This window comes from Pimephales promelas, chromosome 16 (genome assembly GCF_988280905.1).
Source record: "Pimephales promelas chromosome 16, fPimPro1.hap1.1, whole genome shotgun sequence".
NCBI classification, from domain to species: Eukaryota; Metazoa; Chordata; class Actinopteri; order Cypriniformes; family Leuciscidae; genus Pimephales; species Pimephales promelas.
The window spans coordinates 32,960,227-33,032,315 of NC_142784.1; the positions used below are offsets into that span (position 1 = coordinate 32,960,227).

The 72,089-nt window shown below is 38.0% G+C and overlaps 3 protein-coding genes and 1 long non-coding RNA gene across 13 annotated transcripts in view; 2 read left to right on the plus strand and 2 right to left on the minus strand.

The window, feature by feature from the left end:
- Positions 1-12,630: 12,630 nt before the first annotated feature.
- Positions 12,631-19,156, plus strand: fzd4 (frizzled class receptor 4). Its single transcript, XM_039660485.2, has 2 exons — positions 12,631-13,155; positions 15,859-19,156. Exons 1-2 carry the CDS (start codon positions 12,925-12,927, stop codon positions 17,191-17,193), a joined length of 1,566 nt encoding a protein of 521 aa, XP_039516419.2. The 5' UTR covers positions 12,631-12,924; the 3' UTR covers positions 17,194-19,156.
- A 2,654-nt stretch (positions 19,157-21,810) lies between these two features.
- On the minus strand, positions 21,811-54,500 carry cd86 (CD86 molecule). 7 transcript variants are annotated; one of them, XM_039660497.2, is made up of 8 exons: positions 54,257-54,500; positions 32,251-32,385; positions 31,391-31,434; positions 28,226-28,546; positions 25,627-25,911; positions 23,970-24,089; positions 23,828-23,867; positions 21,811-22,760 (listed from the first exon to the last, which is right to left on the minus strand). In XM_039660497.2, the coding sequence occupies exons 2-8, from the start codon at positions 32,289-32,291 to the stop codon at positions 22,730-22,732; spliced, it is 882 nt and encodes a 293-aa protein (XP_039516431.2). In that variant the 5' UTR covers positions 32,292-32,385; positions 54,257-54,500; the 3' UTR covers positions 21,811-22,729. The 7 variants fall into 7 exon arrangements, with proteins under 7 accessions (XP_039516431.2, XP_039516430.2, XP_039516432.2 ...); XM_039660496.2 differs by lacking the exon at positions 54,257-54,500 and adding an exon at positions 52,489-52,508; XM_039660498.2 differs by lacking the exon at positions 54,257-54,500 and adding an exon at positions 36,060-36,189 and having other exon boundaries at positions 21,811-22,744.
- Positions 54,501-59,019: 4,519 nt separating this feature from the next.
- il1rap (interleukin 1 receptor accessory protein) overlaps positions 59,020-72,089 on the minus strand; it is a 33,640-nt gene continuing 20,570 nt past the window's right edge. For 3 of the 4 annotated variants that reach the window (XM_039660258.2, XM_039660259.2, XM_039660257.2), the window contains one exon: positions 59,020-59,833. In XM_039660258.2, the coding sequence (XP_039516192.2) occupies positions 59,115-59,833 (719 nt within the window). In that variant the 3' untranslated portion in view covers positions 59,020-59,114. Of the gene's footprint in view, positions 59,834-71,594 lie in introns of those variants that run through there. The other variant, XM_039660260.2, reaches the window with a different exon arrangement.
- Positions 61,945-66,123, plus strand: LOC148973419 (uncharacterized). The gene is made up of 5 exons (XR_016146908.1): positions 61,945-62,981; positions 63,107-63,175; positions 63,611-63,679; positions 63,809-63,965; positions 64,526-66,123. It is a non-coding gene; the product is annotated as an uncharacterized LOC148973419 (long non-coding RNA).

Sequence of the window (72,089 nt, forward strand, 5' to 3'; positions counted from 1 at the left end):
CGCATTCACGTGTAAAACGGTAAAAATGCAAAAGTCTGCTAGACAGTGAAGGTTGTACGCAGGCGCAGTGTTGTTGTTGTATGCACCCCTAGTCGCCTGAAGTGCATACAACATTGAATTTCACACACTTTTGCGTCAACCCCAGATAGCAAACTGACATTGAATCAACGTGGAAACATGACATCGAAACAACGTTGATCTGACATTGTTTTGCTCATCGAATTAACGTTGAACCAACGTCAGACATGTCATTCTTTCAAAACTAACCGAAAAAATCAACTTGAAATCATAACACTTAGAACAAGCAGCTAAATAAAAATAAAAAAGACAACAAAGAGGAAAAAGAAAATGAATAGAGTGCTTAAATATGTGTGTAAATATGGTTCATGATTGTCAGTAGGAACAAGAGTCAACTATGTAATTTTCGAGGTTTTGCTTAAAGGTGGAGATTGGGATCAGAGATGTAAGTTTCAGGGTATTTTGTAGTATGTTCCAGTCGTGTACTGATGCAAAGCGGAAGGCATTATGTCCAAAGGTAGTAGAAGTAGGGGGGATACTAAATTTAATCAAATTACTTGATCTTATGTGATAGGTATTATGAGCGGCATAAAGTAGGGATGACAAATAGAGAGGTGCCTTGCCCAGAATTGTCTTATATATGTCTTAAACATAGCCTAAGGCCCCGCCCACACTACTGCGTTTTCGTTTAAAAACGGAGAATTAAAACGAATACGATCTCCGTCCACACCAGCGTTTTATCTGCGTATTAGAAACGATCTCCGTTCACATTAAAACGACTGAAAACGCGGATCACGTGACCATTCACCAACACTGGGCATGCGCGTGCCGGTGTAAACAGTGAATGACGAATCAGGGAAGGATACGTCATGACTGATAACACCCAATCATAGAGCCAAGCGTCAGCCTCTGCGTCAGCGTTTCTGAAGTTCTCCGTTTTGTCTCGTCCACACTAAAACGCCCTCCGGATATTCAAAACGCAAAACGCAGCTGCAGTGTTTCTAAACTTCTCCGTTTTAGGTCTTCGTTTTTCCCGTTTTAGTGTGGACGGGAGGTGCAAACGTAGCATAAGGTATCCGTTTTTAAACGAAAACGCAGTAGATTTCCACTCTGGAGGGTGGTTTCACTTTTTTGCGTTTTTAAGCCTCAAAAACGCCGTCACCGTGTAAACGAAAGGCACAGCCGATAAAATATTTTTACGTTTTCACGTTTTTTTACGTTACGGCCTAAATCATATTTTGTTGTATAAGTGTCATTTTTATATCATTGCTGTTGATTTTTTTGTTACGTTCGTGCACTTTTTGAGTATGTTATGTCTGTCATATTTTTGTCAGACATATTTTTTTTAATTTTTTTTTTCATGTTATATTTTGTGCTCTTTTAGATATTTTAGTGTTTTTAGCTTTAGTTATTTTTGTGTAGCCTAATCTGATTTTTAACTGTTGTGTTAACTTTTGTTCTGGCACTTTGAGTGATATGTGTGGAGTTTGATTGACAGAGGAACATTATAAACCAGAGTTCATCATCCCAGAGCAAACATCGGAGAGTTTCGCCAGAACAGATCAAACTGTTGACGAATCTCCAGACGTGTTGTGTTACAGACAGATATTTACACAGTGAGTTTGACCCTGGACATTTCCTCTGTTTCTGGACATTTTTCCTGTCCTGTCCTGTGTGTGTTTGTGTGTGTGTTGAATTGCTGTCTGGTAGCCTTCACACAAAGACAGGAAATACAGAAATCCGGCTGTGTGTGTGTGTGTGGAGGAGAGAAAGAAAGACAGAGAAAATGTGTGGGAGTGGCTAACAAACTGAACTACATGAATAAGTCGATTATATCAGCAAACCATTCACACACACACACACACACACACACACACACACTTACTTTGACTTCCTGCCAGAACAGACACATCTTAGCGTCACAGTTAGTGTGTCCTTTGAATTTAGTGGATCCATTTGTGTGAAACACATGACTTTAAACTCGTCATCGGGTCAGAGAAGCGACAGTCATCAGATGTGCGTGTGTGTGAATGTTTCATTAAGCCGTTTACAGTCATTTGTACCATAAAGTATGTGTGTGTGTGTATGTGTGTTTGTGTGAAGGCCACTCGAAACATAATACATTCATAATTAGGGTTGGGTATCGTTTGAATTTGAACGATTCTGATTCCGATTCCTTGTTTCGATTCTCGATTCCGATTCTTTTAAGAGGCAGGGTCAAAAAAAGTTTAGCTAACCTTGCAAACGAACGGCCTTTCTGAAGGAAATACTCCTTCTTTAAAAATACTCCTTTTGTCACAAATTTCGCATTTTGCCGAGATTTCGTTATTTTTAGAAAAGTGAAGCCACACTTTGGACCGCCGACGTAAGCTACTCATGTTCGACTCGCGCGGTTATGCCAACACTTCCGGTAGACGCTTCTTCGTTGGTGTTGTTCAGCGGTTTCTTCTTCCGCTCGGCGGACTGTGAATATCGAAACTAGGAATCGAAATTTTTCATTTTGAACGATTCCGGGAAAAACGAAAAGTTAGTCCCGGTTCCAATCGATACTCGATTCTCGATACCCAACCCTATTCATAATACATTCAAACATAATACATAATACATAATCACTTTTTGCATGTTTAACTGTCTTCGGACAGTGCGAAATTCATGAACAAAATTTGGGGGTGGGGCATATTCATGTGTTGTGACCAATCACAACGCTAAAAGGTGCTAAGGCAAGCTCACCGCCTTTGATTTCATAATGGCGTCCTGAGGGAGTTAACATGACTGATGTTTCCTGAGTGTGAGAGGCAACAACTGAAAACCAGTTTATCACTTTCACAATGTTCATCCAGGTTCATTTGACTAGATTTTGGGAGTATGTTCAAATGTTCTGTGAAGCGCCGTTGTAAGTCGAACGTACCTCATGGTCACGTGACCACAGTTTCGAGCATTTTTATTTCAGCAATTACAATCAAATTGAGTTAAAACACAATTTTTTGCAGTCAAACAAAATAATGACCCAACAAGTGGTTGACATTTATTAATCACGCTGTCAATGGTAGTCATTTTGAGCGCATTGCATTGTGGGACAGTTTCTCACACAAATGCAAATGTTTGATTTTTCAATTCATTAGTATTTCAAAGGATAAATGTTTGTCTTCATAATCTACCCAGACAGCAAACTGACATTGAATCAACGTGGGAACGACGTCTCTCATGACATCGAAGCAACGTTGATTTTGCTCATCGAATTAACGTTGAACCAACGTCAGACGCGGCATTCTTCAAAGCTAAATGAAAATCGAAAATTGGTTTGCTTTCATAACGTTGAAACCGTTGATTTCAAGTTGATTTTCCGTTAGTTTTGAAAGAATGACGCGTCTGACGTTGGTTTTAACGTTAATTCGATGAGCAAAACAATGTCAGATCAACGTTGTTTCGATGTCATGTTTCCACGTTGATTCAATGTCAGTTTGCTATCTGGGTAGGTAATTCAAATCTGATATATCAATAAAATTAAGTTCCGTTTCACCCCAAAAACACTTCTAAGGTTCTATATAGAACTCTAGGGTTCTAAAGAATGTTCAATATAAGAAGTCTTAAATGATCACATAATACTTTAATGTTTTGGTTGCTACGGTGTTGCTAGGGTGTTTTGGATGGTTGCTATGGTGCTGATAAATGCATAAAACGTTATTTAAAACAGAATTATTAATGAAATCTAAATTCATAAAGTGATAGGAATCACTAAAAGGTTGTTTTTTTTCTTTCCAAGTTTCATTTTTGTCTCATTATATTCACTTTATCAGTAAACTTGACGTCCTGCTGTTTGATGAGCGATGCGATCATTTTTTTCAAATGTACAGTGATTTGATTTTTAGATGAAAGGTCTCTAATTATGTCTGATAAACAAAGAATCCTCTAGTAGAGGAAATTAACAGCAATCCATGTTCTTACTGACCCATACTGTATATAGTGGAGGATTTCCTATTGATAGAATCAGAGACCACACACACACACACATTACACCCTTCCCACATTTCCTGTCTCCATTGTCCTGCTAGAGAACATACTGACCATAACACACACACACACAACATACGCAGAGGGCACATTACACACACACACTACAACACAAACACTCTCCCACACACTGAATAACAACAGGGCTGCACACAATAGCATGCATGCACATGACTGCACACAGTAGTTCAGACGTCTACACACACACACACACACACACACACACACAGTGTGTGTATTTTGAGATATGGCCGCATGTATAACGCCCCAGTGACGGGGTGGAATTTGCACTCGGCACAAGGGGAAACTGTTAAACATCCCATCATTATATAGTGTGAACATTGAACAACCAACTCAAAAGTATTTAGTTAGATCGGCTTAACTCCATCAAGCAGAGTAGCGTTGACTGTACAGTGCACAATGCAATGGCAAAAGTCAAACACTCTCAGAATACGTTTGTTTCGTTAATCAGTTCATCGAAGCATATGAATCAAATACATCATTTGTCCATGCATTTCTTTTCTAGCAAAATGTTTAGTTAAATGCTGCTGCTTGCCATGAACCAACTAAACTCTATTTTATCTATTTTAAGATCTTAATCCTTTTATTTTCTCATGCACAAAAACCCACAAGAAGCCTAAATACATTTCTGTCAGTTTAACACTGTCAATTAAAATCTTCATCCTTTGGTTTTCTCATGTGCATGTAAGCACAAGCCGCCTAAATGCATTTCTGGCACATCTACGTCCTTTTCTTTTGCCTTTATTTGTAGGTCAGTGGAGATAGAGAGGAAAGTAGAGAGAGATTTATCATTTTGAATCAGCAAATACTGTTTCCGACTGCAGAATTAGGGGGGAAATTATAACAAAGACATTGATAAAATCTAAAAATTTAAAATAGTCCATGTGACTCCATAGCAACCACCCAGAACACCTTAACAAGACCATAGCAACCACCCAAAATACCTTAGAACACCCTACCAACACCATAGCAACCACCCGGAACACCATAGCAACCACCCAAGATACCTTAGAACACCCTACCAACACCATAGCAACCACCCAAAATACCTTAAAACACCATAGCAACCACCCAAAATACCTTAGAACACCCTAGAAACACCGTAGCAACCACCCAAAGCACCTTAAAACACCATAGCAACCACCCAGAACACCATAGCAACCACCCAAAATACCTTAGAACACCCTAGAAACACCATAGCAACCACCCAAGCTACTGCCTAGCAACTATTTAAAGAGACAGTGTCCATGTGACTCCCGTTGTTCACCCATAATGTTACGAAGCGGCGAGATGTTACGAAGCTTTTTGTGCCCAAAAAACAAAAACAAAAATAGCGACTTTATTCAACAATTTCTTCTCGTCTATGTCAGGCAGTGCTTTCGAGTTCTGCATCAGAACGTCGCCTCGCCATGACGTTATTTTTAACAAAGTTGTTTAAGGATGCACCGTTATGAACATTTTGTCCGATACCGATAATTATTTATATTTGAAATCTCCATAAATGGAGATACTCCATAAGTTGAATGTTTCAGTTATTTCAACTCAAATTACAATAAAATGAAATAAAAATGTGAGTCAACAATAAAAAAACGTATTTTGATATGCTGTCATAACTTAAATGCATGCGTTTACTTGAATTCACCTCATTTAAACAGACACTGTCTCTTTAAATAGCCTCGCAGTGTTTAATTCGTTTTTTGAAGAGCTTTTAGTGCTTAAAGATCATCATGACTGTAGTTCAGCTACTTTAAATGATGAGTAGTTTGTTGCTTGGCAAACTTCAGCTTCACACACACAGACCGCGCAAACCACGCGACTAGCCCGAATCAAAGCGGCAGCCGAGTTTCAAACATACAGGAACGTTCCACTAATGTCTAAGAAAAAACTGAGAGAAGAGAGAGAGAGATGTTGTGGTTTTGTTGCTCTGAGACGCATGAACCCACAAGCAGCCCGGCAGCCTTCCCAGAAAACAACTATATTTCTGACAAGCACTCTAATGCAACCACAACACACACACACACACACACACACACTGGAGGCTTATGGGTCTAAAGATATCTATGGGTTGAGGGGGGTTAACTCTCCAACAAGTTCAGATTTATGATGTGTTCGAGGAGACATTTGTCAAAGCTACTGACACACATTTGTTTAATTGGTTTATTTGAACAAATTAATTGATTAGATTTGCTGACTGCTTGTCTAATTGATTTGATTAGTTGCAACAACTGAGGATTTTTCCCATCTCACTTGAATCCTAATCGTTTTTCATGAACAGCACCGACACAATGGCTTAGTTGTCACTATTATTATCATTTCTCCCACACTTTTTAGGAATCAATGGTTCCATTAACAACCTTTTCATTCCAAACTCGTAAGACATTCGTTCATCTTCGGAACACAAATTAAGATATTTTTAATTAAACCCGAGAGCTTTCTATCCCTCCACCTCATTGCAACTTTCAAGGCCCACAAAAGTAAAGACATTGATAAAATAGTCCATGTGACTTCGTAGCAACCATCCAGAACACATTAGCAACCACCCAGAACACCCTAGCAACCACCCAAAATACATTAGAACACCCTAGCAACAACCCAAAATACCTTAAAACACCATAGCAACCACCCAGAACACCCTAGCAACCACTCAAAATACTTTTGAACACCCTAAAACACCATAGCAACCACCCAAAATACCTTAATACACCCTAGCAACCACCCAAAATCCCTTAAAACACAATAACAACCACCCAGAATACCCTAGCAACCACCCAAAATACTTTCGAACACCCTAGAAACACCATAGCAACCACCAAAATCCCTCAAAACACCCTAACAACACCATAGCAACCAACCAGAACACCCTAGCAACTGCTCAGAATAAGTTAGAACACCCTAGTAACACCATATCAACCACCCAGAGCACACTAGCAACCGCCTAGCAACTATTTAAAGAGACAGTGTCCATGTGACTCCCGTTGTTCAACCGTAATGTTACAAAGGGGCAAGAAATTTTCGTGTGCACATTTTACTTTATATACTGTGTCCGTCTCCTACGTTGTAAATACAAGGCAGTGCTTTTAAATTCTACATAAGAATGCCGCCTCACCATGACGTTATTTTTAACTAAGTTGTTTTTGGATGCACCATTGTGAACATTTTGTCCGATACCGATAACCGATAATTATTTATATTTGAAAGCTAATAACCGATATATTGGCCAAAAAAATCTGAATTCAATTTTTTTTTTGAATTTTTGAGAGCCTGATTATAAAATCAAAATTCTCACCATTAAAATCCATGTCCCAAACACACAATCATAATGATGTTCAAGCCTATAGCCTATGTGATAGCACATGTTGCACTTGTATTTTTCTTTTTTATGATTCCAATCATATTTCTAGCAATTTAAAACCATCATGTTGTACAGTGCGCATCTGAAGCATCTCAGCTGAAGGAAATAATATAGTATTTATCATCTTTAATCTATCAGACAAATTTTCACATCGATAACATTAAAAATGAACACGTCAACCGATACTGATATGGTTACCCGGCCGATATATTGTGCATCCCTAAAGTCATTATTTTTGTTTGTTTTTTGTGCACAAAAAGTATTCTCGAACATTAAGGTTCAAACAATGGAGCCACATAGACTACATTGTCTTTAACATGGTCTTTACTACCTTTCTGGGCCTTAAAAGTGCTGATTGCTTTCAGGACAGAAAGCTCTCAGATTTCATCAAAAAAACATCTTAAATTGTGTTCTGAAGATGAACGAAGGTCTAACAGGCTTGGAACGACATGAGGGTTAAATTATTTTTAGTTATAATTCAACAGTCTACACCATCAGTATCCCGATTTAATTAACAAAGGCAAGTAAATACGCTTCAGAGTTTCTGTCCATGACAACCTCAGAGAAAGTGTCACCATGGTTAAGCTTCTCGGACCCCGTGCTAATTAAACAGGAACGTTTTACACTGCTACAGCTTGTACACACACTGCTGCTTCTGACACACACACACACACATATTTCATTAGACACAATGCAAACACAGTTGTTTTTTATCTCGTTGATTCAAGCGTTCCTTCTGTTTCGACTTGGATTACGTCCATGGCAGCTGCTACACCTGAATGAGGACACACCACAGACCGGTGTTTCTTAAAGTCCCCTGTGGTTTGAATCAAGCTTTTAATGTTGTTTATGTGGTGTTTTTAATATGCTTTAAGACACACTGTGTGTAAATTCATAAGTGTACACAGCTGAGTATTTCCTCCTGAACCAAAGACAGGAGACTTTGAAATCACTGGTGTTTCTGATGTCACAAACCACCTTGTAACCAATCAGATCAACGTGTGATCGTCAACCAGTGGATCTCTGAGCTGAGCGAGTGAGTGAGTGGAGGCGGGGCTCATTTGCATATTCATAGAACCACGTAAACTAAATGAGGCAAGGGTGTCGAGTTGCATTCAAGATATTTTAAGGCATGAAGAAAAAACATTTAAATAGGTCACGGCGGGTTTTAGCATATCGTTAACAGGGAACTAGCCGGAAATCTCGGAAAAATTTTAGTTAGTATGAAAAATCGGGTAGATTTAGCAATATAGCGAGTGTATGATGTATATTACGATGTTATGATGAACTATATGTCTTTCTCCAATCTCCACTGACATTGAGTTGTTCAAAGCGTTTCCGAGACTAAGATTGCGAACGGAAACGTAATATTAGCAACACATTATATAAGAAAAGCCTAATCATATCAATTACCTTCACGTGTCTGACGTTGTGAAGAGCGATACCATTGTGCAGCGTTTACCTTAGTAAGTTGGTCGAGTGTAGTGAGCGGAGTGAGTGAGTGAGTGGAGGCGGGGCTCATTTGCATATTCATAGATCCGCATATACTAAATGAAGCGAACCCAGCCAGCAATTTTGCATTTAAAATACGTCTAATAGCCATCCAAACACAGCCCAGACGTCTAAAACAAGGCAAAATTTAGGATGTCAGTGATATTTTAATCTAAACCACGTCTTAACGTCCCAAGAATAGACTAGTTATCAATTAGAGAACAAAGAAGTGAAATGAAACGACGGTACTTTCCTGTTATCCGGACCCCACCATATAACATTTAGGAACTATAGTCATGCCTGATTGGTCTTAACCCCAGTGACGGGTAGGTTTAGGGGCGGGGTTAGAGGTAGGCCATCATCCCTGATTGGTTTAACCCCAGTGACGGGTAGGTTTAGGGGCGGGGTTAGGGGTAGGCTATCATCACTGATTGGTCTTAACCCCAGTGACGGGTAGGTTTAGGGGCGGGGTTAGGGGTAGGCCATCATCCCTGATTGGTTTAACCCCAGTGACGTGTAGGTTTAGGGGCGGGGTTAGGGGTAGGCCATCATCCCTGATTGGTTTAACCCCAGTGACGTGTAGGTTTAGGGGCGGGGTTAGGGGTAGGCCATCATCCCTGATTGGTTTAACCCCAGTGACGTGTAGGTTTAGGGGCGGGGTTAGGGGTAGCCCATCATCGCTGATTGGTCTTAACCCCAGTGACGGATAGGTTTAGGGGCGGGGTTAGGGGTAGGCTATCATCCCTGATTGGTCTTAACCCCAGTGACGGGTAGGTTTAGGGGCGGGGTTAGGGGTAGGCTATCATCCCTGATTGGTCTTAACCCCAGTGACGGGTAGGTTTAGGGGCGGGGTTAGGGGTAGGCTGTCATCCCTGATTGGTCTTAACCCCAGTGACAGGTAGGTTTAGGGGCGGGGTTAGGGGTAGGCTGTCATCCTGATTGGTCTTAACCCCAGTGACAGGTAGGTTTAGGGGCGGGGTTAGGGGTAGGCTATCATCCCTGATTGGTCTTAACCCCAGTGACGGGTAGGTTTAGGGGCGGGGTTAGGGGTAGGCTGTCATCCCTGATTGGTCTTAACCCCAGTGACAGGTAGGTTTAGGGGCGGGGTTAGGGGTAGGCTGTCATCCTGATTGGTCTTAACCCCAGTGACAGGTAGGTTTAGGGGCGGGGTTAGGGGTAGGCCATCATCCCTGATTGGTCTTAACCCCAGTGACGGGTAGGTTTAGAGGCGGGGTTAAGAATAGGCCATCATCCCTGATTGGTCTTAACCCCAGTGACGGGTAGGTTTAGGGGCGGGGTTAGGGGTAGGCCATCATCCCTGATTGGTCTTAACCCCAGTGACGGGTAGGTTTAGGGGCGGGGTTAGGGGTAGGCCATCATCCCTGATTGGTCTTAACCCCAGTGACGGGTAGGTTTAGAGGCGGGGTTAAGAATAGGCCATCATCCCTGATTGGTCTTAACCCCAGTGACGGGTAGGTTTAGGGGCGGGGTTAGGGGTAGGCCATCATCCCTGATTGGTCTTAACCCCAGTGACGGGTAGGTTTAGGGGCGGGGTTAGGGGTAGGCCATCATCCCTGATTGGTCTTAACCCCAGTGACGGGTAGGTTTAGGGGCGGGGTTAGGGGTAGGCCATCATCCCTGATTGGTCTTAACCCCAGTGACGGGTAGGTTTAGGGGCGGGGTTAAGAATAGGCCATCATCCCTGATTGGTCTTAACCCCAGTGACGGGTAGGTTTAGGGGCGGGGTTAGGGGTAGGCCATCATCCCTGATTGGTCTTAACCCCAGTGACGGGTAGGTTTAGGGGCGGGGTTAAGAATAGGCCATCATCCCTGATTGGTCTTAACCCCAGTGACGGGTAGGTTTAGGGGCGGGGTTAGGGGTAGGCCATCATCCCTGATTGGTCTTAACCCCAGTGACGGGTAGGTTTAGGGGCGGGGTTAAGAATAGGCCATCATCCCTGATTGGTCTTAACCCCAGTGACGGGTAGGTTTAGGGGCGGGGTTAAGAATAGGCCATCATCCCTGATTGGTCTTAACCCCAGTGACAGGTAGGTTTAGGGGCGGGGTTAGGGGTAGGCCATCGTGGGGTCCGGATAACAGGAAAGTATCGAAACGACTAGTCTATACTTGGGATATGGTTTAGACGTCTATTACATTTTTACTGACAGCCCAAATTTTGCCTTGTTTTAGTCTTTTAAATGCAAAATAATTTTGGTGATCAAAGATGAATAAATGAATAAAATTATTGGCTACAGTGAGACTTTAAATAAAAAGTCTCAACAAAAAATATTATAAAGAGCAAAAAAGATTGAGCATGCAACGTCATAGTTACGTCATGAAATTACCAAAAAGTACCAATTAATTGCGTAACTGGTACTTATCTCTGCATGCCGGCGTCATGTTCAACACATTCATCAGGAGCAGTTTGCTTTCCAAACATCTAATTTTAAAAAGCGAATCATTTCTGATTACATTAGCATGTTGTGCAATTAATAAACCCCGCTTACTAGAACTATCCAGTTAATTTACACATTTAAATAGCATGTTTTTTTGGAGTGCATCATTAACTCCTAATGACTCTAGTGTTTCACACGTCCAGTAACTCTCATTTAAAGTCATTATGGCTTGATTACCAGTCGACACTAACGTCTATTGTGTTGCACACCCTGCATACTGAGCATCATGTTTGTCATTCTACAATGATCCTGATCACTGGGAATATTCACGGACAATCAAGCCGGCTGACTGAAGACTGCTGGGATTGTTGAAGCACAATCTATCGGCTCATTACCATTTTAATAGCTCTCCACGGATACCAGCCCGCTTGTCTCCTCTTTCCCAGTTTGTCATTTAAAAACTGCTAATTACCGCTGACCTCGGGCCGTCCGGGTCACGGGAGGGGGTTGGGAGCGGGCCGGGGGTTTTATTCGGATAGTTAGTGAGCAGTGAGGCGAAACAGAGGGAGGAGACGCATCAATCTAACGCTTGTAATCTGGGTTCAGACCCCAAATCTCCGTCCAAAAGAGTTTCTTCACACGGATCACTTTAATCAGTTCGGATCCCTGCTGAACACAACTCAATATCTATCTTTATTAAGATAACGAAATACCACGCGTGAACCGATTGACCAACTAGCTGTTAGACAGACTTTTACAATTCGACATTTTATGTAACCGACTTTAAAAAGTTAGGAGTAGGCATGAAAAAGCAACTTTGGTAACACTTTATTTAACTTTGTCCTTGTTACATACTTACCATAACAGTAAAGTATGCTAATTACATGCAACTAACCTTAAAACTAACGCTAGTAAGTACATGTAGTTAATTCATATTACTCAGTACTTGGATATAATCAAACTGTAAATAAAGGGTTAGTGTCTTTGTTCAACTGTAATTATAGGCTACATTTAAGTACTACATCATTTATATGTATTACTATAGTAACTATATGATGTAACATGTAAAATGTGGAGATTAACTTAAATGTACTATAAATTTAATGAAATTAAAAGGAAATCCAAGTTGTTACCCCAGCAATAAACAATAAAAAACACTAGAATAAAAAAAGGACATAAACTGACATTAAGTGATAGCCTATACTATCGTTGAAGAATTAATCTGTTTTATTGTGCGTTGTTATTGTGGCTACTCTAGGCCCCGCCCACATTCTCGAGCGGGCGCTCTGATTGGCTGACGCGGGTCCTGGGGCAGTTGTCCCGTCTCCGTCTAGACTCAACCGGGCAGAACCCGCGCGGCCGCACCACGGACACACCGGAGCCTGCACAAGCCACGGACGAGAGCGATACGGATTGTTACTCGTAGACAGAACTGTAAGGACGCTCGTGAGGTTGATTCGAGAACCGGACTAACGGGACACGGTGTCGTTTGACACTTTAACGGACTCGCTCGCGCTCCCTCCCCTTTGCTTTGCTCTGGCACGAGACTGTGAGAAAGTGAGAAAGTCTTGAACTCCGGTAAACTCGGGCTGGAATTCCGAGCTCCCGTGATTCGCTGGGATTGTCGATATCGTCATGGCTCGGTTCGGGCTCGCGCTGCTGGCGCTCGGTTTGGGGCTCGCGCACGCGTTCGGGGACGAGGAGGAGATGACCTGCGACCCGATCCGCATCTCCATGTGTCAGGATTTGGGATACAATGTGACCAAGATGCCTAACCTGGTTGGAAACGTGTTGCAGTCCGACGCCGAGCTCCAGCTGACCACATTTACCCCGTTAATACAGTACGGCTGCTCCAACCAGCTGAAGGTGAGAGCTTACAACACACACACACACACACACACACACATGTTCAGACTGTAACTAGAACCTTTACGTACTACACACACACACACACACACACACACACACGTATTCAGACTGTAACCAGAACCTTCTTTACACACACACACACACATCCTATCACACACACACACACACACACACACACTTTAAACTAGCCAATTTCCAAATCTTGACATGATATGAAAGCATCATTGTTATTAAATTATTACAAAAATTATCATAAAACATTAAAACCAATCATGAATGATACAATTTTAATCGTATTATTGTTGTCAATTATATTATTGTGACAAAGTAAATATTTAAGTAATATTGACTTATAAAAGTATAACGAATTAGAATAATAATCATTATACATTTAAAATTATTATTATTAGCTGTATTGTTGCTATTATGAATCAAATTGTGACTAAGGAACGACTTATAATGAATTATAATGATTTATAATAATAATTATAAACAAAAAATATCATAATTACTATACAAATATTATTATTTATCTTATTAATGCTATTAATCATATTAATGTGGCGAAAGATTTAAACAATATTCGTTATTTAATAATTACTGCATATTATAAAATATCAGTATTATATTATTATTATAATAATAATTATTATTATTAAGGTGCTAGTAATGTTTAGAAACAAAAATCTAAGTTAGAGGAGTTATCAATTGGAATTTTGCCAAGAATTTGCACACGCACACATCAAGACCATAGCAAGGATAAACACACAGACATATGCATCAAGACCGTAGCCAGGATACACACACATCAAGACTGTAGCAAGGATAAACACACACACACACACACATCAAGACCATAGCCAGGATACACAAACTCTCACACACACACATTAAAGCCTCTCAGAAAGTGAGGACCATCCGAAATGTCCTCACTTTACTCTCTTTGTCTTCAATTCGATAGTCTAAAACTCAATCCGGTACACACACACATACATGCATCAAGACCATAACCAGGACACACACAATCAATCACAGACTCATTAGACTTGTTGTAACAACTAAATTCCTGGAATTGTCCTCATGAATGCCGTAAAACCCTTTAAACGGACGTGTCTGTGTACATTAGCAAGAGTTGTCCATAAACTGGCAAAATAATCTGTTTACATAATTATTAATATACTAAGAGCTTTCTGTAAGTGTATAAATACATAAAGTATCTTAAGTATGGACTAATATACTGTATAAAGTAGCCTATCTTAATAAGTATGGCCTAACTAAGTTGATTAATTTGATGGCACAGGCAGCATGAAGTCTGCAGGGTGTGTGTGTGTGTGTGTGTGTGTGTGAGCACTGAAGACAGAGGCAGTTGTTGTTTTATTGATTCAGCGCAGAGAGAAAACCTCCCACTCGGACTCCCATGTGTGTTTGCTGGAGAATCTCGTGATTAAAGCGGCGTTAGATGCTGGTTATCACAAACATCCTAATGCCAGAGCACTTCAGTCCTCGGTTATATCATTAAAAATGCCTTATTGATGCTTAAACGTGGGTTTTTTGCAGTGTTGGGTGTAACTAATTACTAAGTAATTAGCGGCGTTAGTTACAGTTACTAGGTAGTTACTAATTACTGTTAGTTACAGTAACTAATTACTAAGTAATTTAATTACATTTCCCTTGAAAATGTTAAGTAAGGGATTACTCTTAATTTATCTGTAATTTAATTAGTTACTTCTGATGTACTTGAGGTAAATACTACTGTGTAGATCAATCCGATCTCACAGCGATTCGTATGACTTTATGTCTAAATATTACGACCACACTCGTACTGAATTATTGTAAAATATGTATGAAAAAAGTGTGAAATGTCATGAGATCAGACATAAAACAATAGTGGGTTTAACATCAAAATGTATTGTCTGATGTTTAAAAGTATGTTTTTATAATGTATCCTTCTCCACCTTGGTCTGTTTAAGGATAATTCATGCAATTTTATAGTATTTATTTGAAAGAATTAAAACAGATTCATGTCTATCCTTGTATTATCCAGCTGGTTGAGATTGATATGGGATTTTGAAAGTAATTAGTAATTAAATACTTTTTAAAGAGAGTAATTAGTACAGTAATCTAATTACACTGTTGAAGAGGTAATTAGGAAGTAGTAATTAATGACGTTTTTAGAGTAACTTACCCAACACTGTTTTTTTGTTTGTTTTTTAGTGCAGGGCAACTATAAATCTCTAAAAGTCACATAATAAAACATATGTGTACTGTGCATTATTATTTCATATGTATAAATAGACGCATGCATGTATATATTTATGAAAAATGTGATATTTATAGACCATTTCACAAGATGTAAACAACACTGGTCCAGAAGCACTTCCTGTTTCAGTTTTTTAACACTACATAAGAGCTGGGACAAAATACAACCAACAGAACATTTAAAACATTTAAAATCAAAAAGTTAAACAAACATCTTTAAGATGTTTTATTTACACGTGAAATAAAGAAAACAGTTACAAACTGAAACAGGAAGTGTTTCTGGACCAGTGTTGTTTACATCTTGTGAAATGGTCTATATATAAAATATTTATATTTAATAGAAATTATTTACAAATATAAAACGTATTGCTCATGTGCATTACCAAATGAAACCGCTTCCAATGCATTCCTGATTCCTTTTCCGTCTTTTCTTCCCTCCAGTTCTTCTTGTGCTCCGTCTACGTTCCCATGTGCACGGAGAAGGTTCCCATCCCGATCGGCCCGTGCGGGAGCATGTGCTTGTCCGTAAAGCGGAAGTGTCTTCCGGTCTTGCAGGAGTTCGGCTTCGTGTGGCCGGAGCTGCTAAACTGCAGTCTGTTCCCGCCTACGAACGACCAGAACCACATGTGCATGGAGGGACCGGGAGACGAGGACCCGCCGTTCCACGCGGTCCGACCGTTCGCGCCGCAGGAGGAGGAGTGCGTGGCGCTGGGAGCCGGCGTTGAGCAGTACGCTTGGGTGAAGCGTAGCGGGAGCTGTTTGCTACAGTGCGGATACGACGCGGGATTGTACCGGCGGCAAGCTAAAGTCTTCACTGATGTTTGGATGGCGGTTTGGGCGGTTCTATGCTTCATTTCTACTACGTTCACCGTGCTCACGTTCTTAGTCGACTCGTCCCGGTTCTCCTACCCGGAGCGACCGATTATTTTCCTCAGCATGTGCTGCAACATTTACAGCGTGGCGTTCATCGTACGGCTAACCGTCGGACGCGAGCGGATCTCGTGCGACATGGAAGAAGCGGCCGTTCCCGTATTGGTCCAAGAGGGCTTGAAGAACACCGGATGCGCCATCGTTTTCCTCCTCACGTATTTCTTCGGGATGGCAAGCTCGATTTGGTGGGTGATCCTGACGCTAACGTGGTTCCTAGCGGCCGGGTTGAAGTGGGGTCATGAGGCTATCGAAATGCACAGCTCGTACTTCCACATCGCGGCTTGGGCAATTCCTGCCGTTAAAACCATCGTAATCCTCATTATGCGACTCGTGGACGCCGACGACCTCTCCGGGATGTGCTACGTTGGAAACCAGAACCTTGATGCGCTCACCGGATTCGTAGTTGCGCCACTTTTCACGTATCTAGTCATCGGGACTCTGTTTATCGCAGCCGGACTGGTTGCGCTTTTTAAGATCCGCTCAAATTTACAAAAAGACGGGACTAAGACGGACAAGCTGGAGAGGCTGATGGTTAAAATCGGTGTGTTTTCGGTGCTATACACGGTGCCAGCAACTTGCGTAATTGCGTGCTACTTCTACGAAATTTCTAATTGGACTGACTTTCGTCAGTCGGCGCGGGATTCGTACATGGCGGCGGAGATGCTGCGGATCTTTATGTCTCTTCTGGTGGGAATCACATCGGGAATGTGGGTCTGGTCGGCTAAAACCCTTCACACGTGGCAGCGATGTTCCCACCGACTCGTTCACACCGGGAGAAACAATCGCGTCAAACGGACCGCCAACGGCTGGGTCAAACCGGGCAAAGGCAACGAGACCGTTGTGTGACCCGCACTCACGGTGCCTCTCGTCATGTAGCACTATATCGTTCGTTCACTTTACGCAAAATGTTCTTAAGATGATCTTACACTGGACGATGCAGTTTTTTTTATCCGTGTAAATATGCACTACGCCTGCCTAACTTCAAACTCTCACTGAAGTGCCTTCGTTCTATGTGGACGAGCTACTCGACCCGACCTGGTGCTGGATTCTGGGAAACGTAGTTTTTTTTTTGCTCCTCTGTGCCGTTTACCTCGCTACCTGGTTCATTTCTCCTGTGACTGAACACGTATAAAATCTGTTGCACGCCAAAAAATGATGTTCTTCCTCAGTAGTTTGTCTTGTTTTCCAGCACAAATATCGAAAAATTGTTAAATTAAGTTACATTTACTTGAGGAGGAGGAAATATGAATAATTTGTTCTTATTTATGCTTAAAACAAGTAGGGATGCACAATATATCGGCCGCCATATCGGTATCTAGCCGATATATGTTAATTTTTTGTTATCGGCCGATAAGAAAATTAGGTCACTATAGGCCACTAACTCTCCCTATCAACATGTTGGTTTTGAATTGCTTGAAATATGATTGTAATCATAAAAAAGGAAAATAGAGTTAAATGCAACATTTGGCTTCATATCGGCTGCATAAAAGTATAATGAGAGAATTAAAATTGTGTGTTTGGGATGTGGCTTTTATTTTTGTAATCAGGCTCTCAGAAATTATATAAAAATTTGGATTTAGATTTATCGGCCATTATATAGATTATCGGCTTTTAATTATAGCAAATTATCGGTTATCGGCCAAAATTTTTATATCGGTGTATCCCTTAAAAACAAAACAAATATCTGCCAACAATGTGGAAAAAAAGTTGCTGCCTTAAATTTTTTTAAGTACAATCAACTCATTTTAACCTTAAACTACATCAAACTGACGTTTAAAAAATGAGTTGAATCTTGTTTAAATTAAAAGTTAAAATGCTTATTTTTTAAATGTTAAACCAATGTAAAAACATATATTGGTTTAACTTAATTTTTTAACAGTGAATAGGGTCCCCACTGGCAGATATTTTTTTTCTTTTTGCAATGTAAAAACATATGTTGCCTTAACTTACAGATGAAAATGTTTTTTTACAGTGAACAATCTACTTAATTTAAAAAAGGTTAAAAAAAATCTTGTTTTAACCATAAACTCACTTTATTTTGAAACATTTGTTCGTAAAAAAACAAGTAATTTTGGTTGTCAAGTAACACAATTTAAGACAAAAAACTGAGTTAGAAAATTTTTTTGCATCATGCTTTCAAGTTGTGTTGGAAATGCGGTTTTGTTGCGAAACATTGAAGCAGAAAGTCAGTGCGCAATGACATCAGACAGAAGTAAAGTAAAGGTTGCTTACTAATTTAAAGCCGCCGCCATTTTGCTGTTTTAAATGACATTTCACATCTTGCACAAAGTCACAATGATCAAATACAGTGTGTATTGTATTGTATTACAACTCGTATTGCAACAAAACGTGAACGCTTTATAAATTATTGCTCTGAGATTTCTACAGTCGGCCTTCAATATTTAGTTCATGTTGTTTATTTTTGATATGAAAAAGCTATGATGGGACTTTTTGTTTGTTTATTTGCGCTGTCAGACACACATTCACTCTGAATATGACACAAGACAATCACTGACCGTGCCATACGGGACTCCCGTAGGGTCGATGAATGTATTGACCGATGATGATAAACTCTATTTTTACACTAAACATTATGAAAGTGCCTCAGAAACTCACATGCAGGTGGTAGTCCTGGACTTCATGAAGGACTTCTGGATCGATTTGTACATAAACTGTTTGTAGTTATAATGTGTTATTTTTGTGTCATGAAATGCTAATTTATCTTTGTAAAAACTAAGAAACTGAACAAAAATGAATTTATTTAAGAATGCTTTTGTATCAAATGAAAAATTAAACTTTTGAAAATCAATTTTTTTTTGAGTTTGTGTGCATATTTGTCCCGTTTTATAGACATTATGTTCAGTCTCTCTCTCTGTGTCTTCAGACGCCTTGTGACCCTAGTAAATCTGTATTATGTGGCCAGGAATTAAAGGATTGTTTTGGGCATTAGGTAGCAAATCTTTCTCTGCAGATTTAGAGGCTTGACTCCTTTTTAGATCACTTTAAAATTCCTACACCAAGATTTTTGGACAAAAATGTCTCCTCCAGTCCAACTTCACGGCTGAGGGTTTCATTCAAGACACATTGTCGTATGGTTTTATAGCTCTTTCAGAGGTAGTTAGTCTGAAAACTTAACATTTATATAAGTATATAGGCTATACATTATCAATATCGGGATTTTATACACCCACATGGCCCATAACCCCTTATAGTTGAGTTAATTGTTAGAATAAATACATGTTATTTCTAATTATTGTGGATTAAAATGTTTAACAAAATGCTTTTAAAGTCACATCAGCCGATTTCTAATATGATGCTGCTCCCTACTGGTCATTTGAAGCACTACAGATGAAGCGGTTTCAGAACAACAAACATCAACAGATATCAAAACTATATTAGATTTGCGTTTAAAAAAATCATTATTGAGCTATTTGTATTTTTATAATAAAAAGGTATAAAGTTACATTTTAAGACACTTAACAGTTAGTTGTGGGAATGGTTATCTCAGTGATGCATGTATAACTTTTAGGAAATATATCTTTCAACAATAGTAAATAAATACTACTTTCATTTGCGGGACTTGCCTGTATCCATCAGAGCAGAGATGCCCAAACTAGCCCACGATGACCTTTGATTTGGCCCGACACATCCACTTTCAGAAGTAAGTGGAAGAAACAGGGGAAAAACATGCCATTGAACAAGATCTTCATTTCTAATGTGTCTTTCTTGTTTGTTTTTGTTTTGGGCTCTACTAGAACAAGTTTTCATGCTTAAAAATGTAATGTAAAATATATAACATTATATTACCATATTCTCCATTGCTGCGGCTCCTCTCTTCCCAGTCTGTCAGTAATGCTCTGTTTACTTCCTGTCTCTATGAAGCCCCGCCTTCTGAAAAGCACACTGTGCTCTGATTGGTCGCCTGGATCAGTGTGTTGTGATTGGTCGAGCGCTTCGTTCGAGTGTGTTTGGGAAATGTCCCGTGCTTCCCATAACCGCCAGTTTAAAACACTACTAACTAACTCAACCAGGCCCGCCCCTTTATTCTGCGTATTAATTATTATTGTGACGTGTTCATCCCGGAAGAAACTCAAGACTACAATGGAGGCGTTTCAGGAGTTCAAAAATACTGATATAACTCAAACAGAAACATCACAAACTAAAGAAAGATGAATATGGAAAACAAGCATAATATGTGCTCTTTTTTAAAAAAAAGAAAAAAAAACTTTCATTTTGACATAATAGGACTAGTTAAAAGAGTTGCCCTGTGGTTTTCAATCAAGATTGATTTTTGGCCCTTGGTAGTAAAAGCTTGGCCACCTCTGCATAAGACATTCAATACCATATAACAACCAACCAATCAGGGTTATAAAGTCTATTAGGATATAACTGATCTTAGTTAGTAGTGACAAATATAAATGATTAAAGTTATTTACTCATAATTTATGACAAAGCATACTGAAACCCACCCCTACAACAGCAACACAGTGTAAGTGTAATTGTGGAGTTAGCAAAATAGCTAATTAATACAGTCTTCAAAATACAGTGTCATATTCATTTTTACTTACATGGAGACGTGGAAATGTTCTGGGACTTTTCTGGAACGGGAAAACAATCGTCAACTCAACTAACTGATTAAATTGTAACGTTACCGTTAATTAAACCTGAACTTGATTAAAACTAATAACACACACCTGAAGGGAACCTATTCCTGTTCAATTCGACAGACGGATAACATTTCTAGAGACCGGTCGGTCTCATAGTACATTTTGTTAAATGCTCAAATCATGACGGCGAGCTGGTATATATTTTTGTAAAGCTCGACTAGTCGTCATGCGCATGTGCTGTAATAAGCGCGCGCAACCGGAGCGGGAAGCTGAAGTGACGCAATCACTTTACCTATCAGCGATTGGCTCTTATATTTAGAAGGCGGGACTTATTCTGCCATTTTGCGCGTTGTACTTTTTCTCATTCATGCATCGTCTTTTTAGTTTTTATATCTAAATCTTTGCTGTAACATTTAATCATTAAAACGTACTAGAATCTCCTTTCATGCTACTAGTACTTATTTTTTTAGTATCTATTCCATTAGACCATTTATTCATTATCAACTAGTGATTTTTCTTACATTTTTTATACCAGTACTTATTCAATATCTACTAGTTCTTATTTATTAGATTGTTCATTCGATACTAGTTATTCATTATTCATTTAATTAGTTATGAATTATAGTTCTTATTCATTAGATACTAGTTCTTATTTTTTATATAATAGTAGGCCTACTTGTTCATTAAACACTATCTCTTATTTATTAGATACTAGTTATTCCAATAATATATGTTAGAATGTTTTAAGGATTAAATGTTGAAACAGAGATGGAAATAATTAAAAATAATGAGTCCAGGAAAATAAACAAACAAGTGATTTTTTATTTTTTTTATTTAATATTTTTTTAAGAAATACAAAATAATTTAATTATAAATTACAGAGTAAACAGTAAAAAGTTTATTTTCAAGCAGTCAGAAAGCAAAGTGCATACAACATTTCCATAAGAAACAAATTTCATTTTAATAGAAAATTTAAATACTCTCACCCTGAGAACATTTTTACCATAACAAGTATTTTTGAACGCTGCATAAATGTCAGTGTCAGTGAGGTGGTGCAGAAAAGCATAAAAGTCAGTACCGGACACATGAACAGACATATAACTGTAATGCGACAGTAAACGGCCAGCATAACCGTGTAAGAGTTGCAGTATATGATTGCATGAATTATGTTTTGTGAGCTAGTCTCTTGAGAACTGGCTTTAAAAAAATAAAGCTTCAATGAATCAGCTTCTAAAAGCAAATGAAATGTCCCTTCAGAATGAACAGTGTAAAGACCATTTCAATAACATATTCTTAAATGAACATGAACAACTGTCAACCATACAACTGGCCTCAGGCTATTTACTTGAGTTCAGCCTTTAATGTCTGAACTTTACAATTCCCATTCCTTGGAATAAAGTGGCACAGTTTGAAATACTATGAGATGTTTATACAGGACATTATGGCATATAGTGCTCAATTTTTAGCCATTAAATCTTTTTTATAAGCACCGTTCTGAATCACTCTTCTCCGGCTGAACGTCTCTGTGATAAAAGCAAACCCACTGCTTCTTCAGGACGCCGAGGAAATGATGCGCTTTCCAAATGAATGACTGGGTAAAGGAAGGGGACACTCTCAAAAGCTGTTCAAATGTGCCAGGACCTGCTGGCAAATTCACCCACTTTAAAAACACAACGTTCAGCTGGATAATCTGCCCTTGGTCCGTGTGGGAGTTGAAGCGCTTCCACAATGGCGGAAAATCTTGTTACGTCTCCTTAATGTTTAGTCCTCACGTCTCAGACGCTCTTAAGCTGTGAATGGCAGTCGCTAGTTAGAAATACAGGAATTCCATTGGTTATTCTTGGCGTCAACAGAACATGACATCACTTGTGTCTGAAAGCAACAGTTCACCAAAAAAATTTTTTTTAAAAATCAACTGAAAATATATATTTTTTAACTACTTCAAATTCATTTTCAATGCAAAAACAATGTTAAGATTTTCAGTCGATTCCTTATCAAATGACTACAGAAGACATGGAATATAGTCATCTAATTTTGAAATTTCGTAATTCAGACTTTTTCTCTGGCATTTACGACTTTGCATTTCACAATTCTGACTTTTTCTCTCGCTATTACGTTTACATTTCGTATTTCTGACTTTTTCTCTCGCTATTACGTTTACATTTCGTAATTCTGACTTTTTCTCGCGCATTTACGAGTTTAAATTTCACAATTCAGACTTTCTCACAATTACGTTTAAATTTCGTAATTCAGACTTTTTCTCTCACAATTACGTTTAAATTTCGTTATTCTGACTTTTTCTCTCACAATTACGAGTTTAAATTTCACAATTCTGACTTTTTCTTGCAATTAAGAGTTTACAATTCGCAATTATGAGTTTTTTCTCGCAATTACGAGTTTACATTTCGCAATCTGTTTTTTCTTTTGCAATTATGAGTTTACATTTTGCAATTCTCACTTTGTAATACACAATTGAGAGTTTTAAAGTCAGAATTGTGAGATATAAACTCGTCAGAATTGTGAGATAAAAAGTCGCAATTACATTTTATATTTTTTATTTAGTGGGGGAAACAAGCTTCCATAAGTTCTACTAAATGAAAATCAAAAAATATTGCCTTTGGCAACTAGCTGAAATAAAAATAAGTTGAAGTTTTTCATATTAAATTTTAGTTAACTTATATTTTATTTAAAGTAACACATTTTTTGATGTATTTAGTTTTAGTTAACTATAATAACCCTGGTATGCATAATTTTTACGGTGCTTTTGTGAGCTCCAGAACATTTTCATTGTAATTGCATTAAAAACAGAAACTGGTAAATTTGCTAGATTTCTAATAATGCGTGATAGGAGAACATAATAAGAAGATACCTACGCTAATGGGACGTCAGCATTTTCATAGTCACCTTCATTCTCTGTGGAAGAGAGAAACGATAAACATGTTCAGATGAAGATTTGAAGTCTAATAGCTAATGTTTAGTGTGTCTTAATCATTGAGTGTGTGTGTTCTTGTGTACCGTTTTGACATCTTCGATAGCAGTACTTCATCACCAAAAGGACAAGAAGTAACAGCAGGACAAACACAAGCACGAACGCAATAGCTGTGATCACCTCAACCGGAAACGATTCTGTTTCACCTGAAAAGACAACAAAAGACATTTGTTCTTTTTACTTTTCCCTCTTGAAGGGTTATTTTTGACACACTTGTTACTGGGGGTTTTCAAACTGGGGGCCGCAAGGGGAGGTGGAAAAGCTCAGAGAAAAACTGTGTAAAAATAAATAAATAAATAAATAAATAATTTAAAAGATTAAAATAAATAGATAAATTAGTTAAAATAAATAAGAAATAAATGAAAAGTGATTCATATATTTAAATAATATAACATCTAAAAAAATTAAAAGATTAAAATAAATAGATAAATGGGTTAAAATAAATAAAAAGTGATTAATATGGATAATAACAACTAAATAAAAATAAACAAACAATAAAAACTAGATACAAAAATAAATAAATAAATAATACAAGGGAAAGAAGGGAATCTTTTTGTTTTTAGTAAACCTTAAAATGTAAATATTTTTCAAATGTTTTTTTAATTGGTATAGTATATATATTATATAGTAATAAGAAGAATAACACTGATATAAAATATGATACCCCCCCCCCCCCCCCTTGCATAAGGATGATCATATCTGGGCATCCATGCCATCAAACATTTTGAAAAGCCTTATATTATTTATTCCACATTACTTATGCAATATAACCTAATTAATATTCATGAGCTAAATGCCCCCACTACAATTTAGAAGACAATTTCGAAATTAGTTACTTTTTATTTTTACTTTAAGGTGACATATTTACATTGTACTTACTCAAATAAATATTATAAAATAATATAAAAATGTACTTACTAAAGAGTAACGGTTAGGGTTTGGTTTAGGGTTAGTTACTGTTATTACTAATCATATAGTAATGTATTAAAGTGCGTCATCTTTAAAAGACGCCCAATAGCCGTCTTCTAGGCTAAAACAAGGCCAAATTTGAGCTGTCAGTGAAAATTTAATAGACGTCTTAACTGACAAGTCAAGTGAAGAAATGAAATTGACTTTGACTTAGCTTACAGGATTGGATATCAAACCATGTTTGCAAGTTATTTGGCAAAAACACAATGTAACCAAATTCAAGGTTATTTTGGCTAGAAGTGTGTTACTCATAGCCGGACTATATCAGGGCCTGTATTCATTTAAAAACACCTCTCAGAAGGTCTTAAACACCAATTGTGAGTGTGAACACAGACTGAACGCGCTGAACACATGATTAGTCATAATCAAATTACATTCATAATTTGTGTCCCGGCTTTATGCAGTTATTAGAGAGAGAGAGAGATGTTGAAATAATGAGACAGAAAAGCATGTGCGTCAATATTATTATTTATTTATCAATTGAATTCGTTTTAATTAATTCGTTCATTCTCGTTTTCTATAATTGACAGTAGATAACCCAATAAATGAAACACACAAAGCCCTTTTAACAATTTATTTATGTAGCCTATTCAGTTTCATTTTCGGAAACTACTTTAGCTGTGCATTTCCCTGAACGTTCTCAACCAATCAGAATCAAGCATTCAACAGCGCTGTAGTATAAATCGTGTTACTGACTTTAATCAGCACACTTACATATGGTGATGGTGGGGGAGACAGCGTCATCGACGGCACAGCTGACATTGGTTGGATGGTCGCAGTTGTACGTGATGGTTTGGTTGACGGTCCATGTTTTGGAGGACAGATCTTCTGAACTCTCGTTGTGAATGACACTTATCAGACTGAGGTCAAGCTCCGCCCACTTCACGGCACTTTGCGGGTAACCTCCGGTCGACGAGCAACCCAGCCGGCAGCTTTTCCCAGCATCACCGTCCTGACGTTGAGTGCACTCCTTCTCGATTGTGGGAACGCTGTATTTGGCTTCAGAAAGGGAGAGAACAGTGGAATAAGTGACATTTTACAGATCCGGAGAGGTTCCCCCTACAGCGTTTCATTTCCTCAAAACTCACGTCAGTAATAGCCTCCCATGAGCGCTTAGTCAGCAGTGGTGAGTTTCCAACGCAAGAGCGCACAGACGGATAAACCAGATATGGTCCAAGCACATTCATACACATGAATACATATTCAAATGATCTATCGCAGCTTCATTACACACAATGTAGAAGCTTATCTGGGTTGTGCATCATTCACAAATGCATTGAGTGTTGCTCAAAATTGAAGTACCGAAACGAGTGCATAAAAAAGAAAGACAGAAGTATAGTTTTTAATAATGCATTTTAGATTTTAGTATGAATCACCCATGCACTCTAAAACATGCTGGGTTGTTTGAACCCAAATTTGGGTCAAATATGGACAAACCCGAATGTTGGGTTAAAAATGTCAATTTCAAATTTTAACCCAAATTCGACTTTCACTTTCAACTCTAATTTTTTTTTAATTGCATTTTTAACCCAACATTTGGGTTTGTCCATATTTGACCCAAATTTTTGCATTTTTTTTGAGTGTATGTAAACATGTTCGGATATATTACATTTTGAGTATTTACAGAAATCAACTATATTAGCCAGAATGCTTGATATGTCAATATAATTTTTTTATATGTTATAAATTATATGGAAACAGTGTGGTGGACATTTATCACCATAAATGTACTTTATGCAAAAAATAATAATAATTAAAAACAATAATTAGCATTGATGGCTGTTAATTTAGTTTGAATAAATCCCATTAGTTGAGATAAAATGTATTTTACATATCCGAGAAAAGATAAGCATAATTTGTCAAAATTAATTATGATTTGTCGTTTTGAAAATACATTGGCAAAAAGAGGATTTTACTGGATTTAACAATTCAGATTCAAATTCACACTCGTAAAGTGAAATTGGGCTGATTTTTCAATTGTTAACAATTGAAAACTTTTGCTGATAATTTACTCGCCCCCATGTCATCCAAGATGTCCATGTCTTTCCTTCTTCAGTGGAAAATAAATTAAGGTTTTTGATGAAAACATTCGAGGATTTTCTCCATATAATGGACTTGGACTTCAATTGTTGCTATGTTTTTTGTACTATGTATGGACCTTTCATTTTGAGTCCTGAATAAAGTAATATCATCATATCAATGGGAACCAATGGTTCAAGGTCCAAATTAGAGTTTCAGTGCAGACTGCAAACAATTCAAAGGGCTTTAAAAGACACCAGACGGTGAATAAGGGTCTTATCAAGCCAAACGATCTGTCATTTAAAAAATAAAAATTAAAAAAAGTTTGTTTTATACGCACAAATACTCGCCTTGCTCTGTTCTGTGATGAGTGTTCGTGACTCTCCTGTTCGAACTCGTTCATCAAAATGAACAAATCTTTTTTCAAGTAATTCAACGAACAAAATGACTCGAAAAAAAAATTCGTTCATTTTGAGTTTGAACAGGAGAGTCACGAACGCGCATCACAGAACAGAGCAAGGCGACCATTTGTGCTTATAAAAATTAAACTATGTTATTTATTTATTTTTTAAATGAGCGATCGTTTGGCTAGATAAGACCCTTATTCATCGTCTGGTGTCGTTTAAAGTTGCACTTAAACTCTCATTTGGACCTTGAAATGTTTGGACCCCATTGAAGTCCATTATATGGAGAAAATCCTGGAATGTTTATCAAAAACTTTCATTTCTTTTCGACTGAAGAAAGAAAGACGTGGACATCTTGGATGACATGGGGGCGAGTAAATTATCAGCAAAAGTTTTTTTTAAAGTGAACTACTTTTTTAAAGCTACACTGTGTGATTTTTACCCCCATCTAGCGGTGAAAAGTTATATGACCACCCAGTGAATATTAGTTTCTGTTCCTGTCAATTCCGATTTCGTTTTAACTCCTACAGTGGCCAATGTAGTCCAAGATTAAAATGGCTTCCAGTTCGACCTCGTCCATGAGTGTTAACTCAAACGTAAACGCGAAAGGCGAAGCTTGAATTAACGGGTATGTCCCTCTTTGGCTAATGTACTTTCAAGATGGAGAGGCAACATGGCGACCGACATTAGAACCCCTTACCTGTATGTATTTTCAATGGCATATTATACACTCACGAGAATACTTTATTACTTGAACGAAGTAAATATACATTAATAAGCACATATGTTTGAAAGAACTAAGTGTTTTTAGCTAAGAATAAACTAAAAGAGTTACACAGTGTAGCTTTAACCGAACCCTGTGGTCTGACTCTGTACATCTTGTGCCATACCTGTGACTTTCAGATAGATCTCGGGGAAAGGCTTTGAGAGAGTAGGATTGGTCTCTGAGCCATAATAAATGATACAATGGTACAATCCCTCGTCAGAAACAGAGACATTCATCATCTCCATGCTGAGGTCATCTTGGTTCACTTTGGTTCTGTTCTGGTACTCCGGAAGAATGGTCAACTTTCTTGAATTAAAACCGTTGATGAATGTAAGATCCCTCTGTATGTACAAGCGTGGAACAAACCCGCCCTTCAGATTGGGGCATTTGAACGTAGCGGTGTGACCCAAAACAGCAGTGATGTTCACCCGTGGACCGCTGACATCTGCACAAACACACAACAGACGGACACACAGATCAGATTTCAGTTTGCATATAATCCTGGTTATTATAAAGCAAATGTACTTCAGTGTAAATAGCAATATATATATATATATAAGTTTATATCTATATATATAAATTATGCTTATGCTATATATATATATATATATTATATATTCAGTTTGATCTATGCTGTGAATATGCATCATAATTTCTGATACTGTTCGGAAAATTACACAGGATACAAGATATATCATTTCCAAGCACAACAGTAACCATTGCTAAATGTCCACTATAGGTAGATAATATGTATGTATTATATATATTATGTATTGTGTGAGTGTATTATTGTAGTTAGTATCAATAATTCAAGGATCTGACTACTTTTAGATTACCTTTGACTTGTTTAGTATACTTATCGTTATGAGTTGAATAGGATAATCTTGTGCCGTATTGATTTAACAAACACAAAGAGAAAAGAATATATATTTCATTCTTGATCATCAACAACATGAGGTGCATTAAAGTTTACATTATCTCAGGATTTCCCAGACTGTGGTTGCAGATGAAAGGCTATCATAATAACGTTGAATCAAAAATAAGCATTTTTAAAATAAAAGCAAATGATAAAAATAAATATTTTGTTTACCAGCCATTAACCTGACGTCAGAACAGTTAACATCACAACTCAATATTATTATTAGGGCTGTCAAATGATTAATCGCATCCAAAATAAAAGTTTGTGTTTACATAATATTTGTGGGTGCACTGTGTATATATATATATATATATATATATATATATATATATATATACACACACACATATGCTTGTATATATTTAAGAAAAACATATTTATATATAAAATATTTATATTTTTATATAATATAAAGTATATATAAATCTATATCCAGAATATACATGAAAATTTTTCTTAAATATATAAAAGCATGTGTGTGTATTTATATATATAAAATAATTATACACAGTGCACCCACATATATCATGTAAACACAGACTTTTATTTTGGATGCGATTAATCGTTTGACAGCCCTAATTATTGTTTTTATTATTATGGACTTAATTCTATTGTTGACTTAACTTGAGGTGGCAAAGTAAATATGTAAGGGCAAAACTTGGGGAATCCCCTCATTGCATGTGAATTTCTGCATTTTTATGTTTGAAACACAAAAGCCTTCCAGAGACAGAAATACATGGTTAAATGACTCGCTGAGTGATCATTCAAATAATAATTAATGCGGTAATTAGGAGCTCATTAGATATGCAAAGGTGTAACATTTCTTAAAAGTGAAATAAATCCAGAGATCAAATGTTTCCAGTGATCGCCACATCACTTATCAACATATATAAGAAGTAATAGGGATAATCTATGAATTATGAATGAGAATAACAGATCAATAAAAAGCAACAACAGTCTGATTACGAGTATTGTAAAACCTAATATAATCTATTTATAAGTACTTAATCTGATTACGATCTAGATTACATGTTATCAGTTACTACTACTATTATTACTGTGTGTGTACATAATGGTAGGTAATATAACAGAAGTCTCTGGTGGGACCCCATGTAGATAAACGTGTGTGTGTGTGTTTCAATCAGGGTGATTATATGACTTATTTCAGTGTTTTAGACGTCCTTTTCTTACTGTCGGAGTTTTGCTTCCTTGTTCTTTGAATGTTTTCTTGTTTGGGTGCATTCCCCGCCTCCTCCAGCTTCTAGTAATTAATCCCTACATCCAAACGTATCCATCGCCGCGTAACATTTCTCTTTCGATCTCTATACATTTAGCAAATTACTGTAAATAGCATAAATAGCCCTTTTCTAAAAAAATAACCGTGATTTTAACCGTGATGTAAAATACTGTAAAAATGCAACAGTGCAAAACTGTTAATTGGTTAACAGAAAGTTCCCGTACTATACCCGGTAAATAACTGTGATATAATTTTACAGTAAAATACCGTTAAATTTACAGTTTTTGAAAATGAAAAAGAACAACTCTTACGGTGAAAAACCGTAAATTGACATTCCCACAATTCCCTGTGTGACATTTCACATTCACTCTTAGAAGAAAAGGTTCTATATAGAACCTTAAAAGGTTCTATCAGCGCTATGTATTTGGAACCCCTAAAAGGTTCTATACACTCTTAAAAAAGGGTTCCTCTGGGTTCTGTATAGAACCCTGGGGTTCCATACTTGGCCAATAGAACCTTTTACCAAATACAGAACCATTTTGGAGTTCCATATATGAAGCGGGGGATGGAACCATTTCTGGTTCCAAATAGAACCATTTCTTCTAAGAGTGTTTGATGAGTTTTTGTTGAAATAACTATGGTTCCTCATAGTTTATCATTTTTTTTTCTAATCAGTAATGTAACATTTTATGTTACATGTAATGTTGTTAAATTAATGTTTATTGCATTTTCATGTGTGTTACCATGATGGTGTTTGTGTGACACTGTTCAGCTTATTTATACAAGTATTCACTTGTGATGAGCTATGATTGCTCATGATTGTTGGTTGTCAGTGTATTACAATGGTCTAAAACAGACATCAATATATCAATAAGTTGGAAAATCAACATTTTATTAGAAAATAAAAAACGGTTCATTACTGTAAATTTTAAGTTAAGTCTGTAAAACCATTAACGTTCCTACCGTTTTTTTTTTTTACGGTAAAGTTCTGCCGTTTTTTTACCGTAAAAATTACGAGTCCCTCGCTTGGTTGTTTGTTCTGCTTTTCAGCCAAATTAAACCGTTGAACACTAAGGTAAAAATATAAAATGCATGCAAGTGCATGAAATCCTGCAAAAATGAGTTGTTCTTACCAGTTGTAGCTGTTACCAGCACCAACATCATGACCAGGGCCAAGCTGTCAATAACACACAAGCAAGAACAACCGTAAGAGAAGATGCAAACATACACACAAACGCACAATCATGTGCATTAGCATATTCCTCTAAAATTCCCATGACTCATAACGTTTAATAACTGTAAACCCAGATTGCTTGATGTTCTGCATGTGTGCATGTTCAGCTTTATTGTAACTAAGCAAACACTACAATAATGAACTTCCCCACATTTCACTATTAAAGTGCTATTAAAGAGGATGTCGTTAGCAATAGCATGCATCATGCGGATTAAGTGTTTTGTGCACTTTGCAGACGCAACATTATTGACGTGTAAATCAACGTCAACACGGCTAAATGTTGAACTGAAACAGGGGATGTGTATTCCTGGAATTGGTTTAGAGGCCTATAATTGTCTAGACTGATATGTCAAATATAAGCAAATATGTGCATTCAAAAAGCAAAGATCAAGAACGAAATCCTGCTAATGAATCACCACGAGAGGACTGTCTAAGGAAAACAGTAAAAGCAGGAAAATGCCTGATAAAAAATTGTTTCCTGATCTAAATATATACCAATGCAAACACACCAGCAGTACTTCCTTCTTAGTTAAAGTAACGACTAACACACACATACAGAGACTTCTCATACACTTCCACTGTTCTATTATTTTAAATGATATTTATATCTTGAACCCATGAACCCTTTCAGAACACTTTAGATGTAAAGACTAACATCTTTAATCTAATGATGACAGTCGTTTACACAAGTTTAGCAACACACACACTCACTCACACACACACACACACACACACAGAGAGAGAGAGAGAGAGCCGTACCTGTATCTGTGGGTGTATAAGCAGAGGCGTTTTAAACTCATGCTGATGGACGCGAGTGACCGGCTGAAACACTTACAGAGAGCAGACTGGCTTCTTCATGTCCTCCTGAACTGATTCTCGAAACAGGACTAACGCCTACACAGAGAAAGGGACGAAGAGTTGATGTCACCCCCAGTGTTCATACCGATACTGTCAGAGGGAATTCCCACAAGACACACCCTCCAGAAACACATCAGACAGCAAAACACAGAGGGAGAAAGGAAACTGATTGTGCTGTTGTGTTTTACACAGAGGCCATTACACTAAATAAATTAATGATGGCATTACACTAAACTAAACTTATTACAAAATTAAAATAGACTGCTTTACTCTCGGGGAATTACAACTTAATTAATTGTGTTGCTTTACCACAGAGTTATTAAAGTAAACTTATCTAAACTTAATTAACTACATTAAACTAATCTGTGTTGAGTGTTGACTACAGAGGGCATGAAACTAAACTAACCTAAAAACTGAACCAAACATTTTACTAAATTAAACTGTTGGTGTATAAACTAGAGCCAGACCGATTTATCGGCCGGACGATATTAAGCATTTTCCATACTATCGTTATCGGCAGTTATAATGGCCGATAAATGAATATTTAAAAAAAATAATAAATAAATAAATAGTAACGTGATTTTTAATGTAATAATTAGTTTACTGTCATTGTTGTGAGGGGACAAGAAACATTAACAAAGCCGTTTTCATCATTTTACTCACATGAGCAATAATGAATGTATACATATTGAGAATATAATACAAATTGTAGCCTTTAGTACAAAAGCTAAGCCTTCGGAGGGGAAGAGAAAGGGATGAAGAGACTGAGGAAAAAAGAAAGAGTGATGGATATGAGGACAAATAATCTACATGGCAATTTCCTATCTTTTTTTTTTTGGTCTTCAAACGTCTTGAAAATGCAAATATCAGATAACTAAAAAATGTGAAGCCCCTACCAACCTCAAATTTAGGACCTCTTTGATTATAAAGCCCTGTATTAGGCATACAAACAATAATAAAAGTGTAGCTTATACATATTGTGAATGCATTTAATAAACTTAATTACCAAGCTTTAGCTTTCAGTAAATACGTGTCTGAGAAAAATTATTTATAGGCAAAATAAACCTATATCAGTTGACCCTATGTTTACTTTCTTCACTGACAGAAAAATGACCAGTCAAAGCTCAGTTAGGAGTTAAATTTAAACTTAAATTTAGCTTATCCTTACATTTTTTTTTGTTTTTTGGGGGCGTGTTAGAGTGGGATTTTGTTAGGTGGTCCTCAGAAAAAAAAAATGGAAGATAAAGTGGTCCTTGGGCTGAAAAAGTTTGAGAAACACTGATTTAGAGAGTAGGATGTTTCATGTTCAATAAAAGCTGTTTCATGTGTAAAATACCCTCCAAATTACTTTAGTTTCGAACCTAAGCTCCACCCCTTACTTCCGGTTCTAAGACCGACGGAAAATGTGAAGTTGCGATTTTCTAGGCTGATATGACTAAGAACTATAGTCTCATTCCTGCGTTATAATCAAGAAACTTCACTGTCGTACCATAAGTGCATTTTCCGTCGGTCTTAGTGCACGATGTATTTATAGAAGAGTCAAGTTTTAAATAGGAAAAATAGCGAAACTCTTTGGTCATTTTTTTGGGAGAAATGCTAATGGTCTTGTGCACTTCAATGATGTATGCTAAGCTATGCTAATAGTGGTACCGCCAGAACCGGAGATCGGCTGAATGGATTCAAAAAAGGTAAAACTCAACAGTTTAACTCTGGGGGAGTTGTAAAATGAGCCTATTTCCAAAAAAAAGCTTTAACATGCATTCTAAATCATTACATCTTAGAGACATCTTCTAAACGTCTATTTGACACATGCAACGTCCTATAGGCCTAGACGTCTTGCAGATGAGCAAACACTCTTAAAAATACGTCTTCCAGATGTAAATAGCACATCAAATAGACTTGTGCTATCTGGGGAATATGTTCATCAGTGGTTACAGTCTATATATCAAGCATGGGACACGTTTAATTTGTGATTTTACCGGAATGAATATAGTGTCCTGCGATACGATAGATTGAAGTGCGCGCATTGCGTGTCCGAGTGAAGAATACGCGCCACAGAGAACACTATATCCAACATTTTAGCGCTAGATCTCTTATTTAAACGAACTAAATTAATGCTCTGCTAGTTAACTGGAGATGTTTTATTGATGTTTAAAACGTTTTGTTTTCCGATATATGGTGACTCAAGCACTGATGATCAGTGCTTGATCACCATATATCGGAAAACATTTGGAATGGGTCAGACATAATTCTATGAAGGTAAAACATTAGCAATACTTGAGAGCATATAATTCTGACTTATTATGTTTTTTAAGTGAATTTCGTTTTTTTATAAATTGTATTTCATTTTAATCAATGGTTTTAATCAACAAATTGACTGGATTAATTTCGACATTTGCAGTAAAAACTTTAAATATAAATTCTCAGAAAATGCATTTAATACCAATATATTGAAATGTCTGTTTATATACTCCATTAATAAAGAAGTCTAGGCAACGTAACGCCCACAGACGTTAAGTGACCGATCCCGCCCCCCTTCTCACATAATAGTTCCCACGTCCCTGCATAAGATTACAGGATATTTTAACTAATTTGCGGTAAAACCTAACAGATAGACCTATAGATAAACTCATCTTTCAGGCTTGACACATCAGCGTGAGAAATCAGGAGTGTGGCGTGAGAGCGTGAGAATTGGCTTGCGTGAGGCAGCCCTAAAACACATGTGTAGACTGATATTTTTCTAATGTCTGGACTCCTTTAAGGCCACACTCTTAGAAGAAATGGTTCTATTTAGAACCAGAAATGGTTCCATCCCCTGCTTCATATATGGAACTCCAAAATGGTTCTATATAGAACCATTTTTTTTTTTGGTAAAAGGTTCTATTGGCCAAGTACGGAACCCCAGGGTTCTATATAGAACCCAGAGGAACCCTTTTTTTAAGAGTGTATAGAACCTTTTAGGGGTTCCAAATACGTAGCGCTGATAGAACCTTTTAAGGTTCTTTTCTTCTAAGAGTGCATGTCCACACCAATACGTTTTCGTTTATATATTTTCTCTCCGGTTTGCCCTTCCGTCCACGAAAAAGAAAACGTCGTTACGTCGACGTAGAGCCTATGGGTGAACAGACGTTTCAATTTTGGAATTAATTGGTGTTTTTTTTTTTTTTTTAGAGAATTTATATAAGTTTTGACTGCAAATGTCATGTCCATTACGCTGGGATTTCTCTATATTAAATAATTTATCCTCAACTAGAAGTCATGTCCACACACTACACTAATACGTTTGAAAACGTAGGCTATATTTTTCTCTCTGGTTTGGCCTTCCGACCACACTGAGTGTTACGATTTCAGTTTCATATCGCATATCGTTACAGCCCCAGTAATTTTATAATGTTAAGTTCTACTTCTGTAGTTAGTAACTCAGGAGTAGCTAATGTAACGCATTACAATTCTGAGACAGTAATATTGTAAGGTAATACCTTTTAAAAAACAGTAACAAGTAATTTATAATGTATGGAAGTAACTTGCACAACACTTTTCACGAACACAGACAGTTTAACACAGTTCCCATATCCATGAAAACCCAGAGAAACTTGACGCAGCCAAACACATGGCACCGGTCAACGAGTGTGTGTGTGTGTGTGTGTGTGTGTGTGAAGAGAGAGGAAAAGAGTGAGAGTAGAGAAATTATGAGACGGGAGAGCACTTACTAAAGTTCAGCTGTTTGTCCTCCAGCGATCGGATCAAATGATACACAACACAACGATAAAACAGTTCCTTTATGAACGGCTGACAGACAAAGAGGAAGTGCTCCCTCAGATCGTGTTTCTGCCTCTGAGACTGTGGGATGATCACGTGAAAGGCTAACATAAACTAGTGTTTAACGCTTGAATGTGTATGTATATTTTTGCTAACACTTCACAGTAAGGTCCCATTAGTTAAAGTCAGTCACCTTTATTTGTAAAGCGCTTTATAGAGATCGTTTCAAAGCAGCTTTACAGTGATAACAGGAAAATAATGCAACAAAGTTTGTGTTTCTAAGAAAATAGCGTCACATTCAGCTTATGGTTCATTTTTGTTGTAAAAGATAATATTTAGATGGTATTTAGGGCCCAAGCCCTGAAAGGGCGAAGGCCCTATTGTTTTCCTAAGGATTATTTATTAGGGCCCAAGCCCTGAAAGGGCGAAGGCCCTATTGTTTTCCTAAGGATTATTTTTCTTTACTATTATTATTATAATTAGGGCCCAAGCCCTGAAAGGGCGAAGGCCCTATTGTTTTCCTTGGGATTATTTTTCTTTACTATTATTATTATTATTATAATAATTATTATTTTACTACCTTTTGGGCACTTTTGGGGCCCTTAACGTGCTCGAAAACTCTTGAAACTTTGCACACGGGTCAGAACCCGCGGCCATCAGAGCCGGGCTGAAGCTGGTACCCGGGCGTGGTAGGGCGGCTCGTCAGCGCCCCCTGGAACGGGGTCCGAACACTTGGTCCATAACTCAAACACGCTTGTATGTAATAATATGAAACTCGGTACACATGTTGATCTCATCGTTTCATCTATACCGCACACTCTTACTTTTTACCCCAGCCCAACAGGAAGTCGGCTATTGAGGTTTGTTTGTAAAACGCTCGCAATGGAATGTCATATACTCCTCCTAGAGCTTTGATCCAAATTCGACGAAACTCGATCAGCGTGAAGTCAAGACATTGAGGATGAAAGTTTGCGAGGGGATTTTTTATATCTCGAACGGTTTGTCCGTGGCGAGGAAACGAAATCATGGCGAGAAACGTGAAACAGGAAGTGTGTTATAACTTCAGCATACATTAACTGATCTTGATGAAACTTCAGCAGTGTGTTCGCTGTAAGAGGACGATCACATGGATGTGACTATTGTGAGTCAAAGTTATAGCGCCACCAACTGGCAGCAGGAAGTGTGTCACTTTCAAAATGCTTTGATATCACCCTTTTATTTTTACCCGATTTGCTTCAAACTTCATATGTATAATGTAAACATACGGCAGATGTAGACCTGTGAATGGATTCTTGATATCTTTGAAACTGTTGCCGTGGCGACGCATCAAACTTTACCCTTCTTTTAGGATGCTTTTTGGATGCTTTTGAGACCCTTAGCATGCTTCAAATTGCATGAAACTCGACAGACACATCACATTTATTAGCCAGTAGACATGTGCAAAGTTTCAGAAACGGGCGTGGTGAGGGCTCAGTAGCGACACCTTTTGACAAAAGTGGGGTTGTTAGTTTTAACTAGAGTTACAAAAATTGGTATGTATATTGTACTCCTCGAGCCGGACAACTTTCTAATTGACACTTATTAGCTAGGACCCACAGAAAGTCAGATATTTTTGTTTGAATATGGCCACTCTGAGCCTACATGTCTCTGTGTCTTTGGCTGGCTGGCTGACTGGCTGGCTGTCTGTGTGTGTGTGTGTGTGTGTGTGTGTGTGTGCAGGGGGAGGGGGCTTAACCATTTCACTGCTGTGTGTATGACCTGCATAAAGAAAATACATTTCTCAAGCCTGGTATTTTTTAAATAAGTTTTTATTTTTATTTTTTATAAGTAAAGGCATATAACTAGTTTAATTGTAGTGAATTGACAATAGTTTTATATAATTAGTTTATTAATCAGATTAACTTGGTCAATAAACTTGGTCTGAAAATTTGGTCCATAAATCAAACACACTTGCATGTAATAATATGAAACTTGGTACACATATAGATCTCATCGTTTCATATATACTTCACACTCTTACTTTTTACCCCAGCCCAACAGGAAGTCGGCTATTTAGGGTTGTGTTTAAAACACATGCAATGGAATTTAAATTATTGCTCCTAGAGCACTGAACCAAATTCGACGAAACTCGATCAGCGTGAAGTCAAGACATTAAGGATGAAAAAGTGCCACGGGATTTTTGATACCTCGAACGGTTTGGCCGTGGCGAGGAAACGAAATTATGGCGAGAAACATGAAACAGGATGTGTGTTATAACTTCAGCATACATTAACTGATCTTGATGAAACTTCAGCAGTGTTTTCGCTGTAAGAGACCGATCACATGGATGTGACTATTGTGAGTCAAAGTTATAGCGCCACCAACTGGCAGCAGGAAGTGTGTCACTTTCAAAATGCTTTGAAATCACTCTCTTATTTTTAACCGATTTGCTTCAAACTTCATCTGTATAATGTAAATACACGGCAGATGTAGACCTGTGAATGAATTTTTGATATCTTTGATACTGTTGCCGTGGCAACGAAACAAACTTTAACATTCTTTTTTGATGCTTTTGGGACTCTTAGCATGCTTGAAATTGCTTGAAACTCAACAGATACATCACATTTATTAGCCAGTAGACATGTGCAACTATGGCAAAAGATTAAAGTAATGTGAAAAAAGTAAACACTAAAAGCCTCATATCTTCTAAAAATGTAATTATACATCATTTGTTTCTAAATTAAATTATACAAATATTATAACTTCCCCAATTTTTCCCTTTTTTCCATTTAAGAATTATGTTTACGTTCAAAAACAGCCAGAATTGTTGTAAAATTCAGAAAAAAATAATAATCTGAGTCATACGTAGTGCTATACTGCCCTCTTGTGTTCAATATCAGGTAGGCCTATTGTGTATATTCCCACCGGTTAATCAACGTGTGACTCCGCTGGGACTTGGGAGCTTTTAAATCGCTTACTTAAAACCGAAAGTCAAAATACGGATGTCCGCACAAGACATTAATGGTGTGGAGTAGAGCAAGCATTTTAAATAAATTCCTATTAAGTAGGATTGAACTAAACAGAAAGAATGTTCACTCTGTTCTGCTGGTTCCTCGCTGGTGGATCATATGATTACTTTGTCATAATCTATGACAAAAATGCTATTATAAACTATATTAATAATAGATAATACACATTGCTCTTATTTTTAAAAAATACATTCATGAAAAACAAGATAACAAAAATCATAAAAAGATATAGCCATGGCTGCTATAAATGTTTGAAATGCATAGGACAGATGTTTAATGACGCAGCAACATATAATTGAAAGGCAATTAATAATCTGTCATTACGTCACTGCATTATCATATTACGGCTCTAATACAGTGCAGCACAAAGCACTTATGTGCATCCCGAGCGGAGAATGATGTGCTTGAAGCCACATGAAGTTACAGCGCATTGAGTCCGTATTGAAAAGTTCAAAGCACAAAGGAAATACATATTTATGAACAGTGTATTATACATTATATATCTATGCAATAGTTTATTGAGCCTTTTCTTTTAAAGGTTTTAAATTTCAGTTACTGTGTGCGTGAAGAACAATTATAGTGCTCTGACTCTAGTGTTGTGATCTAACCGACAGCGTCCGACACCCGGTAGAAAGTAACACGATTAAGTTACAGCAATAAAGTCCAGCAAGAAAAAGTTTCTTCATTCGAAAATATAGACCTTTAGACCTTTATCTTAAAGATCCAGTATAATAGGATTAACATTGAATCATCTTGAAGATCGTTTCATCATTGACTGTAACCGAATGTGACGTGCTGTTTGAATGCTGAATGGAGAATGACTGACAGGCGCAGAGAGGGAAAAGTTTATGTGTTCTTGAATTTAATGACTTAAATATTAATTTCTATATCACATAATAGCTTCAGAACACTTATAATACAGTACACAAAAACTTTATGGTACTTTAGAAAGTTTTTGTGCCTTTGTGCCTTACATAGAATAGTATATGCACAATATAGAATTTGAATCAGCCTCGTCAAAGATGGCAGTGTCAGAGCCGATACCGATCCCGAGTATCTAATCGGCGCACTTCTTTTCAACAGTCAAATTGAAATTGAAATTGCTTGAAACTCAACAGATACATCACATTTATTAGCCAGTAGACGTGCAAAGTTTCAGAAACGGGCATGGTGCAAGGACTAAATAGCGCCACCTTTTGACAAAAGTGGGGTTGTTAGTTTTATCTACAGTTACAAAAATCGGTATATACATTTTACTCCTCAAGCCGGACAACTTTCTATTACATAGTCATTAGCTCGGACCAAGAGGAAGTCCGATATTTTGGTTTGAATATGGTGAGCCTCTCTCTGAGCCTACGTCCTTGTATGGCAAGCCCTTTTAACATTTAAAAGCTAAGTTTGCCTATCCGGAATTAACATTGTAGATATCAACAACGTCTTTCTGTCTAGTCCTAATTACATTTTGGATAGTTTGTATTATCATTTAAGACATCTGTAACATAATTTTGACTAGTCGAAATGACAGAGTATGGCAAGCCGTTTTAACATTTAATCATGAAAGGGCCAAAGCCTTCGGCACCGCCACCCGGGTGCCTTTAGGTAACTAAAGGAACCGGGGTTGCGGTGCCACCGGCTTGGGCCCGCCATCGCTGCTCGCAGCTATATTTATTATTATTTTACTACCTTTTGGGCACTTTTGGGGCCCTTAACGTGCTCGAAAACTCTTGAAACTTTGCACACGGGTCAGAACCCGCGGCCATCAGAGCCGGGCTGAAGCTGGTACCCGGGCGTGGCAGGGCGGCTCGTCAGCGCCCCCTGGAACGGGGTCCGAACACTTGGTCCATAACTCAAACACGCTTGTATGTAATAATATGAAACTCGGTACACATGTTGATCTCATCGTTTCATCTATACCTCGCGCTCTTACTTTTTACCCCAGCCCAACAGGAAGTCGGCTATTGAGGTTTGTTTGTAAAACGATCGCAATGGAATGTCAAATACTCCTCCTAGAGCTTTGATCCAAATTCGACGAAACTCGGTCAGCATGAAGTCAAGACATTGAGGATGAAAGTTTGCGAGGGGATTTTTTATATCTCGAACGGTTTGTCCGTGGCGGGGAAACGAAATCATGGCGAGAAACGTGAAACAGGAAGTGTGTTATAACTTCAGCATACATTAACTGATCTTGATGAAACTTCAGCAGTGTGTTCGCTGTAAGAGGACGATCACATGGATGTGACTATTGTGAGTCAAAGTTATAGCGCCACCAACTGGCAGCAGGAAGTGTGTCACTTTCAAAATGCTTAGATATCACCCTTTTATTTTTACCCGATTTGCTTCAAACTTCATATGTATAATGGAAACATACGGCAGATGAAGACCTGTGAATGGATTCTTGATATCTTTGAAACTGTTGCCGTGGCGACGCATCAAACTTCACCCTTCTTTTAGGATGCTTTTAGGATGCTTTTGAGACCCTTAGCATGCTTCAAATTGCATGAAACTCGACAGACACATCACATTTATTAGCCAGTAGACATGTGCAAAGTTGCAGAAACGGGCGTGGTGAGGGCTCAGTAGCGCCACCTTTTGACAAAAGTGGGGTGGTTAGTTTTAACTAGAGTTACAAAAATTGGTATGTATATTGTACTCCTCGAGCCGGACAACTTTCTAATTGACACTTATTAGCTAGGACCCACGGAAAGTCAGATATTTTTGTTTGAATATGGCCACTCTGAGCCTACATGTGTCTTTGGCTGGCTGGCTGGCTGGCTGTCTGTGTGTGTGTGCAGGGGGAGGGGGCTTAACCATTTCACTGCTGTGTGTATGACCTGCATAAAGAAAATACATTTCTCAAGCCTGGTATTTTTTAAATAAGTTTTTATTTTTATTTTTTATAAGTAAAGGCATATAACTAGTTTTATTGTAGTGAATTGACAATAGTTTTATATAATTAGTTTATTAATCAGATTAACTTGGTCAATAAACTTGGTCTGAAAATTTGGTCCATAAATCAAACACACTTGCATGTAATAATATGAAACTTGGTACACATATAGATCTCATCGTTTCATATATACTTCACACTCTTAATTTTACCCCAGCCCAACAGGAAGTTGGCTATTTAGGGTTGTGTTTAAAACACATGCAATGGAATTTAAATTATTGCTCCTAGAGCACTGAACCAAATTCGACGAAACTCGATCAGCGTGAAGTCAAGACATTAAGGATGAAAAAGTGCCACGGGATTTTTGATATCTCGAACGGTTTGGCCGTGGCGAGGAAACGAAATTATGGCGAGAAACATGAAACAGGATGTCTGTTATAACTTCAGCATACATTAACTGATCTTGATGAAACTTCAGCAGTGTTTTCGCTGTAAGAGACCGATCACATGGATGTGACTATTGTGAGTCAAAGTTATAGCGCCACCAACTGGCAGCAGGAAGTGTGTCACTTTCAAAATGCTTTGAAATCACTCTCTTATTTTTAACCGATTTGCTTCAAACTTCATCTGTATAATGTAAATACACGGCAGATGTAGACCTGTGAATGAATTTTTGATATCTTTGATACTGTTGCCGTGGCAACGAAACAAACTTTAACATTCTTTTTTGATGCTTTTGGGACTCTTAGCATGCTTGAAATTGCTTGAAACTCAACAGATACATCACATTTATTAGCCAGTAGACATGTGCAACTATGGCAAAAGATTAAAGTAATGTCAAAAAAGTAAACACTAAAAGCCTCATATCTTCTAAAAATGTAATTATACATCATTTGTTTCTAAATTAAATTATACAAATATTATAACTTCCCCAATTTTTCCTTTTTTTCATTTAAGAATTATGTTTACGTTCAAAAACAGCCAGAATTGTTGTAAAATTCATAAAAAAATAATAATCTGAGTCATATGTAGTGCTATACTGCCCTCTTGTGTTCAATATCAGGTAGGCCTATTGTGTATATTCCCACCGGTTAATCAACGTGTGACTCCGCTGGGACTTGGGAGCTTTTAAATCGCTTACTTAAAACCGAAAGTCGAAATACGGATGTCCGCACAAGACATTAATGGTGTGGAGTAGAGCGAGCATTTTAAATAAATTCCTATTAAGTAGGATTGAACTAAACAGAATGAATGTTCACTCTGTTCTGCTGGTTCCTCGCTGGTGGATCATATGATTACTTTGTCATAATCTATGACAAAAATGCTATTATAAACCATATTAATAATAGATAATACACATTGCTCTTATTTTTGAAAAATACATTAATGAAAAACAAGATAACAAAAATCATAAAAAAATATAGCCATGGCTGCTATAAATGTTTGAAATGCATAGGACAGATGTTTAATGACGCAGCAACATATAATTGAAAGGCAATTAATAATCTGTCATTACGTCACTGCATTATGATATTACGGCTCCAATACGGTGCAGCACAAAGCACTTATGTGCATCCCGAGCGGAGAATGATGTGCTTGAAGCCACATGAAGTTACAGCGCAGTGAGTCCGTATTGAAAAGTTCAAAGCACAAAGGAAATACATATTTATGAACAGTGTATTATACATTATCTATCTATGCAATAGTTTATTGAGCCTTTTCTTTTAAAGGTTTTAAATTTCAGTTACTGTGTGCGTGAAGAACAATTATAGTGCTCTGACTCTAGTGTTGTGATCTAACCGACAGCGTCCGACACCCGGTAGAAAGTAACACGGTTAAGTTACAGCAATAAAGTCCAGCAAGAAAAAGTTTCTTCATTCGAAAATATAGACCTTTAGACCTTTATCTTAAAGATCCAGTATAATAGGATTAACATTGAATCATCTTGAAGATCGTTTCATCATTGACTGTAACCGAATATGACGTGCTGTTTGAATGCTGAATGGAGAATGACTGACAGGCGCAGAGAGGGAAAAGTTTGTGTTCTTGAATTGAATGACTTAAATATTAATTTCTATATCACATAATAGCTTCAGAACACTAATAATACAGTACACAAAAACTTTATGGTACTTTAGAAAGTTTTTGTGCCTTTGTGCCTAACATAGACTAGTATATATGCACAATATAGAATTTGAATCAGCCTCGTCAAAGATGGCAGTGTCAGAGCCGATACCGATCCTGAGTATCTAATCGGCGCACTTCTTTTCAACAGTCAAATTGAAATTGAAATTGAAATTGCTTGAAACTCAACAGATACATCACATTTATTAGCCAGTAGACATGTGCAAAGTTTCAGAAACGGGCATAGTGCAAGGACTAAATAGCGCCACCTTTTGACAAAAGTGGGGTTGTTAGTTTTATCTACAGTTACAAAAATCGCTATATACATTGTACTCCTCAAGCCGGACAACTTTCTAATACATAGTCATTAGCTCGGACCAAGAGGAAGTCAGATATTTTGGTTTGAATATGGTGAGCCTCTCTCTGAGCCTACGTCCCTGTATGGCAAGCCCTTTTAACATTTAAAAGCTAAGTTTGCCTGTCCGGAATTAACATTGTAGATATCAACAACGTCTTTCTGTCTATTCGTAATTACATTTTGGATAGTTTGTATTATCATTTAAGATATCTGTAACATAATTGTAACTAGTCGAAATGACAGAGTATGGCAAGCAGTTTTAACATTTAATCATAAATGGGCCAAAGCCTTTGCCACCGCCAACTAAAGGAACCGGGGTTGCGGTGCCACCGGCTTGGGCCCGCCATCGCTGCTCGCAGCTATATTTATTATTATTTTGTAACCTTTTGGGCATTTTTGGGGCCCTTAACGTGCTCGAAAACTCTTGAAACTTTGCACATGGGTCAGAACCCGCGGCCATCAGAGCCGGGCTGAAGCTGGTACCCGGGCGTGGCAGGGCGGCTCGTCAGCGCCCCCTGGAACGGGGTCCGAACACTTGGTCCATAACTCAAACACGTTTGTATATAATAATATGAAACTCGGTGCACATGTTGATCTCATAGTTTCATCTATACCTCGCGCTTTTACTCTTTACCCCAGCCCAACAGGAAGTCGGCTATTGAGGTTTGTTTGTAAAACGCTCGCAATGGAATGTTAAATACTCCTCCTAGAGCTTTGATTCAAATTCGACAAAACTCGGTCAGCATGAAGTCAAGACATTGAGGATGAAAGTTTGCGAGGGGATTTTTGATATCTCGAACGGTTTGGCCGTGGCGAGGAAACGAAATCATGACGAGAAACGTGAACCAGGAAGTTTGTTATAACTTCAGCATACATTAACTGATCTTGATGAAACTTCAGCAGTGTGTTCGCTGTAAGAGGACGATCACATGGATGTGACTATTGTGAGTCAAAGTTATAGCGCCACCAACTGGCAGCAGGAAGTGTGTCATTTTCAAAATGCTTTGATATCACCCTTTTATTTTTACCCGATTTGCTTCAAACGTCATCTGTATAATGTAAACATACGGCAGATGTAGACCTGTGAATGGATTCTTGATATCTTTGAAACTGTTGCCGTGGCGACGCATCAAACGTTACCATTCTTTTAGGATGCTTTGGAGACCCTTAGCATGCTTGAAATTGCATGAAACTCGACAGACACATCACATTTATTAGCCAGTAGACACGTGCAAAGTTTCAGAAACGGGCGTGGTGAGGGCTCAGTAGCGCCACCTTTTGACAAAAGTGGGGTTGTTAGTTTTATCTACAGTTACAAAAATCGGTATGTATATTGTACTCCTCGAGCCGGACAACTTTCTAATTGACACTCATTAGCCAGGACCCACAAAAAGTCAGATATGTTTGTTTGAATGTGGTCTTGCTCAATCTGAGCCTATCTCTGTCTTTGCCTGTCTGTGTATGTGTGTGTGTTTGTAGGGGGAGGGGTCTTAACCATTTCACTCCTGTGTGTATGGCCTGCATAAAAAATAAATGCCTTAAGCCTGGTATTTTTTTAAATAAGTTTTTTATTTTTTATAAGTAAAGGCATATAACCAGTTTAATTGTAGTGCATTAATAGTTTTATATAATTAGTTTATTAATTAAATTAACTTGGTCCATAAACTTGATCTGAAAATTTGGTCCATAAATCAAACACACTTGCATGTAATAATATGACTTGAGTGTTAATCACATCATGTTTTCAGTTTGAATATAAAATATATAAATTATGTAAAAAAAAATAAAGTTGATCCAGCTGGAGCGCAGGCTGAGAATAGCGCTGTCATGACTGGATCAGAGATCATCAGTCATGCCCTCTCATACCTTACGCGCACACCACGCCCACTTACATCAGATCACATCAACATGTCAGCCGGAGGGATACCGAGGGTCGCTTTCGGATTCAAGAATTTCTTACAACAAGATGGCAAAAGAACAGCGCTTTGCAAGACATGCAACGTTAAGATCGCGGACAGTCAGATGACAACCTCCAATTTCGTCCGTCATTTGAGGAGCCATTCTCAGTAAGTGCTTGTCAATTTGTTAATGTTATCTGGTTAGCTCGTTCGTAGTTAGCTAGCTAATGTAAGTTAAAGGAGAACTCCGGCGCAAAATTACACATTGTTACCTAGTCAACCGTTATCTGAGATTTGTTTTCATGACTGCCGAATGTAAATAGTTTTATCTATAAAAACAGTTTAGCCTATAAGTGACGTCCGACATTCTGCATATTGTGTTATTTTGTTAAGCCCCACTAAAGGCATAAAAAACTGTAAAGCACAATCAAGTTTTCACACTATATTCCAAGACTTCTAAAGTCATTCAATAGCTTAATGTGTGGTAAAATTAATATTTTAGTCTCTAAGTTAAAGTTAACGGAAAGTCATCTCGCCTCAGTCATTCTCCATGCATCAGCATTTACACAGCGCGTCGCGTTCGGTTGCGACAGTAACACGACGACACTCTCTTCAAGATCAATGTTCCCAATATTATACTTTATTATAAGGCATAAAGGTCTATGATTTGCATAAAATGACTATCTTGCTGGAGTGGAGTTTATTGCCCTTTAGAATACACTAAGCATTAGTGCTGCACGATTAATTATATCGCAGTCGTAATATTGATCTCAAACCTATGCAATTATATAACGCAAAATGCCGCGATTTTATATGAAATAAACAAAGTAGGGCTATTAGCGCAGCTAATGTCATCCTTTGACTAGTGTTACAAGATCCCCCTCTTATTGGTTCAAATGCCTTTTCGCATTTTGCACGACAAGAAGTGAAAAGCTGCCTGTGAGTGCCCTAGATTAGAATAGATGATACTCGCATAATGCGCATGCACTGACCGTGTGCCCAGAATAAACAGTTCTCTTTCGAGCTTGAACGAACAATAGCACACACAATTATGCCAAAATGTGGTTTTGTCTAGTATCTTCATAACATAAGAAAAGTCTATGGATGAAAAGAGTTATGAGGCGCGTGTGAGATCCGCGTCTCGGCAACGGGTGCTCTTAAAGGGCCAGCAGCGAATAAAGCGTTCTTTCAGTAAAGTTAAAAGAACAAAGGGAAATTAGAAAATTACTCACTGATCTTGAGTAAAGAACTTTTGTAGCTTTTATAAGGATTATTATATATATAATTTATGATTCAGGCAGCGCAGACTGTTTGATAACTTTATTCAATTTCTGTACCTGTTAAGACAGGAAGGGCACAGGTAAATATGTTTTTTATTATGGGTTTATTTGGGGATTGTTTGAAGTTCACTTAACTTAAAAGCTGTTATATATTTTTTTTAAGCCTAATAATTTTTTAAAAAGTTGATGGCTTTCAATTGATGGAATCACTGTAATGTTGGTTTGGTTGATGGTTTATTGATCATTATAGGTGTTATCAATCATTTATTGTTGTTGTTGTTGTTTTTAGTTTGAGTTGAGAAATAAACATTAATCTGTGTGTGCATTTTACTTTAGAACCAAGCAAGTTGGACTCATGAAACCATTTTATTATATCGGAGTCGCAAATCGCAATTGCAATATTGGCTCAATAATGGCAATATGACATTTTCCCAAATCGTGCAGCCCTACTAAGCATAGATTATAGATACCATCCCTTCGCTATGTTCTTTTCAATGTGAAGCGTTGCGTGCTGTGACTTGGTGTTGCTTCAAGTGCATCATTCTGCACACGGGATGCGCATGATTGCTTATAATACTTTGGGGAGACAAGGGGGCGTGGCCTAAGGGAATATCACTCGTGATGTTAAGTGATGTTACCCCGCCATCGCTGATACAACCTTTAGCAGTCATGTTTTTGCTTCTTGAGAGAGAGAGAAAGTGTGTGTGTGTGTGTGTGTGTGTGTGTGTGAGCAGTGGCGGTTCTAGGCGGGGGCCTGGGGGGGCCAGTGCCCCTGCGACAACAAGCTTGGACCCCCTTGTGGCCCCCCTAAATGTGGAGTCAGTGTGAAATATTTTTTTTTATAGTGTGTCACGCATTGAGCATGACAGTCACTCGTTTCAGTCTTTTGTCTCACACTCCCGTCACACATTGTATTTCTCATGCGGAAAAACTATTAATAATATATTTAATATACGCAATTTCTCTGGCCGCGCCGCTCTCACGTGAGAATCAAGCGCGTCTCGCCTGGAGTTCAGCAGTCGACCCTGCTACGCATCAGCCAATCAAAAAAAGAGAAGTGCTACTTAATAGCCAATCAGAAAAGGGCACTATTGTATCTGGGTAAAATTTAACGCAACAACCAATGAAAAAAAGCATATCCTGGAATTGTTCATATGATTCTGTTACAACATCTTCCGAAAGTTTCTTCACCCGTCCCACAGATGAAACTAATCACTGGAGCTCCGAACATCACTTGGAGCACGGAGTAAGTCATGATCTCCTGTTTTAATGTTACAACAAATTCACAACTTGTTTGACAAAAACTATGACAACTTGACTGATGTAAGATGAATCTTTCCCGTAGCGTAAGCTAGCTTACGCAATGCTCGTTCCCTCATCTAGAGAGAACCGAGGTTACGTTAGGTAATCGATTCGTTTCCCATTTAATTAGTATCAGTCTGTAACTTAGACAACAGTTTTACAGCCTGTTCACTGACAACACCTGCTCAGAACAAGTAGTCTAGGCCTAGTCATCTTATTACACGAATCACGATGACTGACATATTGTCACATTATAAACATCTCTCTCTCCAAATAGGCTTAATAATTTTATTAGCACTAGATAAATTAAAGTGTAATGCATAGTCGATTTTAAAACATCTCTCTCTCCAAATAGGCTTAATAATTTTATTAGCACTAGATAAATTAAAGTGTATTGCATAGTCGATTTTATAGGTCACTTTTAAAATCATGTCATATTTTATAATTATATCCTGGCCAAGGATGCATTAATTATTGCTTCTGTCTTTCAAAGATGTCAGGAAAAAAACAATTATAAAAAAGCTCATTCACCCTGAGAGGAAAGCCCCCTAAAAAGGCCAGTTTAGAGGATAATTTGCTGATCTTTTTGCAAAAAAAAAAAAAAAAAAAAACCCACAAAAATCGTAGATTAATTTGTAAAAATTATATATATATATATATATATATATATATATATATATATATACTGTATATTCAATGTAAAAAAATAAAATGGAAATTCAAATACAGACTGATATATGTAATGCAAATGTAAAAATATAATGGAAATGCAAATTGTTGGATAATTATAAACATGGTATTTTGCTTATTTATGCCTTCAGTGCAGTGCAGAAAATGATAAGGTCTAAATGTAACTGGCCCCTCTAACAGTACAACTGGCCCCAGCTTGGCCCCCCCAGTTGAAATGGTCTAGAACCGCCACTGTGTGTGTGAGAGAGAGAGAGAGAGAGAGAGAGAGAGAGAGAGAGAGAGAGAGAGAGGAGAAATGTAACAAAGTTTAATATTGTTTGTAAACTGTGTTTGAGAGAGAGGAAGGTGTTCAGAGAGTCTGTAGGATGTTAAGCTGTTATTTGTTTTATGGACTCAATGTTGAAAATTTAAAACATTTCAAACACACTGTTGGCAGAAGTGAAAAATAAATAATTTTATGAAGTTACAATTTTGTTTGATTCCATGGTGTATTTTACTGAACATGAGTATTTACAATGCAAATTATTGTAATTTACTGGCAAATACTTATCTTGTCTTTTCATTTTATTAAGATCAGATTCTGCATGTAAAATTAAAATAATAAGGTGACTTGACTTGCACTTGACTTAACCTACTACAAGACTTGACTTGACTTGACATGCCTGTGACTTGACTTGACTTGTCCCCCCCCCCCCAAAAAAAATACTTGGGACTTACTTGAGACTTGACGGTTAAGACTTGAGACTTACTTGAGACTTGCGTGACCTGCGCCCATCTCTGCTCTAAGTTTTAAGACAGTTCAAATGGAAGTTGGGAATTATGTGTTGTTTGAATAAATCTCCTAGGAGAAATACATCAAATTACAACGCATGTGTTTACCAATCACCACCATACTCGGTGTGCATGAAGTCAAGACATTGAGGATGCTCAATTCCGGACGGATTTTTGATATCTCGAACGGTTTGGCCGTGGCGAGGAAAATAATTTTATGACTAAAAAAGGACACATAAAATGTGTTAACTTTGCTCGTTTTACCTACAGTTACAAAACATGCCACGTATATTGTTCTTGTCAAGCCGATCAACTTTCTAATTAACAGTAAGAAGCTCAGACCAAAAGAAAGTCAGATATTGCAGTTTGGATGTGTATCTTGTCTCTATCAGTGTCTGTGTGGGGAAGAGGGAGGGGGGGGGGTGGCTGGTGTCTGCGTTTATGTGTGTGTGTGTGTGTGTGTTGCTGACTGTAGATTTTTTCTGCAAGTCCTTATCTTTTTGCATAACAATTTTGTATTTTTTTAAATGACAAAATATGCATATAACCCTAATCTTTTAAATGTATAGTTTGCTTTAAATAAACGTAAGATAAATTGGTAAACTACAAATTGGTAATTGAAGCTGAATGAATTTAAAATTAATGTGCTATATTTCAATACATTTGCTTTCCTTAATATTGTAAAACACTAACCTCATTTATATATGTGTGTGTGTGTGTTTGTATGTATATATATTTTGCAAAGCCCTCACTGATGCAAGCTCTTCTGCACACTTCTCTTCGACAGTCAATGCGGAGGTTAAGTTTTTGCACGTCGTGCAGAATAACCCTCTTTATATATATATATATATATATATATACTTAAAAAAGCGGGGGTTAAGTTTTTGCACGTCGTGCAGAATAACACTAAAGGCACCATATATATACTTAAAAGTGGGGTTGTTAGTTTTATCTACAGTTACAAAAATCGGTATTGTGCTCCTCAAGCCGTACAACTTTCTAATACATAGTCATTAGCTCGGACCAAGAGGAAGTCAGATATTTTGGTCTGAATATGGTGAGCCTCTCTCTGAGCCTACGTCCCTGTATGGCAAGCCCTTTTAACATTTAAAAGCTAAGTTTGCCTATCCGGAATTAACTTTGTAGATATCAACAACGTCTTTCTGTCTAGTCGTTACACTTTGGATAGTTTGTATTATCATTTAAGATATCTGTAACATAATTGTGACTACTCGAAATGACAGAGTATGGCAAGCCGTTTTAACATTTAATCATGAAAGGGCCAAAGCCTTCGCCACCGCCACCCGGGTGCCTTTAGGTAACTAAAGGAACCGGGGTTGCGGTGCCTCCGGCTTGGGCCCGCCATCGCTGCTCGCAGCTATATTTTACATTGTATTTTTAGATGGTATCGCCACTCTATATGGAGAAAACCTTGATGTCATCGTCCAGCTCATTCTCATTTAATGATGTCAATGCAGGCAGATCGATATTATTGTTAAATATTAAAGCGCAGGAATGCATTGATTCGTTACTGTTTTTATTCACCTTTATTAATTAATCAAACATTTCTAGTTCATATTTGGTCAAGCCCATTAAACACAGACACATTAACAGAAACAACTTCATATTTTAGCACATTTCAAAATGGACAAACGCGTTTGAAATACTGAAGTCAAGTGGATCAGAAGTTGAACCTGTCATCAAAGTTATACATGAATTTTTAACAATAGCTGTTCTTAGGACGAAGACTGTATTTGTTTCATGTTAACTGTTTATGTTTTCCTTGTTGAAAAGTATTACACGTATTTTGGTTGTGTGTGTGTCAAGCTTACACACATGAAACACATGATTTTTGCTATCTTTGCAGAGATCGAGGCTTTGGGACGTACCTTGAGGTCCCCAGAAGGACACTTATATATTTTATATTATCATTCAATGAACTAGACAGTGGGAAATTTCCACATGAATAAACAAATGTTTGTCTGTGAATTCAGGTGAAATGAAGTACAGATATGTGACGTCAAATGACATACCTGAGCGATGATCATATTTGTTTACTCACCTGGATCAAACGACTTCTACAAAAGCATGGCGCACTTCTCCTAAACCTTCACAAGAACTGTCTGCCTCCCACACAATACTGCCAGCGGCTCTGACATCTATGCCTTTATCAGATGCTTTTAATCCAAAGCCACTTACATTGACATTTATCAGTTCAAACATTTCCTGGGAATCGAACCCTGACCTCGGCGTTGCGCGCGCGTCATGCTTAACTTGAGCTGCAGAAAAAAAGGATAGTTCACCCAAAAATGTGGAGCAGCTCAGAGAATTTGCTTTTCTGGGAATTTAAAGATTTTTTTTTTTTAGTTCAATATTGAGAGACTTTGGTAAATTTGAGACATTAGGGTTTTTCACACTAATCTAGTTAACCCTGGGTCTTAAGGTGAACTAAATCCTTGGTTATCTTGCTTAATGTTTCACTCTGCTCTTAATTTACTCTGGGTAACAAGTAGTCATTCACATTGTACATTGTTAAACCCTGGGTTAACTTCCTTATTTACATATTTACAGAGTCAGCACTGATTGGATGAGAGCAGCAAGGCTCTAGCGTTGACCCTTTTTCATATTTCCGGGTTTCTCAGAAGCATTGGATAAACTTCTAAAGTGGTGAATGATAGACTATTAAAGTCCATTGGCTGTGGTCAATATTGTATCCATTAAAACTCATCTTTGATCATCAAAATGACATTTAAAAGTTTTTTCTCTTTCCTTAAAGCCCCATTACGTTATTTTTGAAATTGTGCTCTCGGGGTCCCCCTACAGTTGGGAAACAGTATTGTCTTCTACTACTGTCGTAAAATCTGTCATGGTTACACTAGGGAACACACGCGTGCATTTGTTGACAAGCGATACCCCGAACTCTGCAGAAGGAAGGAGTTCTTACATCTTGGGCAGACTGCAGCGTTGCGTGGGCTTTATTTTTTCAAACGTCAAAAGATACTGTAAAGACTATATTAGTACTATAAAGATTACTATAAAGAAGCGGACTTCCCATTTACAAGTCAGCTTCTTTATAGTAACGTTAGCTTTGGCCATTGGCTACTGTTTTACATAATAGGTATGCTAATTCAATGTTTGTTGGCAGATAATAGTCGCCAATATTATAATATCAAGCTACCATAGTTGAATCAGCAAATTTGAAAAAAATCGATTTGCATTATAGCCTGAGGCAAGACACTTTCACCAGAAAAATAAGTAACAAACATGACTATCAGCTTACAGAGTGCCAGTAAAAGCGATACAGACACCGTCAGGCTATGGCAGACCTGTCATTTAAACCGATTGTAAGTCGATGTAGCCTACCTTCTCAAGGGTTTCGGAAAAATATTATAAAGGTTGAAAAAAACTACAGAGTGCTGCTTTAAAATATCTTGAATGTAACTCGACACCCTCATTTAGTATATGCGGTTCTATGAATATGCAAATTAGCCCCGCCTCCACTCACTCGCTCAGCTCAGAGATCCACTGGTTGAAGATCACCCGTTGATCTGATTGGTTACAAGGTCGTTTGTGACGTCAGAAACACCAGCGATTTCAAAGCGTGTTTTTGAGACTGTCTTTGGTTCACTGCAGCTTTAAGAGGAAATACTCAGCAATGCTGTCCACTTATGAATTTACGCATGGATTGTGTTAAAGCGTATTAAAAACACCACATGGTGACAAAAAAGGAAAATAACACCACAATCATATTTTCACAACTCTCAAAAAGAGTTAAAAAAAGAGAGAGAGATCTTGATAACTGCAGTCAGAAGAGAGAAAGACAACTTTACCTTCATATGTGTGTGTGTGAGTGAGTGAAACTGCAGGACTCATGAATTTGACGACCATTAAAACGCGTCATCATACTAGTCTGTGAAAAAGGGTCCATAAGGTTGAATTATCTTTTCTTCGCTCCGTCGCCGTTTTAATCCTCGTTCATAACGATAAACATGAAGGTTTAGTTTTAAAAATCCTTCTGAATATAAAAGAATAGTCCACACAACCGATCACTTAGAAAGAAATCCATATATGAACGACAAAAACATTGACAGCCAATCAGAATCGATCGTGCTTTAAGGAGCTCGAGCATTTAAAGCTGTAGAGGATATTTAAATGCAACGCGTGCTTATAAGTTGGTGTGTGGACGCCAATAGTTATTGTTATACACTAGTTATCTTTAAAGTTATCGTTCTTGGGCCTTTATTCTGCACAAGTTTGAAGTTTGAAGTGTTAAAAGGGAAAATCGGCACTAATCGTGCTCCGCTGTCCATTCCATTCTAATGTACTGCGCATGCGCACATCAATATTGCGCCCTGTCTTTCCAATACTTTTGATTCTCTTAAAACTCCAGACAACTGTGAGATCACTTGGCTCTTTAGCTCAGTAAAAACTTCTGAGAAGCAGGAGACTTCAGTAAAATCTCCATTAAATTTCACTTCTAAGTCCCAACTATATAATATTAGGCCTAATGTCATGAATTCGGCTGATCACAGTCACTTTCTGTTCTTCCTTCTCTTTACGGTATGACGTGTTATCTGCATGATCTCAGTGTCTGTTTGAGAATGCCATTGTGGTTGGGACAGAAAGTGAAGGAATGCAGTCACAGGTCTGGCCAGTGAAAGGCATTAACACGCTGTTGTGGAACTGTGTCTTGGTCGGCTGTTTTTGTCAGTGACAATAATTTATTTTCCACCTGATTCGGCCTCAGGTGCTTCTATTCACCATACGAATTTGCCATGTTTTATTAAACAAATTTTTTACACCCCAAAAAATAACAATATCAATTACTCACCATCATATCGCTCCAAACCATGCAGTGTGACTTTATTGTGGAGCACAAAAGGAGTCGTTTAGTAGAGTGTTGTTTTTATACAACAAAACAGTGGATCTGTCATGCTCCAAAAATGTTAGAAAACCACCATGAAAGTACCACAATATAACTTGATTTTTCTTGGCAACCACCTGCAGTACCCTAGCACTTTGGCAGCGACAAGGCATGGGTTGCCAGGCGTTGCTATGCAGTTGCTGACATATTCTAAGGGTGGTTAGAAGGTCTGGGTGGTTGCCAGGGTTTTGTTATGCAGTTGCGCAGGTTCTATGTAGTAGCTAGGGAGCTTTGGGTGGTTGCCATGGCTATGCTGCTAAGGTGTTCTAAGTGGTTGCCAGAGTGTTGCTATGCATATGCAGTCCTATAATGGGTTGACACGGCAATGTTATGTGGTTGTTAAGGTGTTCTGAACAGTAGCTATTGTGTTCTAAATGGTCCAGTTGTAAGGTACTCTATATAGTAACTAAGATGTTTTGGGGGTTGTTAGGGCGTTACTAGGCGGTTGCTGACATTCTAGTAGCTAGACCGGTTTGGGTTTGTTGCTATGTAGTTAAGGTGTTCTTTAAGGGGTTGACACGGCATTGCTATGTGGTTGCTAAGGTGTTCTGAGTGGTAGCCAGGGAGTTCTTGGTGGTTGTCAGGGCATTGCTATGCAGTTGCTAAGGTGTTCGGAGTGGTAGCTAGGCTGTTCTTCTAAGTGATTGACACAGTATTGCTATGTAGTTAGGTATTCTGATTGGCTAGGGTTGTCAGGGCTTTGATATGCAGTTGCCAAGGTATTCTGAGTAGTAACAAGGGAGTTTTGGGGTTGTCAAGGCTGATATGTAGTTGCTGAGGTGTTCTGAGTGGTAGCTACCAGCTAGGTTGTTCTAAAGAGTTGTCTGGGTGTTACCATGCAGTTGCTAAGGTGTACTGAGCGGTTGCCAGGGCATTGCACTTTAGTTGCTAAGGTGTTCTGGGTGGTTGCCTGGGTGTTGCTATGCAGCTTCTAAGGTCTTTCGAAGTAGTAGGGAGTTTGGGTGGCTGTCACGACATTGATATGCTTGCTAAGGTGTTCTAAGAGGAAGCTAGGTTAAGCGGTTGTCAGGGCGTTACTATGCAGTTGCATTGGAGTTCTAAGTGGTTGCCAGGGTACTACTCTATAGTTGCTAAGATGTTCTGATTGGTTGCCAGGGTGCTGCTGTGCAGCTGAAAAGGTGTTCTGGGTGGTAGCTAAAGTGTTTTAAGTCACTGTCAAGTGGGCATTGATATGCAGTTGATAAAATGTTCTGGCTGGTTTGCAGCTCGTTGCTATGAGCTTACTGAGGTGGTTGCTAGGTGGTTCCTTACAATCGAAAGTGAAAAGTGTCCACCCTCAAGTCTCTTTGATATTCTGTCTAAGCATTAATAAAAGTGTCAGTCACCTCAGTAAAAACATTCTCTCTTTCTCGCTCAAAGCAGTACAGAAGTCAGTCATGTTTAATATCACAGAAGAAGGCAGAGGCACTTCACCTGGTCACATGATTAGTCACCAACACCAGGACGACACACTTTACTGGAACAAAGGAATTTTAGGGCATTTCCAGCTTACTTCTTCTCAGCTCTCCTTTTCCATTTCTTGGTGGCTTACTTTCAATTCTCACTCCTGCTTTTTCCATAACCCTCGTTTCTTGCTTCCCTCATTCGCACAGCATGGCTCTTATCATCTGTAATTTATATAATCAGGTTTTATGACTTATTAAGCCGTGATTGAGTGTCAGACACACACACATAAACACAGAACAACATTAAGCGTCGTCGATGTGTGTGAGCTGTCACTTCTGATATCATGAATATTTTAGGGAAATTCTTCCTGCACTCCTTTAAATATTTCTGTGATAAGCCTTCATATTGAAAAAGGAAGAAAAACAGATCAGAAGAGGGATTTTTAGGGGTGACTGATAGCAGACACACCCTGATATCTGAAGTGAACATCAAGCTCAAGACATTCATATTTGTTTTTGTTTTTTTTATTAAATAAGTTTTACTTCCTGATACTCAATAAATGTGATGTCAGACAGAAAGGCTTTCCTGAGAACCGTTAAAGAACTCACCGCAACACACACACACACACACCCATGTCTGCCACTGTGCAGTGCTTGCTGAATGGCCATGAAACCAAAACACACCACATGGACAAGAGCAATCCTGGGAGGAGCCTGCCCTCTGGTGGCCAGATGAGCAGAGGCTGTGGCTGCATCCGAAGTTGCATACTTCCCTACTATATAGTTGGCAAAAAACAAAGCCGTCTGAATGTCTGAATTCACAGTACCTATAAAACAGTACGCAAAAAGTACCTTCTTCTGGTGAGATTCTGAAGTATGCATAAGAAGGCCACGGAAGAATGCAATGCTTGTAATACTGTATTCCATAATGCAATGTGCACATGCAATATAGCATACTTCTTTTTAAAAAACATACTACATTGCATATTATTAGCAGTATACAGTACTGTTCTATATGCTAGCCTGTTAATTCATTGCAATGGTACATTTGCCACTGTTTAAATCAGCATACTAAGTACTATTTTTAATAGTATACAGTGTGCAGAATGTTTGTAGAAATATAGTATGTGCAGTATGCAACCAGAGCTCAATGCATGAAATATTGCATCCATCAATAATGCAATGTGCACATGCGATGCAGCATACTACTGTTGGAAACATACTACACTGCACACTATTATTAGTATAGACTAGGCAGTATATACTAGCCTGTTTATTCATTGCCATGATACATTTGCAATCCTTATATATGTTCAGATCCGCATACTAAGTTCTATTTTTGACCATATACAGTGTGCTAAACATCTGTAGAAATATAATAGGTGCAGTATGCAACCAGAGCTCAATACATGAAATACTGCATCCATCAATAATGTACACATGCGATGCAGCATATTACTTTTGGAAACATACTACATTGCACACTATTATTAGTATACACTATGCAGTATATACTAGCCTGTTCATTCATTGCAATTATACATTTGCCAATCTTATATGTTCAGATCAGCATACTAAGTACTATTTTTTACCATATGCAGTGTGCAAAACGTCTGTAGAAATATAATAGGTAGAGTATGCAACCAGAGCTCAATAAATGAAATACTGCATCCATCAATAATGCAATGTGTACATGCAATGCAGCATACTACTGTTGGAAACATACTACATTGCAACCTATTACTAGTATACACTATGCAGTATATACTAGCCTGTTCATTCATTGCAATTATACATTTGCCAATCTTATATGTTCAGATCAGCATACTAAGTACTATTTTTGACCATATACAGTGTGCAAAATGTCTAGAAATATAATAGGTGCAGTATGCAACCAGAACTCAATGCATGAAATACTGCATCCATCAATAATGCAATGTGTACATGCAATGCAGCATACTACTGTTGGAAACATACTACATTGCACACTATTATTAGTATACACTATGCAGTATATACTAGCCTGTTCATTCATTGCCATTATACATTTGCAATCCTTATGTATGTTCAGATCAGCATACTAACTACTATTTTTGATCGTATACAGTGTGCAAAACGTCTGTAGAAATATAATAGGTGCAGTATGCAACCAGAGCTCAATGCATGAAATACTGCATGTGGACTACTTTTTTTTAAAAACATACTACATTGCATACTATTAGCAGTATATACTAGCCTGTAAAAAACAGTCTCAAGTCTAAAGTCAGCCTGATATTTGGTTTATTAAATTCATGTTAAGTATTTACATATCATTCATAATATTCACTGTTTGATGTGCAGTTTCCAGCAGTGTGCGTGTCAACAGTGTGTCGTTTGTAGCTCGTTTGTCTGGTTGTTGTTGACTGGTTCACAGGGGCAGAGGTCGTTGCCGGGGTCGTTGCCAGGTTCGGTGTTGGCGTTGTGTGTGGTGTGATGTATCGTTCCATTCGCCACAGGCTGATGCAGGTGTGTGTTCCACTGAGCAGCGATAACTCCGCCCCAAATTTGACGACTTTCTTGAAAACTCACACAGATTGAGCAGCCACGCCCCTTCATCTCACAGACACACCCATTTCTATTGCAGCCCCGCCCACTCACACCCAAATGCCTCATTCCGACCCGACCGCCTTTGTCCGAGTGTCTAAGCGAGACCGTCTGCGCTTGCGTGTAACGCGTAGCCACGGACGCCAGGTCTGAGTGCGAGGAAGTGCTGTCGATGAGTCTCTTCCCGAGAGCGAGAGGTCGCAGAGGCAGTGCGAGTCGCAGGAGCTTCCAGAAGCGCGAGTTGGATTGCTCAGAGCGCGCGCCGTGCCAGCGGATGCAGGTGGAGTTGTTGCGCAGCTCTGAGATGTCGCCGCAGGAGGCGCTGAGCGTGCGGCGTCTGACGGTGATGATGGGGGCGCGCGACGTGTGATGCAGGTACAAGCACAGGCGACACTCCAGCAGACTCACGCTCTTCTCGCACAAACAGTCCGAGCTCAACACCACCAGCAGCCGTCGGCACGCCTGCATACAGCGGAGGACCGACTCCATCAGGTCTGAAAGAGAGAGAGAAACTCTCCGCTAATAACATGCCGTCTGATAAGAAATTCACTTTTAAATAATGTCATTTTAAAGGTACACTAGGTAACTTTTGGCCCTCTAGTGGATAAAAACTAAAATGCATGCATTTTGCGGAAGAACATTGTTTTGGTTGTGCTTTGGCTCTGCGCATCAATATTTTCTTATAACTAAAAAAAGTGCATCCCAATTTGCATACTATCCGTCCTAAATAGTATTCGAAAATAGAATTAGTACGTCCCGAATCATAGTTTATAGATCCCAATGCATCCCAATTTGCATACTATCCGTCTTAAATAGAATTCGAAAATAGAATTAGTACATCCCGAATCATAGTAGGTAGATCCCAATGCATCCCAATTTGCATACTATCCGTCTTAAATAGAATTCGAAAATAGAATTAGTACATCCCGAATCATAGTAGGTAGATCCCAATGCATCCCAATTTGCATACTATCCGTCTTAAGTAGTATTCGAAAATAGAATTAGTACGTCCCAAATCATAGTATGTAGATCCCAATGCATACCAGTTTGCACACTATTCGTCTTAAATAGTATTCGAAAATAGAATTAGTACATCCCAAATCATAGTATGTAGATCCCAATGCATACCAGTTTGCACACTATCCGTCTTAAATAGTATTCGAAAATAGAATTAGTACGTCCCGAATCATAGTATGTAGATCCCACTGCATCTCCATTTGCATACTATCCGTCTTAAATAGTATTCGAAAATAGAATTAGTACGTCCCGAATCATAGTATGTAGATCCCACTGCATCTCCATTTGCACACTATCCGTCTTAAATAGTATTCGAAAATAGAATTAGTACATCCCAAATCATAGTATGTAGATCCCAATGCATCCCAATTTGCATACTATCCGTCTTAAGTAGTATTCGAAAATAGAATTAGTACGTCCTGAATAATAGTATGTAGATCCCAATGCATCCCAATTTGCATACTATCCGTCTTAAGTAATATTCGAAAATAGAATTAGTACATCCCAAATCATAGTATGTAGATCCCAATGCATCCCAATTTGCACACTATCCGTCCTAAATAGTATTCGAAAATAGAATTAGTACGTCCCGAATCATAGTATGTAGATCTCAATGCATCTCAATTTGCATACTATCCGTCTTAAATAGTATTCGAAAATAGAATTAGTACATCCCAAATCATAGTAGGTAGATCCCTATGCATCCCAATTTGCACACTATCCGTCCTAAATAGTATTTGAAAATAGAATTAGTACGTCCCGAATCATAGTATGTAGATCCCACTGCATCCCAATTTGCATACTATCCGTCTTAGCTAGTATTTGAAAATAGAATTAGTACGTCCCGAATCATAGTAGGTAGATCCCAATGCATCCCAGTTTGCACACTATCTGTCCTAAAGAGTGTTCGAAAATAGAATTAGTACGTCCCGAATCATAGTATGTAGATCCCAATGCATCCCAATTTGCATACTATCCGTCTTAAGTAGTATTCGAAAATAGAATTGGTACGTCCCGAATCATAGTATGTAGATCCCAATGCATCCCAATTTGCACACTATCCGTCCTAAATAGTATTCGAAAATAGAATTAGTACATCCCGAATCATAGTAGGTAGATCCCAATGCATCCCAATTTGCACACTATCCGTCTTAAATAGTATTCGAAAATAGAATTAGTACATCCCGAATCATAGTAGGTAGATCCCAATGCATCCCAATTTGCATACTATCCGTCTTAAAGGCCATGGTGCAGGTTAAACACTACTGTCGATTAATGGGTACATAAAGCAGTTAAGATATGTATATGAAGTTAGAAATATCTCAAAAATGGTGTTAAAGTCCCGTTTTTGTAGTTTTTGTTTAGTGACGGTTATTTTTCACGCGACTCGGCGATGACGTCACATGAGGCAGACGCAGCTGCAGGCAGCGGCGCGCTTCAGAATCGGTTCACAGTAAAGTCTGATGGTTCAAAGCCGAGGAGATCGATGTTCTCGTCAGGGCTGTAAAAGAAATAGAAGTGACATTGGGGATGGGACAAACCCACCCATATTAGCTTCGGTTATGCATATCAATTTGGGCAAATGTGTATCGTCGCTGTCGGGCGGAAACCTCGTATGTCCAAATTTGGTCAATTTCATATTTTTTCACAAATCGATGTTATTGGTCAGTCTCCACGTGGGTCTGTTATTTTTACAAATTATTACCCAATCGAAAGTGTTGAAAATAGCTTGTGAGCAAACCTCTTAACTCCATTGGACACTTCAACTGTGTGTCAAACCTCGTAACTCCACCCCTTCTTCACTTGGCGCCGCTGCACTGCCTGGGAGCTTTGCGGCATTTTTTCTCCTCAAGATTGGAAGTCGCTGAGCAACACGTCCTCTGAGGTAAATGTCCTTATTCATGATTTAGTTATATCAATTATATAATAACAGTTTATATATTATATAACAGTTTTATCTCGATCGAAGTAATGGTAGTGCAAGTGTAATGTAGTCTAATTATGTTGATTTCTGAGGATGCTAGATTTTTCTTTCTGCTATGTCTTTGCATTAGACGGTAAGTTAGCTAAGTTAACTTATCATGTTGATTGAAATCTTCCATGGTATTGTTTCTGACGAGGAAATTTAATTTAAACCGCAAAAATTGCCTGTCGTTGACTTAGTTAGCCGCTATGTCACGTTATTGGTTTTGTCATCATGTTAGCTGCTAGGTGAGATAGGCAGCTGTGATTTTCGTGGGGCTTAAATAAAAATCTCTCGACCCCTGCTAACGCTAGTTCTGGCACTCATTTGAGGAACAACATAATAATTTAATGTGCTATGTCAGGATTGTAGCTTACAATGTCAAGGCATTCCGTCATGTTCATCACTTTAAGCAAGCTAGCTGGCCTCTTGCCTTGTTATCATACGTAAACATGCCGTATAACTTAGTGAAACGATCATTTGACCTTTATTTTATTTTTTGCAGCAACCATGTCTGTGTCCTTAAAGGAGCTCTGTCAGATGGTCAATGTGCCATATGATCAGGCAATGGCCCTAATATGACAGTGAGAGCTCTGATGGAGATAGTGTAACGTTAGAGAGAGAGGAAGCAACAGTGGTGGAGGATACAGTGGTGCATGCTGGTAGAGTGAATTTCTGAGAGATAATCACGATTTCACATGCCAAAATGAATGAGTTTTAATGCAGATGTATTTCACAACAATATAAATAAAAACAATCACACTAATTGTACGATGTGTTTGAAAAGATTTATCTGGTGGTCTGGAGGAAGAGGAGGCCTCACTTCTGGCTCCAGAGCAGGTGCAGTTTGACACGGGTAGGTTTGATGCTTTTCTACATTTTGCTTTTCTGCTTTCTGCTTTTCTACATGGATTTCACAACCATAGAGGTAACACTTTACAATAAGGTTCATTAGTTAACATTAGTTAATGTATTAACTACCATGAACTAACCATGAGCAATACATTTGTTACTGTATTTGTTCATCTTTGTTAACGTTAGTTAATAAAAATACAGCTGTTCATTGTGTGTTCATGTTAGTTCACGGTGCATTAACTAATGTTAACAAGATTTAAATAAAATATTAGTAAATGTTGAAATTAACATTAACAAAGATCAATAAATGCTGTATATGTGCAGTTCATATTAACTAATGTAGTTAACTAATGTTAACTAACGGACCTTATTGTAAAGTGTTACCACAATGTAAAATAAATAAAAATGACACTAATTGTACAATGTGTTTGAAAAGATTTCTCTGGTGGTCTGGAGGAAGAGGAGGCCTCACTGCTGGCTCCAGAGCAGGTGCAGTTTGACACGGGTAGGTTTGATCCTTTTCTACATTTTCTCATTAAATTGGATACGGTCCTTCAACTATAGCCCTTACTGTTGACAGTTTATATAGATGTAACTCATTCATGCATGTTTGGTTTGTGTGTGTATTTTGAAGTTTTCCATGGTGCAGGCGATGAGGACTCGGATGCACAGCATTCATGCTCAGATGCTGAGGAAGACGCACCTCCAAGGAAAAGACTGAGAGCTTACAGATCTTACACCGTGTCCTAACTACACGCGATGTGACGCGACGCCGCGTCACGTAATAAAAGGTATCTTTTCCATGTTAATCAGAGTTTTTGTCCTAACCAGACGCGACGGCGACACGCAAAGTTTCTAATTTAGAAACGGTTCTTATTTCTGCGACGTCGTGGCTGACAGAATGAAGAAATTACACTGGTTATGAGTACACATTATTTATTTTTAGTTAAAAATTGGTCACTGTGCCACAAGATAACGGATAATTTACCTCAGATTTTGAAAACAGATAATATAGCGTTCAAAATGACTTCTATGCAAACATATACAACTGTACTTCATCACAAAATTAGTCAATGAGTATGTTTTGTTAATGTTTTGATTTTTAATAATGTTATTTCTTGATTTGATTATGTAACTTCTTACCCATTTCCAATGCGAGTGCGGGCCAGCAGTGTGCTTTCACGCACACGCTGTTCTGCGTGGCTGTGATTTTTGAGTGTGGCATCTCACAGTCGCGTCCCGTCTAGTGTGGACAGACACACTTGCTGTCGCTGGAATTTTATCGCGTCGCGTGTAGTTAGGACACGGTGTTACAGTGATTATGTTGTTGTGTTATATTTTGTGCTATTAGGTACAACAACAATGGAACGATGGACTTCAAAATCAACCACTCTGATTACTGGCATTCACATCCAAGTCACCAACTCCGAAACTCCACCTCAGACAGCCACACAGTCACCCCCACTCTATTCAGGCCGCCTGAAGATCACAGTGCTGAAATTCAAGACCTGAAGGAAGTCATCCCAAAGGACTTTCACAGCTTTTACGACAATTTACTTCACTAGCTTAATATAGGATGCAGTATTAAAGGAGAACTGGCAAAATGATCCTGGGGTGTAATAACACATTGGTATCGAGTTTTATCTCTAAAAACTGTTTAGCTTATAAAGCTAGTATATGTTGGCATATAATAAGTAAAAAGAAATCAATGCTAACAATGCTCAAAATAGCCCCACACTAACACGGTAGTATAATGAGGGTCTCTACATACAAACCGAAGCACTGAGAACTTTGTAAGTGTACAGACAGTTTAATAATAATATACTTTATAAAGACAGTAGCATCCCGGCGCCATCTTTGGAAAACAGTCTCGACCAATCGAACCACTAACGCCACACTAAGTGAGCTGAACTAAGTTCCAAGTCACAGTTTAGCTCGTAGCACAGCGTTAGTGGTTCGATTGGTCGAGACCGTTTTCCAAAGATGGCTCCGGGATGGTACTGTCTTTATAAAGTATTATTATTAAACTGTCTGTACACTTATAAAGTTCTCAGTGCTTCGGTTTGTATGTAGGGACCCTCATTAAGCTACCGTGTTAGTGTGGGGCTATCTTGAGCATTGTTAGTGGTATTAACTAGTGATTTCTTTTTACTTATTATATGCCAACATAACATTATAAGCTAAACAGTTTTTAGAGATAAAACTCTTTACACTCGATTATCATGAAAACAAATCCCAGAGAAAAGTCGACTCGGTACCAATGTGTTATTACACCCCAGGTTCATTTTACGCAGGAGTTCTCCTTTAATACAGTCAATATAATGGCAATGTAACCACACACAGGGTCTCACAGATACATGCACACAAACAAGGGCTAACCATACTCACAAACACAAATACACAAGCCTTAACTGTGATTTTATTATATTATAAATATTATTTTATATTAATATTATATTTATTTTATTGTTAAACTATGATATTAGTTATTGATGTATTTTAAATGTCTACTTTTTACTAGGCTTATTATAAATGTGCATTGAAGTTTTTAAATGTATAATAATACTTGAATTGAATGTTTTGGATACCACCATTAAATTATTGTTTTTATTATTATTATACTGACTCAAAGTTTCCTCTCGTGGCACTGTGCATGTAAAATAGCCCAACTATTGTTTTTATGGGAGAAAAAACTGAAAAAAACGTCTACTGGCGTCGAGTAAGCCTATCTTTGGATAACTCTGTCTCTGTCTGTTTTTTAGGTAATAACGAGTGAAAATAGTTAGGTTAGATACATTTGAGTAGGCCTGTTTTGTTAAAAATCGAAAGCTGTAATGCTTAGATGCAGAAGGAAGCCCGTAAGCCACAAAGGTAAGTTTGTGTGCAGATTAGGCTCATTTCCGCCTATTAGACAGCCTAGTCAGCTCGTTTTTTGTGTGTATTGCATCACTTATAGATCATAACCTTTTAAAATAGAGTTTATGAAGATATATGTAACCACAACCATAAGCTTAGATTAGCTCTTAAAACCTTGTCTCGTCAAAAGGCTCAACGCGACCGCGGACTTGCATGAACACTGGCAGCAGCAAGTCTGCGTCGTTCCACAGCGAGTCTCGTATCTCCCTGCTCCCAAGTCATAAACCTCGGATCTCCGATTAAACATGATTTTGGGGAAATGTTGTGTTAATGTTGGTACACAACTGTATATAACAGCAATATAAGGTATAATACCAACTTTAACGATACAATGTTTAATAACTCAAAAAATACGCAGTTTTGTTTATTTCCTGAAAAATGATGGTTTTGGAGATACGAGGATTCCGCCCGACAGCGACGGTATGCTTTATGCCTATTTTTCCTATCGTCATCATAACCACAACAATGATTTCCCTCGTGTTTAAATAGTTTTCCTTATAATAATGCATCATTTGTAAAAAGTAAAATGCATCTGTGTAAATGAGAGAATCCTCTACTATGTGTATGCGCGTTGTTCACTCTGTATCTGCAAGCATGCGGATAAAATAGCATCTGAAAGTACACGCAACGCGCCACTGACTTTAGACTTGGTTAGGGTGACCAACAGTCCTGTTTTACCAGGACATTTTCTGTTTTCACGTCCTGTCCTGGCTGTTTTTATTTTATTTTTTTAATTATGAATATGTCCTGGTTTTCAAAAAACTTCTGGGAAAGATCAGATGGGCAAACAAGCATGAGGAAGAAAAACAGGATAAGGAGGAAGAAAACTAGATACATTTTGTTAGTTCGTTTTTGTAAGTTTGTGAGAGCTATTTTTGTTACATTTGGAGGTATTTATTTTAGTTATTTCTTAATTATATATTTATGTTTCTAATACAGAAGAGACATTTCATTCATTCAAACCTAAAATAATTATATATTTATTTTTCTAATACAGAAGAGACATTTCATTCATTCAAACCTGTAATAAAACAGGCTCTGAGAAGCCTATCTGAATTTGTGTCTTGTAATATAACAATTTTCTATCCATACAGAGGAGGCAGGCTACTTTAAATATACTGATACAGATGTAACGTGTACATATCCAGCATTCTGGATATGAGGCATAATGCCTGAATCCATTTGTGCTACACATAGCATACTCACACTTCATGCAAGATAATGGTCCCCTTCAAACCAGCACGCATGAGTATGTTCATGAACAACAGCTATAGGTGACAGGAGATGTGTTGCATACACAATAAACATGAATCAGAGATGTTTCCAACCTACTTACAGAGTTTAAAACTTAAGAATCTTTCCTACTTATCCCTAGGCAATACCAGTACAGTGCATACAGACAGGCTATACGCTGGGCTTATGGTGTTTTAAGCAAGAGCAGAAGAAGCCTCTCGTGTGGTTTCAACCATCAGACAACAATTCCAAAGTCGTGACCAGACCTATTAGGGCTTTCAATCGCCTCGTTTGGATGAAAATTAATTTAAAAATATAATTGCTTATTCTGTTGTCATCACCCAATTGCCCTCAAAATGTTATAAAGTACACAGAACACATGAATTTTTATAAGAATAAAACAGTTTATTGGCATTGCTTGTAATGGTTACTAAACATTTTCTGAACAAGGACAAAGATTACTGAACAAAGACACAGGTTTTAAGTAAACAACTCTATACAAAAAATCTTTAGCCTGTAATAGTGTAGTCCAGAGAGCCATAGAGAGAGAGAGTTACGACACTCCCATAGACCGCCATAGGAACTCTGAACTAACGCGTGTCGTGGAGCTGGTAAATTAATGAAATTACTGTATTGTTTTACTTTTACACACATTAGCCGACCTCTCGTGAATCTAGTCAGTACATTTTATGTAGCCAGTTTTAGTTAATGCTTATTGGAAGATAATGCATTAATTGCAGCAAGCTATAGCTTACATGACCAACTCTTCATTAAAGTTAGCTAACTTATGTTAACCTAAAGTATATATTATTTATAGTATATATATGCATCTATGTATGTAGGCCTATGCATATATTATACACACATAACCCTAACCCATTTAAATAAATGAATTGTGTGTGTGTGTGTGTGTATATATATATATATATATATATATATATACACACACACACAATTAATATATTATGTTTATGGGTTAAGGTTAGTTATGTGTGATTCAAATATACATATGTACTGTACATCAAATACATGTATTTGTATGTGTTTTCTGATATGGTTTAGTCCATGATTAGGGTAGGAAGAAGGGGCACATTAGCCATGCTGAAATTAATCCCGTTAACAGTTATGGATCATTAACTATCTCTCCGGTTTCATTTTATGTTAAAAAAGTTTATTTTTACCGAACATTACTGCAAATTTGTACATGCACACTTATATTTTATGTTGGTTGTAATTCTGAACAGACCGCCTCTCCAGACCGCTTTGCGTGATCACGAAGGTAGGCTAATGGCTGAATCGGAATTTATAAACAAGATCACGGGAATCAAGATAACTAACAACTAAAATAAATAAATACAACTAAACCATTGGACTTGTCTGTGGAAAGAAAATAATGTGAAATTAGGTTCTTGAAGCATGACTGCCGGGCTAGGTAGAGGCTGACGGCCTCCTCAGGAACCTGTTTGAAGGATGGGGCGATGGGGCGATGGGGACAAACTGGCGCTAACCTCTCGAAGAGCCGCAGGTGAATTGGTGTAGCTTTCCCGAAGGGCCTTCATTAATGATGTTGCATAACCTGCAGACATAATAATAATACTGTATAAAGATCATTGCCACTAATGGAAAAACATGAAATTGTCCTGCATATGAATTATAGCAAACATAAACAGTAAACAGAATGTTATGAGATTGCCAGGGAGATTACCCATTGGACCCTAATATGCACTACTAAATGTTTTTTAAAAAAAATAAATAAAAAAATGCAGACCATATTTGATGATTTGAATGTTACTATTAAATGTTATACAATACTAGTGGTAATACACGTGGTAAAGTTAGTAACATAAACTCTGTGAGGTAGTGAATTACTGAGAGGTAACTTAGCTAAACTCTGAAGTGAAAAGTGGATAAACTGTTTCTGACCTAATTTCAGCAGGTAAACTGCATTTAGCCTCCACTACAGCCCTGACGACACGGTCAATGAAAAAGAGAACAGTAGCAGTCTAACGTTATAACAAACCGCAAACACACGATTGCGAAAGCCGCTTGATGATCATCACCACTGATCCAAACACTAGCCACGAAGCCTTCATGACAATATGGACATTTACTTCTGGTCAATTTTGTTTTGGCTCAAATTCGTGAATCACGAAAAATGCTCTTCTAATGTCATAGTGATCGTGCTTGTAGTGGAGGCTATTATGTCAAAGGGAACACGGTAGTTATACAAAATACACACAGAGCTAGCTAACATGCAGCTTGTAAACATTAACGTTAGCATGATGCTTACCGTGGCAATTTCTCGCTTGCGGCAGACGGTGTCTCTCGACCTCGGGACAGGGCAAGCAGAGAGGTTTGCGTTCACAGACGGCAGTGCGGTTGGAAGTAATTTAGCACTCCTCTCACTCTTTAATCCAAGTGAAGTAAGACCATCTTGGCATCCCCTGAGTGGTTATCCTCCTCTTTGAAATGCGCGCTGCATATTCTCGAGTAGGCGGCGACAGAGCTAACGTTAACTTAGCTGAAAAATCTGCTCGCCTAATCTTGACAAACTGCAACCAGCTTCGGAAGATCTATCTATCTATATTTACTTATAAATCTGTCACTGTCAGTGTCACTGCTTCACTAGCTAGCTAACTTAAACTCCTCGTATCACTCTCCCTCAAAATGGTAGGCGGGCCGCGGGGCTGTCTGTCGTCCAACAGTCAGCGAGTGCCTCATGTGACGTCATGGAATGCATTGTGGGAGAAATAAGAATCCTCGCTTAGCTTTAGCTAAAAGCTAACATTTCACCCACTTTTCCGTGTTATATTTTAATTTTTGAGTACCCTACAACATCAGATACAATGGATAACTGTTTAAATGTTTATTACCAACTAGAAAATTGCCAAAAAAGAAAAAAAAAAAACCTGCACCATGGCCTTTAAGTAGTATTCGAAAATAGAATTGGTACGTCCCGAATCATAGTATGTAGATCCCAATGCATCCCAATTTGCATACTATCCGTCTTAAGTAGAATTCGAAAATAGAATTGGTACGTCCCGAATCATAGTATGTAGATCCCAATGCATCCCAATTTGCATACTATCCGTCTTAAGTAGTATTCAAAAATAGAATTAGTACATCCCAAATCATAGTAGGTAGATCCCGATTTGCATACACGACGTACACACGAGAACTGAACATGAAGTAGTTGAAGGAGATCGCAATTCTCGCGCATGCGCCGTAGAAATCTCTTGAAGTCTCGTTTCAGGCCTACAAGGAAGAAAAGGAATAGTCGAATAAAGTCGTTATTTTTGTTTGTTTTTCCGCACAAAAAGTATTCTTGTCGCTTGATAAACTTATAGTTGAGCCACTGTAGTCGCATTTAACCCTTTAACTACTGGGCTCTGTTACCGGTAGGCGTGGCCTCCTAGGGCAGCGAAGCAAGTGCATTGTGGGAGTTGTTGTCTTTCATACACAGACATAAGCCAAAATGCATTTTCTGGCTTTTAGCATTTTCTTAGCTCCAAATTCAAAAATAATTTCACATTTCTTCTACATAAATGACCCATTTTAAATACACAATCATCTTTCCAGAGGTGAAGTATCCCTTTAAACAATCTAGGCTTAAGATATATAACCAGTTTATATGGGCAGGACCTCAAGCTGACTAACTGGAGGCTTTACTGTAGCTTTACTCATTAATAGACGCGCTACTTCCTTGATATTAAATTCCTGCACAGGTACAACAACCACAATGAATACATCTTCACAATAGACAATGCTTTACAGTGAACTCTGTAAGAGAGACACTTATGACAGTTTATCTGTTCAATAAAACACTTACTCTCCTGTTGGGTAATAAAAACATCATCATCTCCGCATCACTTTTACATTTCAAACCCCTTAGTTCTCTCTCACACACATACACACACACTCTCTCTTTGTGTGCGTTCACTGTTACGATATACAGTATATTTCCTTCCAGAAAATGTTCTGAGAATTTACTCCAGACCTCGAGGTGAGAAACACACACACACACACACACACACACACACACACACACACAAGATTCAGTGGAGCAATATGGCATATGATTGGCTGAGAACTTCCTAGATTACAGTAACTCATGACTGATGGGAAATGCTTAAGCAAACATTTCATCATTCATGATCATGAGTGTAAACACACACACACACACACACACACACACACACACACACACACACACACACGTCAGCTGCTGTAATGGGAAACTAATATGATGAAATGAATCAATGAAACAGATGTGGATGCAAAACATACATTTTAATTATCAAAACAGCTTAAAAATATGATCACAGAACATACAGGACATGACATGGTCATATACGATGCTGCATGATAACAAACTAAACAAACAAGAACTAAATGCAAATCAGTCAAAACAACTGGGACGTTTGTTGAAAGAATGAATGGAACTTATGAAGTCTCACAAACTGATCTGAACCATCTTGAATCCAGTAAAATTAACACACACACCCACTATTGCAGGTCTCTGATGATCTATTGCACACATTCAATCCCAGAATGCACTGCAATAAGAAGTGTACAATCCCAAACCACTACAGCAGGGTTTTCCAGAGTGGGTTAATTTGTAAAATGTACAAATAAACAAATACTATTACAAATACAAACAAATATAACTGACAAAATAAAATATGAATATAAATATATTACATGTAAAAGCTAAACATCAAAAAAAAATATTTATTGAAATTTTAAAAAGGTTGCTTTGGCAACTA

Bases quoted from the DNA above. Each gene is read 5' to 3' on its own strand.
- cd86 (XM_039660497.2), bottom strand. From the start codon at position 32,291: ATGAGTTTAAAACGCCTCTGCTTATACACCCACAGATACAG. The intron at 31,435-32,250 runs GTACGGCTCTCT...TGTTATTGACAG, and splicing joins TTATACACCCACAGATACAG to CTTGGCCCTGGTCATGATGT. The intron at 23,868-23,969 runs GTACACAAGAAC...TCTCTTCCACAG, and splicing joins CTATCGAAGATGTCAAAACG to AGAATGAAGGTGACTATGAA.
- fzd4 (XM_039660485.2), top strand. From the start codon at position 12,925: ATGGCTCGGTTCGGGCTCGCGCTGCTGGCGCTCGGTTTGGGGCTCGCG. The intron at 13,156-15,858 runs GTGAGAGCTTAC...TCTTCCCTCCAG, and splicing joins GCTGCTCCAACCAGCTGAAG to TTCTTCTTGTGCTCCGTCTA.